The 72,089-nt window shown below is 36.2% G+C and overlaps 2 protein-coding genes and 1 long non-coding RNA gene across 3 annotated transcripts; 1 reads left to right on the forward strand and 2 right to left on the reverse strand.

Moving 5' to 3' along the window:
• Positions 1-12,541: 12,541 nt before the first annotated feature.
• LOC107648765 (Pollen Ole e 1 allergen and extensin family protein) lies at positions 12,542-29,894 on the forward strand. The gene is made up of 2 exons (XM_016352586.3): positions 12,542-12,722; positions 29,527-29,894. The coding sequence occupies exons 1-2, from the start codon at positions 12,542-12,544 to the stop codon at positions 29,892-29,894; spliced, it is 549 nt and encodes a 182-aa protein (XP_016208072.1).
• On the reverse strand, positions 14,754-27,137 carry LOC148561172 (uncharacterized). Its single transcript, XR_015886120.1, has 3 exons — positions 26,417-27,137; positions 15,534-15,596; positions 14,754-15,447 (listed from the first exon to the last, which is right to left on the reverse strand). It is a non-coding gene; the product is annotated as an uncharacterized LOC148561172 (long non-coding RNA).
• A 164-nt stretch (positions 29,895-30,058) lies between the features above and the next one.
• LOC107648766 (vacuolar protein-sorting-associated protein 37 homolog 1) lies at positions 30,059-33,364 on the reverse strand. The gene is made up of 7 exons (XM_088491783.1): positions 33,128-33,364; positions 32,689-32,895; positions 32,507-32,594; positions 30,949-30,988; positions 30,803-30,849; positions 30,585-30,705; positions 30,059-30,478 (listed from the first exon to the last, which is right to left on the reverse strand). The coding sequence occupies exons 1-7, from the start codon at positions 33,139-33,141 to the stop codon at positions 30,318-30,320; spliced, it is 678 nt and encodes a 225-aa protein (XP_088347909.1). The 5' UTR covers positions 33,142-33,364; the 3' UTR covers positions 30,059-30,317.
• Positions 33,365-72,089: the final 38,725 nt, after the last annotated feature.

Genomic DNA, 72,089 nt, shown 5'->3' on the forward strand with positions numbered 1-72,089 from the left:
TGTATCATAAAATTGGTTGCACATTTGGTTGTGATTGTTTACTGTTTATTCTTTCTGCTATGTGCTATCTGCTTCTTATTAATTTTCTAGTCTGTGATTCTTTTTTGTGTTTTAAAGTTGTATAATTGCAATTTCTCCAAAACTTATATTACGATAGTAAAAACTAGGAACAATAGCCATAGAGAATAGCATAAGGAGCAGCATTAACCCCAATGGAAGATGTCAAGATAGAGTTATGTCAGAGCTGCGATATGGAAGTAGCCCAGGTGACTTATTATGATAGAGCCGGAACTCTAGGTTTCACGAGAGAAATGTGTTTTGACAGTGTCGCCTTACTAGGAACCATATAGGTTCTCACTCCTTCCCTTTCCTTTTTCCCCCAGATGGAGGATCTCGACTTGTCTACCACCACCAGAGTTCTATTCAGAGAGGTACCAGAGGAGCATGTATTTTCGGACCCTACAGGAGATGCTCGAGACTAGTTCTGAGACGATGTCTGCCAACTTGTGCCCTGATGGTGGAAAGAATGTAGGATAGACGGTCTTTGTTCCTTAGACTTTACTTTTCCTCACTTTTGTAGCATTTTGAGGGGTAGAACTTGATATTTTCTTTTCTTTGTTAGTTCGGGTACCAGGTTAGGGGTTTTCTATATGAACCAGGTATTCTGAAAAGTTGTCAGTTGTATATAAGTCTATATATATAGCTAAGCGTGTCAAGTTTGTATGACTAACTTAAGGCGTATATATGTATGAAAGCTTTTCTGTAATCTTGTTGCTATTTTAATTTTGCTGCTAGTTTGCTATTTATTTTATATTATATATCTCTGATGATGTTTGGTTGCTGCTAATGGGTTTTTTAAGAAAAACATATGATAAAAATAAGCTAATATACGCGATTTCGTTAGTACGAAAGGCTCATATGTAGTAAATTTCATCAAGTCTAAGGTTTTATAGGGCTACTCGAAAGTAACACCTGACGAATGACAGTGATTTAGACCTGTCAAAAATCGGGTCGATACATCACACGTACGCGTCAGTCACGCATACGCGCATCGACCAGCTTCCCAAAACTTCTATTCTTCATGTTCCTTCCACTTTTGCAGGCTACCTTTCCATCCTCTAAGCCATTTTACCCTATAGATCCTAAAATCAGTTAACAAACGCACCACGGCATCGAATGGTAATAGGAGAGGGTTAAAGTTTATCAATTTTTTTTGGTCTAAGAGACATGTTTTGAACTATAAGACACAATTAGAAAGAAATCATAAAAGCATGCAATTTATATGAATAAGTGTGAAAAGAGTTAACAAAATCTACTCAATTGAATCCAAAAGAAACCATAAAATTGTGGTTTATCAAAGTTCTAACTCTCTAGCTTCTCTTACTGATTCCATAAAATACTTCTTGTAAAATACCGTCCGAAACACTTCCCAAGGAATCTCTGCATTTGGAAGTTGTAACAGTTGGCAATCTCCTTGCAACCAGTGTTGCACCTCTCCCATCAGTTGGTAAGCCACAAATTCCACAAATTAATTGTTCAGGACATGCTGTGCCTGTAGTGCATGTTCCATTGCTTGGAACCAGTTATCCACCTTAGTAGTATTAGTCGTTCCTCTAAAAGTTGGCGGGAGAACCTTTAAGAAAGCCGCTAACGTCATCATAGCACCACTTAAGTTATTCTTGACTCCCTCTCTATTTCCATTCCCATTTCCATTTCCATTCTCGTTTCTAGCCAGTTGTGCCAATCTTTCCATAGCTTGCATAGTCGCAGCGGCATTTCCTTGCATGGTATTTGCTAGATTGGCCATCGCTACCATAAACTTGGCATGTTCATTAAAAGGTTGGCTACCCTCATTTCTCTCCGTGTACGTGTATGATCTCATTCGCGAGTGGCCATTTGAGTTCCTGTCTCCACCAAACAATCGATATCAAGGTGATCAGTCTCAATATCTCAAGCCTAGTACTTCAATTATCCCAAAAAGGCACTCACAAACAAGCATGCTATACATATATCGAGAAGATAAACCTAAATAGAATGAAAGAAAAGATGCAGAGTATGCAATGAAGCACAATCGCTTCATCCTTCATGCCCATGAGGACGAACCGCTCTGATACTGATAAGCGGATATTTTATACGCTTTTTGGCATCATTTTCATATAGTTTTTGCTATGTTTTATTTGAGTTTTATTATATTTTCATAGGTTTTTGTGCAAAATTCACATTTTTGGATTTTACTTTAAGTTTGTGTGTTTTTGTGCAATTTCAGGTATTTTCTGGTTGAAATTGAGGAGCTGAAGCAAAAGTCTGATTCAGAGACAGAGAAAGTCCTACAGATGCTGTCAGGATCTGACCTCTTTGCACTCAAAAGTGCTTTTCTGGAGCTATAGAAGTTCAAATGGAGTGTTCTCAACGGCTATGGAAATCTAACATCCAGGCTTTTCAGAAATATATAATAGTCCATGCTTTGCTTCAGAATTGAAGGCCCAAAACTGGTATTCAACGCTAGCCATCTACCCCAGTCCAGGCGTCCAACGCCCACAGAGGAGTGGCCAGCGTCCAACGCCCATAAAGGTGTCCCTAGCCAGTGTTCAACGCACAAGTAGCATCCTAACACGTGGAGACCACTAAATCTCAGCCCAAACACTCACCAAGTGGGCTCCGGAAGTGGATTTTTGTACTAAAAGACTGTTTTACCCTTTTTATGTAATCTCTAGTCATTAGTTTAGTATTTAAAGGAGAAGATCACTCCTTGTTAGAGACTTTTGACACTTTACACGTTTTTCATTGTATTCTCTATCAGTATGAGTCTCTAAACCTCCTAGGTTGAGGCTAGGTGCTCTGCTGAGTTTTATGGGTTAATAAAAGTACTACTGTTCTATTCTCAATTCGTGTTTGATCTTATTGTAAGATGTATCTTCGTTCTTCATCCTTATAAATGCATTGAACCGGCACAAGGTTATCTCATACTACATGGGTTCAGAGTGAGTCTTTCATTGGACAACAATGAACTACTAGCTTGATTATATATCTCTTAGACAGCTAATCCACGACTTTGTTGGGGACTTCTCGAGACACCAGTTCAGCTGAGGCACGAAGAGATTAGAGTCTTTGTGGTAAAGGCTAGAACCACAAGGCGCATCATTCCCTGATCCGGAAGATTCGACCTTGTCTGTGGCATTTTGAGTAGGATCATAAAGGGGAATGAACTGCAGGAGCTTCATCCTCAATCAGACTGGATCCACACTAACCCTGTGGTTCAGCACTGAAGGAGAATCAACGACCTCTCAAGAAAGGCATTGATCACATACAGGCTGCCATAGAAGAAATCATTCACAATTGGAGTAGACAGTAAGACTGGAGTAATCCAGAAGAATAAAGCATCTCTGAAGCCTTAACCATCTTCTTATCATTGCATTCACCATCAACTGAGTAACGTTTTATTTACTTTACTTTTATGCGTTCAAATAAACAAAAAACTTTTCTATCTACCTGACTAAGATCTACAAGATAACCACAGCTTGATTCAAGCCGACAATCCTCGTGGGATCGACCCTGACTCACCTCAGGTATTACTTGGATGACCCAGTACACTTGCTGGTTCAGCTGTACAGAGTGTGGGAATCCGTGCACCAGATACCACTAAAAGTAACTGATAAACCACTATTTTATGGTTTATCTTGTGCTAATTTGAGTGGTTTTTATCAACTCTTTACTCACTTATTCATACTATTTGAATGATTTTACAATTCCTTCCTAATTATGTTCTATGATTGAAAACTTGCTTCCTAAGCCTTTAAATTGTTTATTTTTAATGTTCTTTCATACCATTCGATGGCGTGATCTGTGTGTTCAGTGTTTTCAGGCTTTACAGGACAGGAATGACTTAGAGGAAGGAAAGGAAGCCTGCAAAAAAGGAAGGAACACAAGAAATAAAGGAGACAACCAGCGAGAAGCGACATGCACGCATGGCTCATGCGTGCGCGCGAATTGGAGTTTTGCACAGCGACGCGTACACGTACTTGACGCGTACGCGTGACACGCGAAGATGGCCAGCGACGCGTACGCGTGATTGACACGTACGTGACATGCGCGACCTGCAGAAACTGCAGAAAACACTGGGGGCAATTTTGGGCTGAGTTTGGACCCAGTTTTTGGCTCAGAAACACAGACTAGAGCCAGGGAACAGCAGAGACTCAACACACAATCACATTACGCATAGTTTTAGTTTTTAGTTTTTGAATCTTAGAGAGAATTCTACCACCTCCTCTAGGGTTCTTCACATTCATAGTTTTAGAATTTATTGCTTTTGCTTTGGATATTGAGAAGAGTTCTTACCTCCGTTGAAGTCGCTATTATTCTAGTTTGCTTTCTTATTCCTTTACTCTTTTATTGCCCATTAATCCTATTTGGATAAGTATGTTTATGATTTTGGGATTTATTAATGCAAAGAACCATTTTTACTTTTAATTAATTTTTAGTTATTGTTTATCATGTCTTCTTTTTTTTTCCCTTTTTAATTCTGTGAAAGTCATATTCATGTTAATGGAGTAGTTTCCTAAATTGATTGGGAGTTGATTAAGAGGAGAACTTTGAGTTGGAATACTCAAGTGTTAATCCTGATTGGAAGTTGTTGGCCGACTCTCTAATTTCTAACTCTAATCCTTCTTTAGGAAAGGTTTAGGACCTGAGGATATAGTTGGTTAGTTAGTTACTTGACTTTCCTTTATTGATTAAGGGATGACCAAGTAGAACAACAACCTTTTATTATTACACTTGAGAAAATTCAACAAGGATAGAAATTCTAATTAATCTTCTCCCAGTCAAGGCTTTTATTTGAATTATATAAATTCTCTCGTTAATTTCCATTGCTTGAATTTACAATTATTTATTTTTCTGTTTCTCAAACTCAAAAATTTCTTGGAAAACCTCTGACCAATAAGCTGCACTCTTTTGTCAACTCGTTGGGAGACGACCTGGGACCTCTACTCCCAGTATTTTGTTCTTGATTTTGTGACAACTCTTTTCTAAATTGATAAGCGGATTTAGTCGGTTGAGAATTGTACTTGCAACGCTATTTTCTCTCTAAATTCTTAATCGGCCAATTTTCGTCACGTCAGTAACACCCAAATTACCCTAAGCCTTACCTCATGCCAGAAAGGAAATGATAATATATACATATAGAAAGGAATAATAATAATAATACGAGAAGCCCGATGAAGAGTTTCATCTCAAAACAGAAACAGAAAAGCGCAAAGCATTTACACGATAACTAGAAGTGTAAAGGCACAAGATACACATAAGACATAATACAATAATAATAAAGATAGATATATAAGTATGATAGTCATAAGAACTCTAGCCGTAGCCCGCGGAGTTTAGGCCTTCTAGTTACATACAAATGATACAGAGTTTTTGAGTTAAAACAGCTTATACAATTTATCTCTCAAAGTCAAGCCTCTAAAGCAACAAATATACAAAAGTGAGAGTATATCTATGACGAAGTAAACCAAAATGAAAAAGAAAGCAAAAGATCCTCCACTCCGTCACCATCTCACAACTCACCGTAGTGGGTCATGACCTGCATCTGAAAAATGACAATAGAATATGGTATGAGAACCAGAGGTTCTTAGTAGTATGGTAACAGTGCCCAATATGTAAGATACAAGGTTCCGGGATGCCAAAGGCAATTCTAGAACTTCACATCAAACTTAAAATCCAAACTTAAAGCAATGCTAAATTTAAAACCATAACTTGAAACCATAATGAAACAGGGGTAATCTAACTTAGGGAATTTCTAACTAAACCAACACCGCTATCCCACAGCCTTTACTAGCCTAACCTCTATGTGATCCCATTGTCACCGCCTACCAATCCTCCTCAACTCCAAAAGAAAACACAAGTATTTGCCTACATGTAATACTCAAGTAATATTCATGTATAGCATGTAAATCAAGAAACAATTAAGCATGTTATACAGTTAGGCATAGGATGCAAGAAAACAAAGCAAACATATAGAAAATACATATGATGAACGTCTGTCCTATTGACTCGTGATATCACTTGTCGGTCTATAAATGCCAACCTGACACATCCTTTCGAATGTAGCTTTTCTGCCACGTCCGATGATATAGTACCTGGCACACTTTTGCTCCGAGGATATAGTGCATGACACACTATTGTTTTGAGGATATAGTGTCTCGCACACTTGCATGCTCATTTCGAGGATATAGTACCTGGCACACTCTTACAGCAGAAAAAGTTATCAATCATAATTCAACCCAGGAATATATTGCCCTTACACACTATTGTTCAAAGGATATTGTGACTAGCACACTTTCATTCCATATCCAACAAGTTCACCATCTTCTCATCTCAATCCATTCTCAATTCTCAAGTCTCAATATTCCAGGGATATAGTGCCCGTCACACTATCGTTCCAAGGATATAGTGACTGGCACACTTTCTTTCAATAACCAACAAGATCATCATCATTCTCATTATCGATCTCATAATCATCATCATTCTCATTATCAATCTCATAATCATCATCATTCTCACCTCACATCTTGTTCATTTCTCTCAATTTTACTAACTTAATTCATTTGGCCTTATCCCTAACTCTTCCATCCTCAATTCCACCGACTCAAAACTCGTATTAAAGTTTATAAAAGTTTAAAAGGCCAAAAGAATGGTTGAAAGCCATAAAAACACATTTTTTTCAAATTCTAGGAGGTGTGCGTATGCATACATGTGGTGTGCGTATGCACAGGTTGAAACTTGAGTGTTCGCGTACACATACACCCAATTTTGGACCATTCCGCATACGCAGGCAGTGTCTGCATATGTGGAAGTACTTGGTAGAGGCCAATGCCTGCGTACGTGTCTCACGTGCCACGTATGCATTCATATCAGAAAAAAGAAAATTTGGTATGTTGCAGAAATCAGTTTTTTAGTCTAATTTTTAAAACCTTAAAACTTTTTCCACGAAATTCCGTTTTCAACCATTCTTGAACCGTTGGAAAAATCGATGAATGCGTTTTCATAAATATTTAATTTTGAAGAATTTCCAACTCTGAGGACTAAGTTACGAATCGCCAAAATTGGTCTAAAATTGAATTTTACCCAAAAACAGAGTTCACTAATTTTTCCAAGGTTCACAAGCCAAATTCATTTTTCACTCAACCAAAGTGACGACAAACCACCCACATACCCATTCTCTGCCCACCAAATTCAATCCTACTCAATTAATACATATTCAACTCAAAATTATCTATTTCACATCTCAAGGTCTCAATTTCCTTAATCATTCAAACCAATACCAAATTCCACATTTCAATCTCAATTATAACCATTAAACAACTTACCGGGCTTACCTTCACGGCCTCTGGCCCAATTCCACGGCCTCAGGCCCAACATCCATTCAATTTAACATATAAAATTCATCAACATATCATCATTATTTTGAATAATTACAATAACCAGTTCAATCCTATCCTAAGGTTCACTAGCCTAAGTTTCACAAAACATTACATATTACATAGAGAAAATCGAAATCATACCTTCACCGATTTCCAATATGCACAAAACACCAAATCGATTGCAACAAGCCTCAAATCACCAACAATTCACCAAACGTAAGACCAATGCTTTGAATCAACACCAATAATCTCAATTTCAAGCTATACACAAGCAATACACCCAAAATAAATCCTAGGGTTCATCAATAATCACAAATCCATAAGGGAAATGAGTTCCTTACCTTACTCATGGAAAATAGGTATGAACCCCAACAATTCCTCACTATTGGTTGACACCTAAATAACCAAATCACAAAAATTCACTCAAAAACTAAACCTAAAACACGAAATTATATAGGGCTGAGAACTTGGGCATGAGTTTTAAGTTCTTACCAACTTTGTTTGGATAGAAACGAAGAGTTTGACAAGAGCTTCGTGTCGCCGCAAACGGCTTGTCAATCGGAGCACCTTAAGGAAGATGGAGGTGAATAGTGCCAAGCCCTCTTGTCCCTTCTCTTCTCAAACCAGCGTGCCTTTCTTTCTTTGTTGGTGAAACGAGCTGATTTGGCGCATTAATGGGTTTATATATGTTGGGCTTTGGGCCAACTTGAGCCCAGTCCAACCTGTTAGTGTTTTTGGCCCATTTGGCCCAATTTTGGGCCAAACCTTTAGAAATAGTGCCCAGTTTTCAATTTCAAATATTTTTCTAAGTTTTTCTACTGTTTTTATTACTCTCACGCAGTACTGGATAAACTTAAGCTGGTACTGCTGGCTAATTTATCGGTACGTATTTTTACGCAGTTTTCTGCAAAAAATTATATTTTTCAACTCAAAAAATTCTACTGAATTCAAATCTCACTTCCAAATTTACAAATTAAAACTTCTAAATTTTGAACCTATTTTGGGTAATTAATTTATTATTATTTTATGCTAATTAATCGGTTAATTATTTTTTGTTGTTACAACGTGCAACATGAAGATAGATCTTGATTCAAATTACTCCTTGGATAGCCCACGTTGTACATGAACAATTCTACGTTGTACATGGTCTTGAAATCCTTCAATTACTGCCTCTGTTTAGCCCCTAGCATTGTACGTCAAAAAGCTCACGTCCTACGTGAAAGTGAAATCGTGCGTACGCATGCCTCATGCGTACGCATGATGGCCCAAAATCTTCTTGTTGTGCATATGCGTGGGTCATGGGTACGCATGATAGCCGTGTCATACGTGAAAGCCGTCATGTCCCACATCTAGTCTTCTATATACCACGTTGAAATGGGATGTCATGCGTATGTATAGGTCATGCGCATGCATAGCTTCCGTTTTGGCGTTGCACGCCAATGCTCTCACATTGCACATTGAAGCACCTACTTCCCTGTGAGTGCATCTTTGGTTGGCGTGGAACGTGAGCAAGGTCACGTTGTATGTGAGGCTCTCTGTTCAATTCAGGGGGCTTTCTATTTATATCCAAAGAGCTTTCTATTTGCTCCTCTATTTTCGCTCTTCTTGCTCAAAGTGATTCCTGGCCTTCTTTTCTTCAATCTTCACCAATTCTCTTCTAAATTCTCCTATAATCAATGAATGCACACTAACTCAAAGTATTGCTCAATTAATCATGAAATCACTGCTTATCTTGTAGTAACTCTTAGTTTATTGATTGGAATTCTAAGAGAAAAACACTAAAGATGTGAACGCATCAATAACCGTTACAAAACATAAACAGAGCTCCTAACCCTTTGACAGAGGATTAGTTACCCATGAAAGAAAACAAGAAGAAAACTAGCTGAGGAACCGAATCCCCTCTCTGTGAACAGAGTTCACTTATTTATATCCTAATTCTAGAATTCAAATTCAAACTATCCTAATCTCATCTTACAGAGAAAAAGATAAGATAACTAATTACTAACTTCAAATTCAAATCAAAATAATAATTCAAATTAAATTCTAATAACTAAATCTTTTATTTTTTCAAAAAGAATTAATAACTAATCTTCTGGAGTCTTGAACATTGTGGATGTGATTAAGGCTTCTAATAATGTGTATAATTGAGATTGGAATTTTCTTTACGCCGGGCTTGCATAGAGGAATTTGGGCATAAGCCCAAAATGCACCTCCCAGGGGCGTTCACATGCTGGGCATGTGGCTTGGGAGCATGAGGGATGCTCGATGGATCAAGGGAGAAGGCAGAGCCTTCGGGCATGAAGATGTGACCGCCGGGCGTGTTTAAGTCAAGGGGGAATGCCATCGGGCGTGTATGCACAGCCGCCTGGCGTGCATGCTATGGAGGAGGGGACGCCAGGCCTATGAACATGGCCGCCAGGCATCCCTGATGCGTGCCTTGGCTCCATTTCTCCTCTTTCTTAGGACACGGTTTTGTTCCTTAGGCTACGCTTTTGTTTGTACTTGTGTTTTTTATGTGAAAAAGCTTTGATTCTTGCTTGTTTTAGAGCCAAAAACTCCTGAAAATATAGAAACACTATCCGAACTCCAAATATTTGATTATTTATGAAATTCTATTAGAAAACATAAGAAATTTGATTAAAATCTAACAAAATGAATGAGAAAAGACCTTAAAAATTGCTTAAGATAACATGTCATCAACAATCAAACATAACCAAGATTAGACTCAAAACCATAATTATGTATAATCATATGTATCACAAGAATAATTATCCTCGACTTTATCCTCGAGCCGTGATTGGGATAAAACCACCGTTCTCACCGTGGACAGAACGAACCACCATCCCTACAACGTTTATATCTCAAAACAAGTTTCCAAAACTAATCTCAACTTCATTTTTAAGTTTAAGGCTTTACCAAAAAAGCCTAAAAAACAATTCCATTCACCAATCAAATTTTAAATACTTTAAATTCTCTAAAACTTCTCAAAACATAATTCTTTAATCAAAATTAACTAATTAAAACTCCAAAACAAAGTCTCTAGTTTTTATGAAAATAGGATCAATTTCCATCATTCTTATTATGCAATTTCACTCAAACTCCTATGAAAATTTTGGCAGAACCCCTCCTAAAACTTGGACTTTTCCACTTCAAGAATCCATCCAAATCAAATAATTTCTCAACATGAACCAATCAAACATAATAGAGAATTCCAGCAACTAATCATTTTCCAACAATCAGGAAGCTAATCACAGTTCATAACCACAAACAATCCAACTTCTCATTTAATTTAATTACTTAAAAATCCGAAATCACTTAACCAGTTTCATTTATCCAAAAAAATTTCATTTAGTCCATAAAACTCACATAATCACAAAAATATAATTTTTACATCGATATCGAGTTATAACAATTTCTTAAAAAAATTGGCTTTAAGAAAAAGCCCATACCTCAATTGTGACTCATCTACGCAACAAACTCCCTTTTATTCTTATTTCACAGCAGCGGCGGCAATTTCGACTGTTTCCGTGGCAACAACATCATTGAACACGACTTACATTTGCAGTTCTAGCAGTTTCGAGGACTCCTTGCGACAGCTACAAATGCAGCATGCAACTACAGTAACTCAACCCTAAGATATTAACGTCGCAAAATCCTCACTGGTTTATAATAGAACAATAGCAAGATTTTTGGAATAAGAGGAATGAAGGAATGGAGTAGTAGCAGCTCCAGTGATCTATCCTATGACAACGACAGAACCGCAGAACTGCGTCAGAGCTCTCGTGAAAGCCGTGGAAACCAGAAATAGAAGAGGCAGAACTGGCAAGCCTCCCTCGCCGGTCCACAAGCCACATCTCCAGCAACAGCTTCCGGCAAGCAAAACGGCGGCAGAGAGCTCAAGCGGCTATGCAGCAGTTCATTGACAGCGTACCAGCCCCTTTTACTCGCATGCAGTATCATCGATGGAGAACTCGACATTGGCGACGACGAAGCACAATGGCGGTCTTGGCGACGACAGCTCCTCCCTCTCTTCCTCGTCGCGTCTCTCTGTCTCTTCCTTCTCTAATTCTCGCCTCCTCTGGCTAGCTCGATGACGACGGCGACGACGACAAGGCCCCAGCCGGCATCATCCCCTCCTCTCTTCTCTTCTTCTCCCGTTCTCCCTCCCTGATCTCTGTCTCCCTATTTCTCTTTTCTTCCTTTCTTCGTGTGTGTGGGTGGCGGCTGGCGGTGTGGGTGTGTGCGCTAGAGTAAAATTAGGATTTAGTTTAGGAAAAGAGGGGTACGAATGGTTTGATAATTTTTTAAATAAAATTAAAGGGTAGAATAGTAAATTAAAAATCAAATTTGATCCAATAAAATTATTTCAAGTACATTATTTATTCATCAACTTATTCATTGATTTTTTAAATAAGTGTTCTAATTTAAAATTAAAAATAATATAGTTTAATTTTCATTTATTTATGAAATTAAATTCAAATTTCTAATATTCAAATTAAATTAACAAATTTTCATTATTTTTAAATCCAAAGTTTCATAACTTTGATTTAATTACTTTTAGTAAAAAAAGTAATTTTTCAAATATAAAATTTAAAACAAATATAATAAATTATAAATAATCTATTATTTAATTTTCAAAAAGTCCAAATCTTACATATTAGATATTCGTTAGATACTCAATATGTACTTATTGGTTGGAGTTACCATCGTATTTTTATATTTTTTCCGGCATATATATAAGATGCATGAGTTCTATAATGTTTTTTATGTTTGCAAATTTTTAAGTCAAAATATCAACGAATTTTTAACGTGATGATCATCAGCAAGGTAATTGGAGATTCTTCCTATATATTAAGCTAATCAATGGCTAATATTATCTATTTATTAGTTAAAGTATATAGAGAATTGAATAATAATGGACTGCACGTCATAAACTTGATATATAGTAGTGGTGTGCCACGATGATTGTTCCGAATTCATATACACATAACACAAAAGGACGCCTATTATTGTGTGTATATATATACGTAACATAATTGTTAGTTCCTTTAATTTCAAGGCAGTAGAGCCATATCCATCTTTCTCTGCGTATTCGGAGAGGAAGAACCGGTTAAAGGTGAAATATGGGATTCGCAGTAGTGGTGGTGATGATCATTGCAGCCTCGGTGATAGCGGGTTGCACCAATAACATGGCAGTGTTGGCTTGGGATGAACCCCACATCATTCACGTGGCTGGAAAAGTGCTGTGCCAGGATTGTACCCAGGGTTGGAACGAATGGATTAGTGGTGGCAACCCGATCAAAGGTATAATGTTATTCCTATGTGAAGTTTCTGTCTCATGGACACAAAAATTGCTTTCTGTTCGCAATTATACGTGTTTCTGTATCTTATCTACGTGTTTTGCTTTCGAAACAATATATAAACACAAACATAGCTGCGATGAATTTTATTTATTCACTTGTTACAAGAAGAGTAGACTTATACGGTCAAGATTATTAAAAATCGGACGGTTCAGAGAATTAGAGAAATTTAAAGATTTAGAAATTCAGTCAGACTTGAACGGAATATAAAGTTAGACAGCTAAATCTTTTTTGAACCAACACTACAAGAAAACATAAAAAGCTGAAAAAAGTGTGGCGATAGCTTTTCGCCACGCTTTTTGAGTTATTGCCGCGCTTTTGAAAGGGTCACATATGCTAACGTAGCAATTGTTCTATCGCCATGCTTTTGGGACCTATCGCCATGCTTTATTTTTTGCCACGCTTTTGCAGTAAGTGTGGCCGTATGTGAGAGATATAGCCACGCTTTTAAAGCAGATATAGCCACGCTTTTAAAGCGTGGCAATAGCGAGAGATACGACCACACTTTTAAAGCATGGCAATAGCGAGAGATACTGCCACGCTTTTAAAAGCGTGGCGATAGCAAGAGATACGGCCACGCTTTTAAAGCGTGGCAATAGCAAGAGATACGGCCATGTTTTTAAAGCGTGGCGATAGCCTTATCAAATTTAAAAAAAAATCATTTTTCTGACTTTATCTTTCATCACTGCACAATATAAATTTTTAGTCCTTTTTTATTACCAAACATATAAAGATAGTATGCAATTTTTATTACAAGACAAATCAAATAGTAATTAGTGACATATATAAATTTTGTTATAATTGTTTTATACATTAGTACTCAAATACATAATAAATCTCGAGTTCAAAACTCTTATTTCTCAACAAGCTTCTCAACCTGAGCATAAAAGCATAGAAATAATCAAATGGCCAATGCATCATCTCCATATATTAGTCCCACCGAGAAAGAAAACACTAGGGAACTCTTTTTATATGGATAAAAGAACGGAAGGAATTTAAGAGTTTAAAATTTCAAGTCACATTATATATAATGAATTCTATGTTTGTCCTCTACCAACTAACAAAAAAAATGAAATTCTTTAAATAGTACAAAATGTTGTCACCCAATTCACGAGTAATTTCCATAACCCTCTAACGAACGAATTCTCTTGCTCGTAAAGAATTTTATAAGAATAATCACGTTGTAAGTATAGTTTCTAAACCAATAGAGAATCCTTTCGTACAAAAATTTGGTTGTCACAAGTAACAAAACCCAATAAAATTTATAACCGAAGTATTTAAACCTCGGGTCGTCTCTCAAGGAATTGCAGGGAAGTATGATTTATTATTGGTTATGGAATTGTATATTTTTGGGTTTTTAAAATAAGGAACAAGTAATTTAAATGGCAAGAAAAATAAATTAATAATTAGAAAAACTCTTGGCAAGGTATGAGAACTGGAAATCCCATCCTAGTTATCCTTATCAGGTGTGATGAGAATTGATATTGCTCCCAATTAGTTAACCCTAACTAAACAAAGGAAAGTCAAGTGGACTAATCAACTTGATTCCTCAAGTCCTAGTCAACTCCTATGGAAAGACTAGCTTTAGAGGGATCCAAATTAATCAGCAAATTCTAATTTTCAATCAACTGCTGAGTTTGACAACTCAAGTGTCACCAATTACTTCACCAAAGCCAAAAGGGAAAAATCCAAATTATTTATATCATAAATAGAAGAAAACAATCATAAATCTGATATACCTCAAATTGCATTTAAATATAAATTCAAATCTAACATGGAAATGTTCATAAGCCAATTTCGCAACATAAGTAATTAACAAGTAAAAGCATTAGAGTAAATAAAAGTAGAAGAGAAACAAAAATTAAAGGAACACTGAACCTGGAATTGGAGAAATAACCATACTCTAAGAGAAATCCTAATTCTAAAACCTAAGAGAGAGGAGAGAACCTCTCTCTCTCTCAAACTACATCTAAAACCTAAAAAAATTGTGAATTATGAATCTTGTTTTCAATTGTCTCCCTTAAATCCCCCATTCTCTGGCTTCTATTCTGTGTTTCTGGGCTTGGATTTGGGCCAAAAAAGGGTCCAGAAATCACTGAGGGCGTTTTCTGTAATTTTCTGCACGTGGCGTCCGTCATGCGTGCACGTGGGTCACGCGTGCGCGTCATTTGGAGATTTTCCTTGTCACGTGTACGCGTCGCTCGTGCTTTGCGCTAGGCACGCGTCCGCGTCTACCATGTGTGCGTGTCACTGCCATTTTCTCCAAAAACTCCATTTTGTGCGTTCCTTCCATTTTTGCGTGTTTCCTTTTTGTTCTCTAAGCCATTCCTGCCCTATAATCTCTTAAAACACTTAACACACATATCAAGGCATCGAATGGTATAAAGGGAGAATTAATATTTGGTAATTTAAAGGCCCAGGAAACATGTTTTCAATCATAGCACAAGATTAAGAAGGAAATTGTAAAACCATGCAATTTTATATGAATAAGTGAGTAAAGAGTTGATAAAAACCACTCAAATTAGCATAAGATAAACCATAAAATAATGGTTTATCACCCTCATGCATTGTTTTCTTCGTCGTCTCCATTTTCGCCACCTTCGGTAGCCGCAGCAGCCATCAGCTCCTCAAAGTTGGCTGTCTTTCTAACTCCCAAGTAATAATTCAATCTAAAACACCATATATCACATGTAGCAGTCAGAAATCAATACAGAAAATCATATGGATTAAGACAAGCAAGCATAAAATGCCTTACTCCTTTCAATAGCAAGCCCATTATTTTTCAATATTTCAACAATGGTTACCATTGTGGCAATAGCTGCAGCAAAAGAAAAGCAAATAATTCAGAAATATCACAATTGCAATCACGAAAAAAAGTTGAGAAATATTGAACTACAAAGGAACAACTCATAAATAAATCACTAAAGAAATCATGCATATATTCCTCATTAATTTTTAAATGTAACTCTCCTATCCCAGAAAAAAATGTGTTGTACTTCAAAAACAGTGAAACAACTCTACAAATATTGCATTTCCAAAACACAATGCTATCTAATACTTCAATTAACTTACCAAATTTGACAACTATTACACAATTTTTTCAAGTTCAATTGTGAATCCTTACTCAAATATGCTAGTTGCTACGCATTATTAGTAGACTTCGGAAAAATAAGCACAAAAAAGCATATTCGTAGCATATACATTCATAACCCTTCTATAATTAGAAACTATTATACTGAGTTTATGAAAGGAGGAGATAACAAGATAATGCATCAGAGAAATGAATAACATCTAGATTCAGTGTCAAATTTTATTCTTAAATCACAATCTACTTATTATTATCCCATTAGAACTAGCAAAATAAAACCTTTTTCTTTTCAATAAACATATAAGAGCTCAATTTTCTTCTAATCAAACTTAGTACTATGAATCAAGCAACTCAATTTTGAGATTTCAATTAGTTCATACAAGTAAAAGAGATCATTAGGTCAAATGCAAATGAGCCAAGCGGTGCTGAAGAAAATTAAACAAAGTAAAAGCATTAATAAGAGAGTTATATATATATATATATATATATATATATATATATATATATATATATATATATATATATATATATGTACCATTGAATCAATGGATTTCTGGTTCATGCAATACTCCTCAAGCTGTTGAAGCTCTTGAGAGAAGTTCTGCAAATACAGGAAGAAGAGACCTGAGATTGAGATTGGAACATAGAGTTACGTAGCAGCAGCAAAGTAGAAGTAGATTAAGAGGTAGCAGCGGCAGCGAATAGTAATATGTTGAGCTCGTCAATATTTATATATGGTCACTTTGAAACATTGGAGACAAAAGTGTTTGGGATCCCAGGATAAGCTATTCAACCAATCAGTTCATAATTTCTTATAAATATAAAGCAAGCTAGAGCATTAATAGCTTCTTATATTAGATTATATTAATCTAGTATGATTTTCAAATGAAAAAAATATGGAATCCATGAATTACCTTTTTCAATGATTCGGAGTGCTTACAGCTAAAGAGCTACACTTAGCAATGATTTTGTTATGCATAAACACATAAAAAAGAACAAAACATAGTTTCACAAATGAACCAATTAACCTTCTTAGATTTAACTACTATAATGACAGCAAAAGAACCACGTTCGACATTATTTTATGAGGCTCAAACAATTATCATTTAAATTTCTCTAACTACTTACAAACTAAAGAATCAGAGAACTAGAAAAGCACAAATGAATCAGTGAATAAACAGTATAAATAAAGAAGTACAAATGAATTTTGTTCAAATGAGAAGTCAACCCTTGCTAGTAACCTTGTTCTTTGGGAACTTGACGGTACCTGCGGTTCTCTCCTTCCACCGGTTCCCTTCCTTGTCGAATCAGTAAAACTTCAATTTCCAAAAATCAATAGGAAAAGAGCACTAACAATTAAAGGCACAGATTTATTGTAATATTCAAAATAAATTTTTAAATGGTGATTGAAGATTTATTGAAAAAACATGAGTTAAAGATTACAGATCAAGGATGGCATCTTCATCCTCTTTGTCGGTTGTGACATCAACCCCCTCGAGCTTGATGATGGAAGGGAGTGGCCTTGAGCAACAAACCTTCTCCAATGCTCCTATGGAAAGGAGTGGGGGTTAGGGGTTTTCAGCGACGGAAGAGAGTGGTGGTGGAGGGAGCATCAACAGAGGGTTTATTTTGGACAGTGAGCGCTGAGGGAGTCACCACCAGAGAGAGTCACCACCGAAGGAGGGTTAGGGTTTAGGGTGCGAGCAGCGATGGTGGGAGTGTCGGAACAGGGAGCACCGACGTAGGCATTGCGAGCGCCAGCGATGTTCTTCAGATTGCTGGGTCGTGGAGTGCTGCAGTTCTTTCGAAGAGTTTTGGGTTCTTTCGAAGCGCCTTTCTTTTAGGGTAAATACAAAGGGTTCGAAGAGTTTAGGGTTCGAAGGAGAAAGATAGAGTTTCGAAGAGGGTGTGCAATTTAATTAACTAATTATATCCTTTTCAAAACGCTTTTTTTTTTTCAACCTTTTGGCCACGCTTTTGAAGTGTGCCAAAAGAGTTGTAAGAAACGGCCACAGTTTTAAAACGTCACTATAACAAAATCCTGTCGCCACGCTTTAAAAACAATCTCGAATCAATTGCCACCCTTATAAAAGTGTGGCCATAGACCCTTTCACCACGCTTTTTAAGTGTAGCAAGAAAAAATGTGGCCAAATCTCTAATCAATCGCCACCCTCATAAAAGCATGGCCATTGACTGCTTTTGGCCACGCTTTTAAAGCGTGAAAAAAAAGCGTGGCCATAGGCCTTTTTTCTTGTAGTGCAGTTCCAATAAGCATTTTTTATTATCTTCTTCTTTTTTTATTCTTCTTATACATGTTCTATAAAATTATTTAGTACAGAAATTTTGATACACAATATAGAAATTTTAGTACATAGCATAAAAAATTTGAAGGATCACATGCCTAAAACATTGACACCCAACAAAATATGCACAACATAGGAATTTTGGTGCATAGTACAAAAATTTTGATACACATCACAAAATTTTTGGTGCACAATGCATATATTTTTGAAGGACCACATGTCTAAAATATTGACATCTAACTAACAAAATACGCACGGCCCAGAAATTTCAATGCACACCACAGAAATCATTGAAAGACTACATGCCCAGAATATTTGTAACGATCTAACTTTCGACACATTCGAACAATTGCCAATCGTCAAAGGTTACCACTTAGTTGACCTATGGGACCCTAAACTTTGTATTACGTATATAGATATGAGTTTGTTACGCTATCGAATTCGCATAACTTAGCCAAGTTTTATGAATTTGCGCTTGAATTAAAGACAAATCTAAGTGAAATAATACAATCACATAACGAAATAAAAAATAAAGCAGTTATCATATAATGCCTCAAGGTTCTGTTCATAGATCTTCCAATTAACATAGAAAGTCGTCACAGATACCCAACCAATAATACTTATAATTCAGAAGTTAGTACATAGTAAACTTATAAATACATAGAAAAAATAACCATTTTTATCCACAAATATTTAAAACAATGATAAAACTATCTATAAAGAACAAAACTAATGTTGCACCCACCAAAAATGCATTATGCTTGACAAAAATACCCAAACATTAAAATTTTATTAACTCTGTTAAAAATTTAAACAAAATTCTCAAATTATCCTTATCTTTATCATTTTCAACATCTGAACAATCACTACTTTTATTTTTTCAAACCCTAAAAACCTCCATAACCTCCACTTTAATCACCTTTAACTCATAACAACCACACTAACACCACTACCAACATTACCAACATGATTATCAACAATTGAGAGGATAATTAATCTGGATGATACTAGACGAACGAATGCTTGGGATTAAAATCCTGTGGATCTAACATAGGGTAACCAGAAATTTCACCATCCAAAATTTGTAGTGGTTCATACTTATACCCAATCCCTATAAATTGATACAAAAAATTGAAGATCTTGTTAGGTTTTCCTTTGCAAAACTAAACCTAGTAGCTAACAAAGCCCGCCACGTCAACTTTGCCGATGTCACAGATGAGATTGCCACTAGGATGCAGCATTCCCTGATGAACTTGTTGCCAAGGGGAATACCATTGTGGCAATGTTCGAATTGGAAATAGAAGCCCTCAAAACCTTCAAGAAGTGGGAAGAACCGCACAACGGTGAGTCCATGAAGATGAGGAGAAAGAGAGGATGAAACAAAAGTTGGAAGTGGTGAAGATAAAAGACTTTATTAACTTGCAAATGAGGAAGTTTTTGAAGGAGCATGAAGAGTGGCTTGACAAGCTTATGAAGACGCTGGAATAGAAAGAGAAAGAGAGGGTGTTAAGAGGAAGAGGTAGTGTTGGTGGTGGTGGTGTTGCTAGTGCTAGTGTAGTTGTTGTTATGAATAAATATTGTTAAGGTGGAGGTTATGGAGTTTTAGGATTTAAAAAAAAATTGGTGATGGTTCAGATGTTGAAGATGATAGAAAAATAAGGATAATTTGGGAATTTTGTGAAAAATTTTAATAAAGTAAATAAAAATTTAATGTTTGAATATTTTTTGCAAATATAATGCATCTTTGATCGGTACAACATTAATTTTATTATTTTATGTATAATTTTATCAGTGCTTTGAACATTTATGGGTAAAAATGGTTATTTTTCCAAATACAGATATATACATACAATACATATGACATTCCATAACCTAGCCTACACATGAGCCCCTAGTTTGGTACCCAAGCTAACATAAAAGACAGTAAAATCTTACCCCTCAGAAAATACTGCAAATGAAAGGGGGACAAAATCTAGTACTGAAGATGACCTATCCTATAAGGCTACAACTGTCTTCAAAATCGGAAACCCACTCTACTATCGTCATCTTAGAATCATCGCATGCAGCCTCCGACCTATCTCTTATAGCTCCACCACCCGAGGAGGGATCAGAAGCCTCCTCTACTAGATCCTCCTTAGGATCCTCCTCCTTAGATGATTAGATCACAGGTCTGTCACCCCTAACTGGAGTGAGTGCCTCTCTTAGGGGATCTAACTGTGCAACCAACTGATCAACAGGAAAGGGATCCAACGGAGGCTTTGATGGTGTGTCGAGCTGTGGATCAACATGAAGTCCATCAGGATGGAACTCTTCTTGATAGTAGTGTGGAGGGAAGGCATGATGAGTACCTCCTAAATGTAAGGCAAAAAGTGAAAATTCGTAGGGCTGGTATAGGTTGAATTCCAAACGATACAGTGAAAAAGCAGAAGGACGATCACGGAATGTATACATCCAAGTACGTGACTCTCCCCAACTGATGGCGCTCTCTAGCATAAGGTCCCCATAAGGAAATACAGTCGGCATCTCAATGAACATAACTCTTGTGCTAGCGATCATCACCGTAGGATCCATCTGTGGAAAAAAGGAAGGAAAAGGGGTGAAAACCTACGTTTCCCAGCAAGGTACTAATCTAACGAAGGGGATGAATTGTATATGGTTCCTAGGGCACAAAGTATAGTGTAAAAGATCGTCGTAAGTTTTACCATGTTAACCATAGGTTCAATGGTTGTTTTGCACTTAGTTTTTATAGTCAGACTCTCATTAACTATACTCTAGTCTTTGTTAGTATATGTGATGAGTGAAAAACTGATGTGTTCGAATACTGGCAAGTGCACCATATCATTCAAGTAATACCACGGTGAGTGGATATTATTCCCGTGAGGATTAATGGATTGAGGCAAGCAAGGTCTAATTGAATCTCTAATTAGATCAATCAAACCTTAGATTTTAAGTTGTGGATCTTGAAGAAAAGAAAGAACAGTGAAGAAAAGAACGAGAGAACGCTTTATGAAGTTGGAAGAAAATCAATGGATGAGGATGTTGAAGGCCATGGAGATGTTTGATTCTTGGAAGGTGTGGTATAGTGTGGTATAGTCATCGAGGGTCCTGCTAACATTGTTGTTCTCCTATGCCATTCTCTCTTCCGCTTCTTTCTTAGATTTTGATTTCTTCCTTAGTTGTGCAAGCATTCTTTGTAATTCAGGATCAAAAAGTGTGCAATCTTCTCTCCCTTGCATACACAAACAAAATAGAAATAAAATGTACCGTGTTGAATAAAAAGGAAGAAAAAAAGAATAATAAGAAATTAAAAAACAAACATCTAATTTTGTGATTCAACCAAATGTATGTGGTCAATCTCAGTTAATCCATGACAATGGTGCCAAAAACTTGATATGCCAAAACATGATGGACTAATATTGGTAAGTTTACCAAGTCACTTTAAGTAATACCACGGTGAGTGGATATCGTTCCTACGTGGATTAAAGGATTGAGCAAAGAACTTCTAATTGAATCTTTAATTAGATCAACGAACCTTTGTGAAGGAAGGATGAGATCTTGAAATAATAATAGTAAAGTATGTGAATGAATGCTTATGAAAGATTAGAGAAATAAATAATGAATGGAGATGTTAAGATTTTGAAGATGTTTAATTTTTTGAATAGGAAACGTTCATGTTTTTTCATTTTAACTCATGTAAGATACTTTCACAACAAATCATATAAAATTAAACTCAAATTCCTTAGCAATTCAATTTTTCTTTATCTTATTTAATTGCCAATTTCTTGGTCAATTAATTAACAAAAAGAGGTTAAGCACAATTCCGATTTAAAGTCACACAACCATTCAAAAGCTATTCCTAGTCAATTTGAAAAATTATGAAAAAGAGTTTCAAGCTAATCCCGATATTAAAATTCCCAAGATAATAAAGGAATCCAAGATAGAGTTAGAATATTTTCCAATATTTCTAATCATTGAGATGAAGAACGAAACTCAATTTTAAAAAAGTATCAATGCATTAATCAAAATAAAAGAAACAATCAATTTATAATTCCATAAAAATCAAGCAGAGCTCCTAACTATAACAAAAGAGAATTAGTGACTCATGATAAATAGAAAAATAAACTAAAACTAATGAATATGAGATGCTGGATTCCAGATGATCCTCAATGAACCATTGCTCGCTTATTTATATTCTAAATCCTAACCTAAAATTCAAATTCAAACTAAATCTAATCTTATCTTTTAAAGAATAAAATAAATAAAACAATAATTCAAATTTAAATTAAAACCAACTCTTATCTTTCTAGAAGAAGATAACAATAACTAATCATTCAAATCTTAAATCTTTAGAGAGTCTGGGCCGAATCAAAGTATCCTAGAAGAGATTTCTGGGCACTGGCGCTAAACTTGGAGACTGGGCACTGGACTTGGAGTTCTAGCGCCGGGCTTGGACAGTTGGCGCTGGGCTCCCACTCCTTTGGCTCTTTTGGGCATCTAGTGCCATCCTCTGGCGTTGGGCCCCAATGTATTTCGGGCCTGGATGTCGGGAGCTACTCTTATCTTTCTTCGAACGCATTGAGCGCCAAGGTTTGGCGCTTGACTTCTTAACCCACCAGGCTCTAAGGCTTGGGCACTGGGTGCCCATTATTTTGCAAAATTATTGAAGTTGGGCGCCAGGTCTTGAAGTAGGGCGCGATATTGTGGACTTTGAACTCCTACACCTGTTTCCTCCTCAAAGCCTTTTCTGTTTGCTTCTCTTCACCGAATTTCTTTAAAGAATACTCCTAAATATACAATAATTCTAAAACAACTCCAAATATATAGATTAGCTATGAAAACTTTAATTAAAACATAAAACTTTAATTTAAACATAAGAAAATTATTAAAAAGAGATGTAAAAATTATTAAAGATGTCCAAACATCAAATACTCTCCTCATACGTATCACTCGGATTAGGATGCCCGTGTTTACACTCAATTATGACTTTTTTCCTCTTTTGTGCTCACTATTCTTGAATTTTTCCACTCTTAGATTGTTTTAATAAGTTGCATTTCATAAATTAAGAAACAAAGAGGCCAAACTAAGATAAACTTAATCATAGAAACTTTCAATTTGAAAAAAAATCATATTATAGGACAAAGGACACAAAACAAGGATGGACACTTTTTAGAGTTTTAGAGACACTAGAATAATTTTCGATCCCAATTGATATCCCAGAGTAATTTAAAACAAATCTAAAATTTTGAATACTTAAAAATTTAAATCAACAACCTTGTTAATTATATTGTATGACATTCTCCTCATCTTTTTTTTCTTGCACTTCAAGAACACCACCTCTTTCGCTTTTTTTTTAATTCTTTTTTGTCTACACTTCAAGAACACTATCGTTTTTTTTTTCTTTTCTTTTTTTGTTCGTTTTTTCTTTTTTGAATTTTTTAGTTTATTGTAATGTGACTCTAAAGTAAATTTGCAAAAATAGAAGATAAAACAAAGAGACTAAACAAGAACACTAGCATGTCTAGATAAATCAGAATTTACCTACAACATATAACTGATATCAAATGTTAAGAAAATGTCGACGAAATTAAAAGGAATTAAAAAGAAGACACATTGCAAAAACACAGAAAACGGATAAGGATTTTCCTACTAGACCAAATAAAGTCTTTTGACAAATCTTAACAACAAATCAAACTAAAACATGGACTACATAACTTCAAAAATTAATGCTAAATTTGTGACCCCGAATGAACTTGAAGAGCTTTCTTGGTCTCTTTGATATTCAAACATCACTACATAATTTCAACACCACTATTTTGAGACGAACTCTTGGTCTCTTTGTTGTCTAAGACCAGCATAGTATAATTCTTTTAATATTCAGATCCTTTAACAAGACAATATTACCATTCTGCCCTCAGTTTTAAAATGCCAAAAATGTCCTCTTGAACACATATCATAAGATGGGCGTCCCTACATCGTTTTTGTCCCCAACGTTTGGGGTAAATCTCAAAGTTGTTCCTAATATTTGAATCGTCCTATTTAAGTCCCTAACGTTTCAAAATTGATTCAATATTGTCCTGCCGTTAGGAATTTGTTAACAGAATTGACGGCGGGACAAAATTGAGACGATTTTGAAACGTTAGGGACTTAAATAGGACGAACACGTTAGGACAAAAACGATATATAGAAATAAATTTTACTTTTATTCTTCAATAATATTAATTTTTTACGGTACATAGTTATTCAATTAGTTTTTAATCACATCTAAGTAAATTACACTTAATCACATTAATTTTTTATTCTAAATAAATTTATTTTTTTATAATTTTACTCTTAAAAATTTTTACTCATCATAAAATGTTTGTAGAATGACTAGTACATAAACTTGTGGGGAAAAAATGATACATATACAATAAAGTAATGTGATTCTAGTCATTTTATAAGCATTTCATGATGAGTAAAAATCTTTAAGAGTAAAATTATAAAAAAATAAATTTATTTAGAATCAAAGTAATGTGATTAAGTGTAATTTACTTAAATGTGATTAAAAAATAATTGAATAACTATGTACCGTAAAAGATTGATATTAGTGAAGGATAAAATTAAAATTTATTTCTATGTATCGTTTTTGTCCCCAACGTTTTCATCTTATTTAAGTCCCTAACGTTTCAAAATCGTCTCAATTTTGTCCCGCTGTCAATTCCGTTAACAGATTTCTAACGGTAGGACAACATTGAGTCAATTTTGAAGTGTTAGAGACTTAAATAGGACGATTCAAACGTTAGGGACAACTTTGAGACTTACCCCAAACGTTGAGGACAAAAATGATACTTTACTCTTTTAATTACTTTTATATCCTTACTTCCAAATTTGTACATTTTTATCATTAATCTTTTATGATATGTCCTTTTACATCCTTTTTCTTTTGTATTTATTTTTTTATCCTTCATCTTTATTTATAATTATTATTTTATCCTTTAATCTTTATCCTTAAAATATTTTATATTTCTTTTTCTCTAAATTACCATCTTATCCTTAACATTTTATAATATGATTGTTTTACCCTTTCCTCTTCAATTTTACCATTTAAGCATTATACTTTTTCTTAAATGATGATTTTGCACCTAACTTCTCACTTTGAATATTTTAACCTCCTATTTTATCAAAATGACTATTTTATCTTTATATTAAATTATCTATTTTAATATTCTCTTTTATTCAAAATGACTATTTTTCATTTATATTTCATAATTATCTAATCTAACTTTAACTTTTTATGCAATGACCTTTTTATCCCTTATTTTACTAGTTTATTCTTAATTTTTATCTAAATGAACATTATACCCTTATTTTCCATATTCATTTATCCTAACTTTATTTTTTTTTATCAAAAATAACAAATTTGTCCCTTATGACTCCCAACTTACTATTTTATCTTAAATTTTTTTGCTAAGGACTCTTTTATCCTCTTAGCCTAAATTACCATTTTATCCCTAATCTTTGACCCTTATCTTTTATCTTGTTATATTTACACTTTTATTCCTAAACTCTACTAACATTTTTTTATAATTAAATTTTTATTTCTAGGACTCCTATGGTCATATTTTTAAACATTGTCGTTTGTTATTTATACTTTTAGCCCACTTTTTACTCCAAGTTACATTTTAAAACCAAGTGTGGTGCATGATATATTTTACATGGACATCAACTTTGTTTTTATGATTCTCCTAGACTCTTTTAACTACTTTTCTTTCAATCTTTCAATCTTTTACTTAATTAATTTTATTAAGAACTTCTTTATAAGTTCTTATCTTGATTTTCAACCTATGTAAAAGTATGACTTAACCACAAAAATATAGAGGTGTAACATATTCCATTCCATATTCAACATATATGCTTCTATAACATTTTCAAGTCTCTAAGACCCTTTCTTTTAATCTTTCATTCTTTTACTTTCTTAAATATTATGAGCATCCTTTTATGATTTCTTCTCTTGATTTTCATCTTTTACAAAACCATGCATATTTTTTAGCCCCAAGATTGCATACATAATTCGGCCATCATACATCATCAAATATATCCATAAAAAATTCATATAAACCATCATCAACATACTTTAATGTTTCATTCATCATACAAGCGTCATCAAGCACACTCAAAATCATCATTAACCATCATCAAAACATCATTAAAACATCAATAGAAGCATTTTATCCAAAGAAAAAGCTTTCTAACTATCCTAACCCTTACCTTCCTTGTTAGTGCTTCTAAGTTTACTCCTTTAATCCTTATGATCACAACAACCTCCCTTATGAATTTGGATTCTTGATGTATGAACTTCTTAAGAATACTAGAACATGGTTTATGAACAAGATACCATCAAAACAACTTTTTGGATCATAGAAGGACCATGGGCGAATTTACAAGAAGAGAGGAGGAAGATTTGTTCTTACTATTAGAAGTGATGTATCCTTGATCTTTAGAGACTCCTAGGCTTAATTGTCTAAGCAAGAAAAATAAAATCATGATTCCTTCTTGGAACCACAAAGTTGTCGAACATAAGGAGAAAGAAAAAGGAAAAATTCTCCTTACTCACCTTGATGATCTTGAGATGGAAAACAAAGAAGATAATGAGAGTTATTATTGGGCTAACTTGGATTCTTAAGAAGAGAGGTTATGTTCTTGAAAATGGAAGAAGAATTTGAATGAAGGTTTGAGTGTTCATGCTCTCTTTTTCATCCTCTCAATTTCGGTCATTCTCTCCTTTTTTTTTTTCTTTCTCTTTGGTTTCTTTTCTTCTTACTAGATAACTTAGAGTAATAAGTGGTGAAAGGTTAGAATATTTGGTGAAAGGAAAAAGGATTGGAAACGTTGGGAACAAGGAGAGATAAGGGTGGAGTTTTAGTTTTCTCTTTCCTTTTTCTTTCTTCAATCTTATCTCACTTTTCTTTCTTAATAACTTGGACAGAAATTAAGCATGTGATGAAATGAGATGATGATCAGATGGCCGAAGGTTAGAAGAAGGAGAGTGAGGAGTTAGTGATGTAGTTTAGATGACATAATCATTCTTATCCTTAGGTATTTACCACATGTTTCATTTAATTTCCTTTTTTTTCTTTTTGATCTTATCTCACTCTTCTTTCTTACTAATTATGACATAAATTTTAGCATTTGAGGCATTAGGAAGGGTAAGAGAGAGTCAAAAGCTTAGTTTGATAAAATTTTTTGTAGTAATTTTTGCACTTTTTAAAAACACAATCACCTTATTTTATATTTAGTAAATTAAAAAATTCATCATATATTTATGCTTGCAATTTTTAAAAATTAAAAATGCTTTTAAAAGCACTTAAAGAGAATTTTTTAAAATTGACTTGTGCTTATTAAAATTAAAAAGGCTAATATAGTCTTATACATTAATTAATATCTAAATTTTAAAAACTATTATAGTATTTTTAAATTTTAAATTTAAAAGCACCTAATGTATATTATAGTATTTTTAAATTTTAAAAACTATTTTACTAAATACATTTGTTTACTTATGTTTATTAAAAACCAATTTTAATTTTATTTACTAAATACATATGCTACAACTTTTAAAACATTAGTTTTTAATGGTTAATTTTCATAAATTACTTTTAAAAACTAAAAACTATATCAAACTAAGGCGAAGTTAGAAAAAAGAGAAGAGTGAAAAATTATCTTGTGTGATAAAATCCTTGTGACATAATCAAGCTTATCTTATGTTAATTTACCACATGCTCTTATCTCTCTTTTCTTCCTTGGTTCCTAAGACATAAGATTTGATCATGTGATATATTAGAGAGTGAGAGAGAGAACTGATTTTTGGAGAAGAGATAACTGATAGATAATTAGTTCATATGATGAAATATTGGTGACATAATCATGTTCGTCTTAAATTAATTTATCACATAGTGAATGAGTATATGGTGGACAATGGTTTATGAAAGGAGAATGAATGTAAAACTTGTGGTTGGGATTGATTCTTGGAGAATAATTATTAAAAGTGGTAATTATTTGATTACTTATTTTTACTGTATTAAATATAGTGGATAATTATACGGGTATGAAAAATAATGGTATCATAAATTATTTTAATTTTAAAATATTTTTAAAATATTTTGGTGAAGTTAAACTCATCAAAAAAATATCAGCCAAAGATTTTTACTGTATTAAATATAGTGGATAATTATACGGGTATGAAAAATAATGGTATCATAAATTATTTTAATTTTAAAATATTTTTAAAATATTTTGGTGAAATTAAACTCATCAAAAAAATATCAAAGATTTTTACGAATAACTGTGTAGTAATATATATTTTCGACCCACCTCGTTAATACAAAGTCAACCATGATTCTCAATTTTCGCAAATTCCAGTTGCATAATGTCTGAAAAATTGTTTTACCAAAAATCGGGTTTTTTTAATGTTGACCCATCCAATCAACAAAATACATTTGTGCTATGAGCAAATATTTTTGTGCTATGTGCAAAAATTTTGATACTATATCCATAAGTTTATATTGTGTAAAAATTTTTATGTTTTGTGCAAAAATTTCTATGCTATATTAATAAGTTTTTGTGCTCTACAACAAAAATTTTTTTGTTGAAAAAGCGTAGAAAAAGAGAAAGCAATGACGTATGCACGCGTCTTTTTTTTTTTTTGTTAGGCTTGTGCTAACTTAGTTAGATTTAGTTACAAAAACGCTTGTACATGTAGTATGACTATATAATAAAATAGTTTATTTTTATATAAATATACTTTAAAATATGATTTTAAATAACTAGATTTTTTAACCAATTTTTTACAATAGGTTTTTAAACCCGAACTAGACCAGCTAAATAACCAGTTTTCAATTAATCGGCCTGAACTAGCCAATTTGTTCTAGTTCTCAGAATATTGGATTTTGGATATTATACTGTCAAGTTTATTGGTTCTAAAAACGGTAACAAGACCTATTTGGTCTGTCAAATGTTTTCTATTTTAATTTTCAATATTTTCTGTTATATTTTATGAAAGAATAAAGTTAAAAAAAAAATAAAAAAAAAAAACATTTTTGAAAATAGAAGGCAAGAGCTTGGGGAAATTCTATCCGAAACTATGAAGATAGCTGAAGATTTTGGAATATATGGGGCTTACAGTCGCCGAAGTGAAGAAGAAGGAAGAAGATGAAGACCGCTTTCCCCTTTCTATCTGAATCTTTATTAATAGCTATTTGTTATAATTTTGGGAGACCCCCATACTTGACATTTGTGCATATTGCAATAAAATTATTATCTTTGAAAAAAAAAAGTTTTCACCGTTCTCATTATTATACTAATTCTTGTCTTTGCACTATTAGGAGTCAAGGTGTCTCTAACGTGCATGGACAAGAGAAGCAGGGTTGTGTATTATACAAGTGACGCTACAGATGAGTTGGGGCAATACGAAATAACCGTGAACAAGTATGTCAACGGCAAGGAACTGTATACGAAGGGGTGCACAGTGAGGTTGGTGTCATCCCCAGACAATGTTTGCAATATCCTTACTGACTTTGGTGGTGGAAACTCCGGCATCAAGCTCAGCCGCCCAACATCCATGTATCGTGGTTTGATCAAACACTTGCTCAAACCTTTGTATTATACGACTCCTATGTGTGATAAGCCGGACACCGATAACTCTGATTCTGAATACAAAGATGCACAAGGACAACGAGGCCACTACCAATAAATGGCAATGTACTTTCTTTGTTCCCCATTTCTTTCCCTTCGTTATCTGTTATTTTCCCCTTTCCCATTTTTTTTTTTTGGTAACTCCCTTTCCCATTTATAAACTCTTGCAAGAAAGTGTTTAGCGTGTGTCAAGAAAATAAAATAAAAAAGAAATTAATATACCGAAAATTTAGTAATTTCAAGCTATATAACGTTTCATCGTCCAAAATAATAATAAAAAAAAAACAGAAAAAAAAAGAGCGAGCTGTTATAATGTTCCCCATCTGTAACGGATGGCACTATCCAAACGACTATAAATTTAATATAATTGGTGCCAAACAGCATTGATCAATTTCCAGATATATTGACAAGAATGAAAACAAAGTAACAAAGTAGAATACAATTTTGACAAGAGTTAATTTTCATATTCCATATGTTGTGCTCATATATTTGATGTCTTGGCAGCAAGATGTATGAGACTTTTACGGTGGTAAGCGATACGTAGCTTCTTGTAATTCTGCAAAAATGATGCAAGGTCAATCTCTCTGTCGAGTATTTTCTGGTGTAGATTTTCAGATTCCTCATCTGTCTTATTCATAGACTCTGCAAAATAATAATTTAATTTCGTCAAATTCATGAAACACCAGAAGCCGTCTCAATAGTAATAAGTTTGTGATCTATTGCGTCGAATTATCAATTGAAATCATACCTTGAATCCTGTGGATAAGGGATGCTGGGGAATTCATCTTCAGCATTTCTTCTTTCTGTTTCTCAAGCTCGCTTAGTTTCTCTTTAGCAGCAGCTAACTCAGTTGTCCGAATAATGCTACTCTGTTATAAAGGAGTAAGGAGGGAAATTTTATGTGGGAAATTTTATATTACCATAAAATTTCCCAAAAATAACCATAGTATAGGATTTCAATCTTACTTGATTCCTGAGTTCCATTATACGAGGTTCCTTTTTTAGATTTTCCTCTGCATTAAACAGAAAATTTGTGATGCTCTGCAATACTTAGTTGCAGCACAACCATCAAATGGCAGCACATCATAATAATAAATAATAATATAACTCACCCGCTAGCTGCAAATTCTCTTTGCAAAGTTCATCTTTCAGCTGATCAAATAAATATACAATAAAAAGTTAACACATAAGCATATATAAAGACAACTAAACAAGCATCAGCAACAGAAGGAAAACTGCCTGAGGAAAAGATTTGTATAGATTATAGAACAATAGATCAATAGAAATCAGCTAAACCTTATCCAATACATTTGGACGGAACCACTTGTCCAATTGTGCGAAGTTTTCTAGATTAGTATGATAAAGGCAACTGTTTGACCATTGATCTGTAATAATCAGTATATATTGCTACCATTCCAGTATGGCACCAATGAATTTCAAATTCTCAGTACTAGTAGCTGCAGACTGCACAAACATATGTACTCACCGGATTTAGTGCCAATCCCCCCATTATAGCTAGCACATGGTGGAGGCACTAATCTCAATAGATGTCTTATTCATAGAATGTTCCTAATATATCCAAAAACACAGGAAACTAATGATTGTCCTTCTAACTGTATATATTAAGGGTAACTCTGAAGGAAGAACAAAGAAGTTAAAATACATTTTTGGATCAAAATCACATTTTGAAATGGTAGAAGACTGTAAGTCATAGACAACTAGCATTAGTTATAGGGTTTGGCACACCAAACATGCAATACTCCTCAACAAAGCATAGGGTGATGCTTTTATCTATGAACCCTAGAGGCAAATGGTATATATGGTAAGAACCTTCTAAAGCTTGTAATATCAGTTTACAATTCATCCCAAATGCAGAATGGCCCAATAACAGCATGCCGGTAGAATTTCTCAAAATTACGTTAATGCATATCACCTCTTTTCATGCTTATACTCTCCAAAACTAGAAAGATCAAGGTATACTAAGACAATAAACCAAACACTGTCTCAGCATGATATATAGTCGCAAAGAGATTCTGAAGTGAATGAAAAATCAATCAGGGAGATGCTTTGGTTCCCTCCGAAAATTAGAGGTACGTTACCTTCTGTGATTCTGTCATGTATTAGTCTATGATAAATCTATTTATCACTCATTTAACGCATCCAATAAATCTCTTTGCAATTTTATTCGAATACGAAGTATTATATTTGAATTGAATCCTAAACAATTAACTTATCGCATTATTTCTACTCTTATAGAAGTATAGAGCTTAATAAATACTTGCATAGTTCTAGAGTATATTTAATGTATACTCCAAAACTTATTTTTATCCAAACTTTAACTACATGTTCAATTGATTAGATGTGATAATTTGATGTGTTATATGCCATAGAGGGTAATATACTTCTTTGGAAGGTACCCGAAGAAATTGCCGGTCAGAAAAGACAGTTATCTAAACTGCCAGGGGAACAAAGTAGCTCTTCATAGCCCTTACAAATACATTGAAACAAATATTTTCATATCAACTTACAAAAAACTATCTCAACATAATGTAGAAGCAGCACTAAGCCACTTCCATAAAACCTACTAACATAAAAAGCAATCAAGGCAGCAACAAAATTGCGAGGCATCAAGTTACCATACATTAGAGAGAAAGCATGTATTCAACTCACATTATTTTGAGTCTTGACCATATCAAGCGAATTTAGGAACTGTTGATAAGTATCCTTGTCGGACAACATCTTCCTCAACTCGTCGATACTGATAAATTGACAAAGAACAACACCATTAAGAACACCATATTCAGATGCAAATTAAATTCCCAAGAAACAAAATGGAGCGAGAGAGGTCTTACCTCTTGTCTTTCAAGGCGGCAATGACGCCGGCAGCTTCGGCAGGCGGAACATGCGACGAAGGGTGTATCCTCGGAGAAGCGTAGCCAGTGGAGGAAGCGGCGGAGGGTGTGGCAGGCCTCGATGAGCTCGGCGTGCTCATCACCGATGGAGGATACCACGACTGCGATGAAGAACCATCGTGCTGAGGTTGTTGCTCTTGTGATCCCCTAACCACCAAAAAAAAAAAAAATCAATCCAAATTTGCTTTACGGCTTTCGTTCACACACATTGGAATTCGATAACCGTTGAATCTAAGCTAGGTATATGAAAAATTCTACTTGGGATTTTAGTTTTTGTCGAATTGAAAACGAGTGTTACAAAAGATGCCATAGCGAGTTATTCCAAGGAAGTTTGGAAAATCGAAGGGGAAAGAAATAAAGAAAAAAAAAATTGAATTACCAGAATCTGAACATTGAGATGACGATCGATAACGAATTGCTGAATCACTGAGCTGAGCGAAGGAAAACCCTCGAAATTTTTGAAAAACAGAGACACGGAAGGGCACGGGTAAGCAAAAATTTAATGACTTGTCGTTCGTTCGAGTTTTTGATTTCTTGGAAGGAATATTTTTTGGGTCATGGATTCGTTACTCCCGTCTTTGTGGGGGAGTTTCATTACCATCACAATAATATTTATAAAATAAATTTTATTTTTTAAAAAGATAAATATTAAATTGATATTTAAAAGATTTTAGTGCAAATAAAATAGTATTTAATTTTTGTTATTGACAAAATAATCTATAAAATATTTTAAAATTTGACAAACGTACTCTCGAGCAAGTACGATACTGACGCGGTCTGATATTTTGGTGACCTGACAAAATCCCTTTTCGTACTCTTCCCTCTCCCTCTCAACGTATTCCTCCTCCCAACGCAGTCTCCTTTGTAAGAACTGAGTTTTAATTAATAATTTAAATAAAATAATAATTTAATTATCCGGAATAAGTTTGAAAAATTAGAAAGATTAATTAGAAAATATAAAGGTGAGATTCGGATTCAATAAATTTTTCCGAGCAAGAAAAAGTATTTTTCTGTTGAAAAAGGCATAAAGACGCGTACCGATAATTTAGCCGGCAGTATCGACTTAAATCTGCCCAGTACTTCGTGATAGAAAATAAAATAGTAGAAAAACTTAGGAAAATATTTAAAGTTGAAAACCGGGCGCTAATTCTAAAAGTTTGATCCAAAGTTGGGTCAAATGGACCAAAAATTCTAATAGGTTGGACCGGGCCCAAGTTGGGGCCCAAACCCAACATACATAAACCTTTTAATGAGTCATTTTCAGCTCATTTTACACCAAAATGAAGGAAGAGACAGTGAGATGAGAAGTGAGGAAAATGAAGCCATTGTCACTGTTCATTTCCTCCTTCAAAGCTCCATAACTTTTGATCAGGAGTTCTGATTGACGAGCCATTTGCGGCATACGAAGCTCTCATCGAGCTCTTCATTTCTAGCCAAACAAAGTTGGTAAGAACTCAAAGCTTGTGTTCTAGTTTTCTGCCCTATGTAATTCTGCAATTTTGGATTTTGATTTTGAAAAAATTTTATAATTTTGGTTGTTTAGGTGTGATCTAGTAGCGGATTATTATTGGATTTTGTCCTAATTCACAATGGGTAAGGTAGAAAAGCTCTATACCCTTGTGATTTATCACATTTGCGAACCCTAGGTTTCGATTATGGTAATTTATATAGTTTAGCTTGAAATTCTTGTTGGTTGGAGTTGAATTGAGGAATTGGTGGACTTGGAGTTGATCTTTGGTGGTTAGGCATTGTTGAGCATGTTTGAGGACTCAATTTGGTGACTTTGTGCATATTGAGAATTGACCAAGGTATGCTTTCGGTTTTTCTTTTGTAATATGTATTGTTTCGTGACACTTAGGCTAATGGCCTTTAAGATAGGATTGAATGATGTGGTTGTATGATTAATTGCATGTAAATGTTATGGTTGATGATGATTTTGATGAAGGTTGAAGAAGTTGTATATGGTGGAGTATGAATATTGATGATTATATTGATTGTGATGATTGGATGAATTATGATGTTGATAATGGGTAATTGTTGATGTATTGATGATTGATGATGTTATTGTTAATGAATGATATTGAGTATTGATATTGGTGTTGAATGATGTAACTTATGAGGATTGAAGATGACATATGATAAATGAGGTTTATGAATGGTTGAATTGTGCAAATTTGTTAATATTGATACTTTAATTTGGAAGTTGTAGGTTTTGTTGAATTATGGTGAAAATAGGTGGAAAGATTGAGTAAAATAGGTATGGAAATGATTGAAGTGCAATGAAATGATAATTGTAGTATGTGGTAGTATTTTGATGAAATTGAGTAGGTTTGGATTCAATGGGTTTTAGAAGTTTTGGAAACTAGAGAATATTGCATGGTTTTGAAAAATATTATTTTTAATGAACTTTGGTGGATCATAATTTGAGTCTCAGATATTGAAATTGAATAATTTTTGTTTTAAATTAAAGATGATTTCAAGAGCTTTAAAATGATATAAAGTTTGAGGAAAATAGAGTTTTATAGAGGAAATTATGAGCATTTGAAGTTCAGTGCAAAAATATGAAATTCTGCAGCTTTAAATTTTTCTAAGTCTGATACAGCATGCATATGCGACACACGCACGCCACGCGGGTAACGGCCTTTGCCAAGCACTCCCGCGTACCAACGCATGGATGTGTATGTGGCATGATCCAATTTTACTTAAATGCGTACGCAGCTAATGTGTGCTGAACCGTCGGTTAGGAATTTTCTTAATAAGAATTGCACTGTGAGTATAGCCCCAACTGACAATTATGGCCCACAATCAAATTTTAAATAAAGAGATTGTCACAATCAAAACAAATATAAACCGAGAGTTTTAAATCCTAGGTCATCTTTCCTCAAACTAGCAATTAGGTGTGCACACTTTTGGTTGTGAAATAAGGAGGTGTTTTCAAGCATGGAATTGAAATTTAAAGGAACTAAAGAATAAATGAACTAACAAAGGATTAAAGGACAATTAATGCCAATTAGAAAGAAACAAGATCAAAACTAGTGAAAATGGAGTGCAATGTATAAAAGAGCCTTGACTTGAAAATGAGAATTAAGGAATCCTAACCTTGTCATAACCACAACTATGGCAATTACAATGAGTTAATTTTACTTCGGCAATCCTTAACACCGAGGAGTAAGTCAAGTAAGCATAATTGACCTTAATCTACAAATCCTATCTAACTTACTACTTAACTTAGTAAAAAACTAGCATTAGTGGAAACAAGAGCAATTAACAACCCAAAAATTACCACTAAATGTCAGACATTATGACTCTAGTATCCTAACTACTCATTTCCCAAGCCAAGGAGTGAAAAATCTACTCATAATTCATAATTGGAATTTTCACAATCACTTGGTGGGTATAAAAGCAAAACATAGCAAATTGCAAAAGATAATAAAAACTATAACTAAACTATGCATAAAATCAATAATAGAAATTCAATCAAGCATATATAAATCATAAATCATCAAAATCATCAATAAAAGATTCAAGAAACCAAAATTGGATATATTAACAATGTAACTTTAACTATGAGCAAAATGTAATAAGAGTAGTGTAATTAAAGAGAATAGCAAAGGTTACTTACAATGAAACAAGCAAATATCCAAGATAAAAAATTGTAATTGAGCTAATTCTACTATGAACCCTAATAAAACCTAAGAGAAAATTGAAAGAACACTATTCTCAACTACTTGTACTCCTAATAATGTATGTAATGGTGTAAAATTGGTCCTCTTCATATGCCATCTTGCCCCTTTGTTATAGCTTATATTTCAGCTTCAGGAACTCCAAAAATTGGGCCAAGAGGCCCCTAAAATCGCAAGCCACATGACTTTTTAATGAAGTCATGCGTCAGAACTTGTGCGTACACACAGAGTTGTGTGCGTATGTATACTAGCTAAAATTCATATTGTGCGTACGAACAGGAAGGTGTGCGTACGCACACTGGACTGTGTGCTTTTCCTTTGTTTTCTTCATGAAATCTCCCATTTCGCATGCTTCCTTCCACTTCTATCTAGCCATTCTTGTCTATTGGACCTGAAATCACCTAACAAAATATATCACGGCATCGAATAGAAAAAAAGTAGAATAAAATTGATTAATTTAAGCATAAAAAAGCATGTTTTCACATTTAGGCACAATTTAGAGAGAAATCACAAAAGTATGCTATTTAAGTGAGTATATGCGAGTTTATGTCACGAAATCCACTTAATTTAAGTCAAAATTTACCATCAAATATGGCCTTATCAATTCTCCCACACTTAAACAACAGCATGTTTGATAAACCCCGATTTCGTGATTTATCTTGTGCTTATTTTAAGGGATTTATTCACCTTTTCTCACATTTATTCAATGAAATAGCATGATTTTGCAATTCTCCCTTGATTTGTGCTTAAATGTGAAAATATATTTTTTAGGCCCTTAAATTGGTGATTTTAATTCACCTTAATTCCATTCGATGCCTTGATGTGTTTGTTGAGTGATTTCAGGTTCATAAGGCAAGTATTGGATGGAAGAAATGAGGAAAGAAGCATATAAAGTGGAGAATGCATGAGAAAACAAGAATTGGGAATGCATCGATGGGCGCGCAAGCGTACAAGGCGCGCGCGCGCAAAAGTGACTTCGCATAGAGACGCGCACGCGTACATGACGCGTCCGCGCGGATGAAGAAATAGCCAATCGACGCGCACACGCACATGGCGCATACGCGCTGATACTCGCACGTGACTCACTTAAAGGCAAAATGTTAGAGGCGATTTCTGAGATGCCCAGGTCCAATTCCAACCTGTTTCTGAGTGTATTTCATGCAGAATTAAAGTCCAAGCAAAGGGGAGCAATTGTTTGTAACTTAGCATCATGTAGGTTAGTTTCTAGAGAGAGAAGCTCCCTCTTCTCTCTAGAATTAGGGTTTCTAGGACATTTTCATCTTAGATCTAGGTTCAATTATATGTTTTTATCTTGTTTCTTTTATGATTTCTTAATTTTACTCTCTCATTCTCATGATTTGTAGTGTTAATTCCCCCTTTTGCTCTCTTTTGTGGTGATGGAATCTTGATGAATTTGGATCTTTTCTTCAATGCAATTTGATGTTGATGTTTCTTTTCATTGATGAATTGAGTTGTGAATTTACTTTCCTTGCTATTGGTAGTTGGTAGATTTATTATTCTTGCACATTTACCATGCTTTCCTTGTACACCCACCAAGTGTTTGACAAAATGCTTGGTTAGGTCTTAGAGTAGATCTTGAGCATTCTTGGCTTGGAAGGAGTAATTAGGTAATCTTGAGTCATGAAAACCCAATTTGGATTGGTGATTAAGAGTTGTTAGTTAATATTATCTCCATTGACTCTAATCTCTTGCTAATTTAATTAGTAAGTTGATTGGGACATTTGGATTGAGATTAACTAGTCCTGTTTGACTTTATCCCATGGAAGATAACTTACACCTTCTTCCAATGTTGGAGATGACGAAATAAGATAAATTCTTGTTAATTATTGTTATTAGTGAATAGGATGGAAATCCTATGATCTCAATCTTTGCCATGAATGTCTCTCTTCATTAATTGCTTTCTTTAATTGCTTACTTGATTTACTTTTCTTGCCCATTTAATTTCTTGCCCCTTTTATCAATTAAACCCCCTTGGTCCTTCATAGCCAATAATTGAATACTTCATTGCAATTCCTTGTGAGACGACCCAGAGTTTAAATACTTCGGTTAATTCTTATTTGGGGTTGGTTATTTGTGACAACCAAATTTTTAATGTGAGAATTGTTTATTGGTTTGGAGCTATGCTTACAACGAAGTAATTTTTTTCTACAAGAAGAAAATCTAGACCATCGAGCAAATCTCATTATCAAAATGGCGCCATTGCCGGGGAATTGCAATGGTGCTATATTATTGGCTATTGTATATATTGTGAATAGCTTGATTTTTGGTTTGTTTGTTAGTTTTTGCTAGTTGTAGGATTTTTGTTCTCTTTGTTTCTTGTTAGCTTTTGTTTTTATTTTCCCTTGACACTATGAATTCTCATCCTTTTGGCTACGAGTTTGGTTCAAACTATGTTGTAGGAAATGGAAGCTTCAATGAGGATGTGCATCAAGGATTTGGAAATCAAAGATGGGAGGAGCCCCAAGCTTATGGACAACCTTCTTGGCAACAACCTCCTCCGAACTCTTATGGGTATAATCCTAATCCTAATACATACCAATCCAATGTGTGTGATGACCCTTATTATGGTTGTCAACCACAACCACCACATGCATATGGACCCCCTCCTCAGCATAGCCCTCCACCATACTCACAAGCCTCATACCACCATCCACCTCCATATGATCCTAACACATACCCACTATACCAACCACCATATGAACCATATCTAGAACCACCACCATTCTAACACCAATACTCCCAAGAACCAAAAATTTCATATACACCACCTCAAGACTTCCACCAATATGAACCACCTTCCAACTACAATACCCTCCCCTCAAACAATGAACCCTCTCTTCCACCACCACCCCCCGATGAAGCCCTCATGCTAGAACTGAGAGATCTTGAATCTCATATCTTAAGGCAACACAAGGAGGATGAAAAGAAGTTTGAGGAGTTAAGAGCAAAAATGGCTATCATGGTAGAAGCCATTGGCAACATAGTCTCATACCGCCTAAGCCTATGCGATCAAGGCACTCCCATTGTCGAATGTGGAGAAGTGATAAACCACTATTTTATGGTTTATCTTGTACTCAATTGAGTGGATTTTATCAATCTTTCATACACTTATTCATACTATTTGCATGGTTTTACATTCTCCTTCCTGATTTTGTGCTATGATTGAAAACATGCTTCTTTGGCCTTATATTTGCTAATATTAATCCTCTCTCATTACCATTAGATGCCTTGATATGTGTGTTAAGTGATTTCAGAGTTTATAGAGAAAGAATGACTTAGAGGATAGAAAGGAAGCATGCAAAAGTGGAAGGAATACAAGAATCTGAAGGAACTGCTAAAGCTGTACAGCCTGACCTCTTGGTACTAAATCGACTATAACTTGAGCTACAGAGATCCAAATGATGCGGTCTCAGTTGCGTTGGAAAGCTAACATCCGGGGCTTCGCAACGATATATAATTTGCCATAGCTGCCTCGAAGCCAGGTGACGCAAACGCGTGGATCACGCGGATGCATGACCTGGCAAAACCTCAATCCGCGCGAACGCGTGGACGACGCTTCCGCGTCACTTTGCCGCGACCTGTACGTGTCAGAAATCGCTGGGGGTAATTTCTGGGCTGTTTTGACCCAGTTTTTGGCCCAGAAAACACAGATTAGAGGCTATAAAGTGGGGGAATGCATCCATTCAGACACACACATTCACAATGATTAGGTTTTAGATGTAGTTTGAGAGAGAGAGAGAGGCTCTCTCCTCTCTCTTAGGATTAGGATTTAGGATTTCTATTAGGATTAGGATTTCATCTTCTTCAAATCACAGGTTCAATGTTCCTCTTATTTATTTTCTACTTTTATTATATACCTTTAATTATTATTTATCTTTTCAATTTAGCTTATACTACATTCATGTTATGATTTTCTTAATTAATATAATTTAAGATATTTTAGATATAAGATTGTTTTCTTTATTTATGTTATTGATGTTTTTAATTTAATTTAGATATTTTCTTTTTTTTGGCCTTGGTTAAGTAATTGGTAACACTTGAGTTGTCAAACTCAGCAGTGATTGAAATTGGCAGATTACTGATTGATTTGGGTCGCTCTGAAGCTAGTCCTCCCACAGGGATTGACTAGGACTTGAGGATTAAATTAATTAGTCCACTTGACTTAACTAAGTGGGATTAAAAATCAAATTCTCATCACTCCTGATAAGGATAACTAGGATAGAACTCTCAATTTTCATACCTTGCCAAGAGATTTTATTTTTATTAATTTATTTTTCTTAGCAATTTATTTCTTTGTTCAAACCTTTTAAAAAACCCCAAAATTCTACCTTTTCCATAGCTAATAATAAGTCATACTTCCCTGCAATTCCTTGAGAAGACGACCCGAGGTTTAAATACTTCAGTTATAAATTTATTTGGGTTTTGTTACTTGTGACAACCAAACTTTTGTAAGAAAAGAATTCTTGTCGGTCTAGAGCTATACTTACAACGCAAATTTATTTGTGAAAATTCTAGATCGCGCGAGAGTTTCGTTCTTCAAAATGGTGCCGTTGCCGGGGAATTGCAAACGTGTGCCTTATTATTGGTTATTGTAAATATTTACTTTTAAATTGATTTTTTTGAAAAAAAAAATATCCAGATTTTTATTTTAAAATTTTTTATCTTATCTTATCTTAGTTTTAAATTCCAAATTTCAAATCTCTTTCAAAAATCATATCTTTTTCAAAATCTTATCTTATCTTATTTCAAATTCAAATTTCAAATTTCAAAATTCAAAATTCAAAATTCAAAATTTAAATTTAAAATTTTAAAAATCAAACCTTTTCAAAATTTAAATCTTTTTCAAATATTTATCTTATATTGTTGACTTTTTCAAAATTCAAATTTCAAAAATTTTAAAAATTCAAAATTTAATTTTCTAATTTCAAATTTCAAAATTTAAAATTCAAAATTTAATTTTCAAATTCAAAAATTTAAAAACCTTTTAAATTAAAAACTTATCTTCTCTTACCTAACTTATCTTATCTTAAAATCAAATCTTTTTCAAACCTTTTCTCTTATTTATTTTATTTTATTTTCTTTTGCTTGTTTATTTGTTTTTGTTTTTAATTTTTATTAGTTACTATGAGTTCTCACCCCCATTGCTTTGAGTTTGGTTCCAATGCTGTTGCAAGGAATGGAAGTTATAACAGGAACATGCATCAGGGTCAAAACAATCAGAGATGGAAGGAGCCACGAGGATCTGATCAACCCTTTCGGCAACAACACCTTCCACAGTACCACAGACAAAGACCATTCCACAATACATGCCGAGACAATAGTTATGGTGGACCCCCTTGTAGTTACCAACAAGGCCCACTATATGATTATAAACTGCCTCCTCAACACAACTCTGGACCACCATACTCACAAGCCCCCTACTACCAAACATCATCACATGATTCTGACCCTTATCCACCATACCAACCACCTTATGAGCTATATGAACCATACATAAAACCACCTTAATTCTCCATTTTACAAGCGCAACAAGAATCAAGGGAGCAACTCAAGGAAACATTTGAAAAATTTTATGCCACACTTCACCAATTGAATCAAGCGATAAATCGACTGCCTTCCCGATGTTCGGACACTCAAGAAACCCCCATGGCTTCATGTGGACAATCTAATGAAGAACGTAGCATGAAGGAGATACTAGAAACTCCAGTGGACAGTACGGAGCATGACTTTGTACTGGAACAAGTGGACGAAAATGTAATTATTGAAAAGGAAGAAGTGGTTGAAGACTTAGGAGATGCTGAACCTCCAGGGGAAAGTTAAGTTTTAGAGCCTCCTTCAAGGACGATTGAAATTGATGTTGAGGAGGGTGTACAACCTCCAATACATATCATGGTTGAAGACTTTGAAGAGGTTGATCAAGAGATGGATTCAATCATTGATGAATTCTTATTTGCAATTGAATCCTCTCCCATTGGACTTGACATGGAAATTAAAGAAGAAGAAGCACAACCTCCCATGTCCTTGGTGAACAATGAAGAAGAGATCAAATTGGAAGAAAGCTACCAAGAGAAAGAGGTTGAAATTGAAGAAGCTTGCAAGGAGGTAGAAGTTGTCAAGGAAGAACTCAAGGGAATGGAGCTGGAAATCACCTTGCCAATGCAGTTGGAGACCTCTCCCCCAAAGCCATCACCATCCATTCCTTCATTCAAGTGGGTAAATCTTTCATCTCTAAGCTTAATTAGCTCACTTGAATATGCTTTACTTGAAATAGATGGTCAGCTTAGAGCTCTTTGTGGCATTAAGCGTAAGAGGAAGATGGTTAGTAGTTGGAGTTGTCATGCAAGGTTCAATATGATTGCATGCTCCAAATTGAAATACAAAGGTTGGTACAATTCTCAATTGAATGGGTCTAGGAAGCTGTTTGGATGTCTTAGTGAGAATTTCAATTGCGTGCCACCCGGATGAAATCATGACGATCAACAAGAAGACGGGTGCAAAGGCAAGGTTTGGGACCCCAAAATTCAGTCTAGAAATCAAAACTCTTGGGGCCTTGTCACTTGCTTTAACCTGCTTGAAGGCTTTCTGCGCCTAGTTTGGGACCCCGGAGGCCATTGGAATCACAAACATTGGTGGAGACTCCTGGATGAGTTCAAGCACAAGCCACCATAACAAAGGACTCTCCAAATGTCCAACTTAAGGACAATAACTAAAAGTGCTAGGTGGGAGACAACCCACCATGGTATGATCTTTCATTTTTATTCTTAGTTTTATTTTATTTTATTTTCATTTTTATTAGTGGTCATTCATAAATTTTGCATAAGCATCTGCATTCTACATTCTGCATTTTTTACATTAAAAAAAAAACACGCACGCGACGCGTAAGTGTTGCTGACGCGTCCGCGTCTCAGGTGCATTAGGAAGAAAAGAAAAGTGAACAGAGGGTCACGCGAAAGCGTGGCTGGAGGCGTGCCTTAGGCACAAATATGATCACGCGACCGCATCGCTGACGCGTTCGCGTCATTTGCGAAATAGCCTCCCACGCGTCCGTGTCACCCACGTGAACGCGTGGCTCTATAAAATCTACGTAAAGGGGTGTATGGCAGTATGTTGGGCTGGAATGGGGCTGGACTCGTCCTGGAAGCCCAAGGCCTCCCATGCGAACGCGTTCCCCAAGCGGCCGTGTCATTTTCCAGAAATGGCCATCCACGTGATCGCGTCAACCACGCAACCGCGTTACCCAAAAATTTGGCAAAAAGAGTTTCGAACAGAGAGTTGCGCGAACGCGAGGCTACACTTGCGCCAATCGCACAAATCAGGCCATGCGATCGCGTGACCCACATGATCGCGTGACCCACGCGTCCGCGTCATCTGACCTTATCGCACACCACGCGAACGCGTGCTCCACGCGTCCGCGTCGCCTGCGTCGCACAACTTATCTAGGTTAGTGCCAATTATCTTATCTTTTCTTCTCTAATCCTAATTTCTTCTATCTTTTCTTCTTTCTTCCTTCTTTTTTACTTTCTTTTTCTTCATCCCTTTAACCTCTCATCCTTCTTCACTTTCATTCTATTTTACTTAATTTATTTACATACTTTCATTCATTGCATTTTAATTTTGTGCATATTTTTATTTTTCTTTTCTAAATTTATTATTTTTCCATTGGTGTTAAATTTTCTTATTCAACTGTTCCATCTTTTCTTAAATTATTCTGGTGCATCATGACTTGTTTTATTCTGATTGGGTATTATTATTCATAAGTCAATGCTATTCTTTTATGATACCGGTGCTCCTTTTGCATTGATATGAACATATACTGTCTTTCATTACCCACACTCCTCCTCATTGTTACAATTTTTGCACTCTTGATTTGCCATGTGCTTCTATTATTTTTTCACGTACATGTTGAAGCTTCCATATAAATGAGACCCTTATCATTTGGCATTAACCCACCCATACTTCATTTATTTTCTTATCTTTATTTCTGGGTTAATTTTCTTCCCTTTTTTCTTTCAGGATGGCCACCCGGAAGGGAACCGGAAGACGTTTACATGGGGAGACAGACAAGTCCATCTGCAAAATCTTCGGAGGAAAGCGCCAGTTGGAACAACCCATCCACTTGTATATCTTAGCATGCACCGAGGACGGTGTAATCTTTAAGTGTGGAGAGGTCGATAACGATCTCCATGGGTTAGTTATTTCCTTCTCAACACCAATGTTTTATTTTCTTTGTTTGTTCATTGTTGCATTTGCATGTTTGATTGCATATTTGTTTGATTTTGTGCATATTTTACCACTTGGTTAAAGTAATAATTTCTTTTTTTTCAAGAAACTTTTTATAACATTTCACTAATTTGAATTAAAAATTTTTGTTAAACTTCTTTGAAGAAATATTATACTGGAACATGGTTTAGAGCTTGAACACACAAAACCTGTGAGATTTTGAGCCTATTTGATCGGTTGCATTTTCAACCAAAATTTTATTTTTGGTGTGTGTTGTTCTCTCTAAAATTGTGATCTTTGTCTTGCTTAATTCTATATTTCTATTATTTGATGTATACATACACTTACATGATTGAGGCCTTTGTTTCACTGAGCTTACATGATAAACCACTATTTTATGGTTTATCTTGTGCTTAATTGAGTGGATTTTATCAACTCTTTACCCACTTATTCATACTATTTGCATGGTTTTACATTTGCCTTCCTAATTATGTGCTTTGATTGAAAACATGCTTCTTTGGCCTTAAGTTCCCTATGTTTAATCCTCTCTTATTACCATTAGATGCCTTGATATGTGTGTTAAGTGATTTCAGAGATTACAGGGCAGAAATGACTCAGAGGATGGAAAGGAAGCATGCAAAAGTGGAAGGAATACAAGAAGTTGGAGAAATTGCTAAGCTGTCCAGCCTGACCTCTTCGCACTCAAACGGCTATAACTTTAGCTACAGAGGTCCAAATGACGCGGTTCCAGTTGCGTTGGAAAGCTAACGTCCGGGACTTCGATTTGATATATAATATTTCATAGTTGCTCTGACGCTAGGCGATGCGACCGTGTGACCCATGCGGCCGCGTCGCAGTGACAGAAATCAGCGTGTTTGAATTCTTCTCTAGCAAATTCTGGGCTGTTTCTGACCCAGTTTGCGGCCCAGAAAACACAGATTAGAGGCTATAATGTGAGGGAATGCATCCATACATGGGGAGACTTTCACATTCACAATTTTAAGAGTAGATGTAGTTTTTAGAGAGAGAGGTTCTCTCCTCTCTCTTAGGATTAGGATTTAGAACTTCTCTTAGTTTTAGGAGTGACTCTCAATCCCAGGTTCAATGTTCTTTTACTTTATATTTATCTCTTATTTTCAGATACTTTAATGCTTATACTAGTTATGTTGCCTATTTGGCTTATGCTACATTCACGTTATGATTTTCTTTGAATTAATATTATTTGAGGTATTTCAGTTATTATTGCTTTCTTTTATTTATATGATTATTGCTTCCCATCTGAAGGCATTTTTATTCCAGTAGATTTACTTTTCCCCTTTTGGTTTTGGTTAAGAAATCAGTAACTCAGGAGTTATCCAATTCAACAGCATAATTGATAATTGTTATCTTGCCAATTGAGTTGAACTTCAATGATCCCAATCTTTTCTTAGGAAATAAATAGGATTCGAAGATCAAACCAATTTGTCCCTTGACTTTCCTTTGCTTTAGTACAGGTCAACTAAGTGGAATTAAGATTCAACTTTCATTATTATTGATAAGGATAACTAAGTCTGGACTTTCAATTTCTTATACCTTGCCAAGAGATTTTATTATTATTATTTTATTTTACTTGTCATATAACATATTCCCTCCTTACTTCCAAAACCCCCAATTTACAATCTTCATAACCAATAATAAGAACATACTTCCCTGCAATTCCTTGAGAAGACGACCCGAGATTTGAATACTCGGTTATCAATTTCAAAGGGGTTTGTTACTTGTGACAACCAAAACGTTTGTATGAAAGGACTTTTGAAGGTTTAGAAACTATACTTGCAACGAGGATTTATCCACAAATTTCTAGACCACGCAAAAGTCCTCTCATCAAAATGGCGCCGTTGCCGGGGAATTGCAAACGTGTGCCTTATTATTGGTTATTGTAAATATTTTATTTTTGCTTATTTATTTGTTTTTATTTTTACTTTTTCGTAAATTAAGAGGTTATTGGTTTTTATTTTAAAATTTTTATCTTATCTTATCTTATTTCAAAAATCAAATTTCAAAATTTAATTTCCAAATTCAAAAATTTAAATTTCAATAACCTTTTTAATTTAAAATTTGTTTTTATTTTCGTTTTTAATTTTTATTTACTATTATGAGTTCTCACCCCTCTCGCTTTGAGTTTGGTTCTAAATCTGTTGAAAGGAGTGGAAGCTATAACAGGAATATGCATCAAGGTCTAAGCAATCAAAGATGGATGGAGCCAAGAGGGTCTGATCAATCCTTTAGGCAACAACACCCTCCAAGATATCATGGGTAAGGACCACTCTACAATGCATACCAAGCTGATAGATATGGTGGACCCCTTTGTAATTACCAACAAGCCCCACCCTGTGCTTATGAACCACCTCCCCAACATACCTTTGAACCACCAAACTCACAAGCCCCTTTACACCATTCACCTCCATATGACCCTAACCCACATCCACCATACCAACCACCCTATGAACCGAATGAGCCATACATAGATCCACCCCAACCTCCATTGGATAACAATACACTCATCTCTAACATCATTGGTTTCACCTCTACACTCCAAAATCTTATATCCCGCATGAACCAACCCTCTACCTCCAATATTCAACCCTCAAGCTCTAGTGCACTTCCTTTTCACCCACAGAATGATCTCTACATCCCATCACCATCCATGGAAGAGCACCCACATCCATCAATCCAAGAGCAAGATGATCCCAATTATGCTATTGATATGGAATAGGAAAGAAAGAATCATCTTCGCGAATCCATACTTCACAAAGATGAAGGAGTAGTTGAAAGGAGTTGTCATGGAAGGGAAATCATCGAGGATGAGTATGATTTTATACTTAAACAACTGGACAAAGCAGCAATTATTAAAAAGGAAGAAGTGGTTGCAGACTTAAGAGATACTGTACCTCTATTAGAAAGTCCAATCACAGAGCCTCCTTCCACGGTGTTTGATGTTGATGTTGAGGAGAGTGTACAACCTCCAAGGCATATCATGGCTAAAGACATTGAAGAGGTTGATCAAGAGATGGAGATTAAAGAAGAAGAAGAAGCTTGCAAAGAGGTGGAAGTTGTTAAGGAAGAACTCAAGGGAGTAGAGCTTGATATCACTTTTTCAAAGTTGCTGGAAACCTCTCCACCTAAGTTGCCATCATCCTTCACAACATTCAAGTGGGTAATTCCACTTGAATACGGGCTACTGGAGACGGATGGTCAACTTAGAACTCTTTGTGGCATTAAGAGTAAGAGGAAGATGGTCAGTGGTAAGAACTGTCCTGCAAGGTTCAACATGGTTGCATACTCAAAGTTTAAATGCAAAGGTTGGTGTAAAGCTCAACTGAATGGGTCTAGGAAGTTGGTTGGCCGCTTTAGTGAGAATTCAGATTGCTTGCCACCCGGATGGAATCATGATAATCAACTCGAAGACGGGTGCAAAAGCAAGGTATGGGACCCCGGAACTCATTCCAACAATCAACACTCTTGGGGCCTTGTCACTTGCTTTAACTTACTTGAAGGCTTTCTGCGCTTAGTTTGGGACCCTGGTGCACAAATTGTGAATCACACTTTTCACAACTCGTACCACTAACCAGCAAGTGCACTGGGTCGTCCAAGTAATACCTCACGTGAGTAAGGGTCGAATCCCACGGAGATTGTTGGTTTGAAGCAATCTATGGTTATCTTGTAAATCTTAGTCAGGAAGTCAAATATGTTTATCAGTTGAATTGCGAATAAACAAGAGAGCATAAATTAAAGGTTACTTGTTATGCAGTAATGGAGGGTATGTTGGAGTTTTGGAGATGCTTTGTCTTCTGAATCTCTGCTTTCCTCTGTCTTCTAATTCACGCACGCACGTCCTCCTATGGCAAGCTGTATGTAGGGGATCACCGTCGTCAATGGCTACATCCCATCTTCTCAGTGAAGAATATGCTCACATGCTCTGTCACAGCACGACTAATCATCTGTCGGTTCTCGATCATACTGGAATAGGATTCTTCATCCTTTTGCGTCTGTCACTAACACCCAGCACTCGCGAGTTTGAAGCTCGTCACAGTCATTCGATCATCGAATCCTACTCGGAATACCACAGACAAGGTTTAGACTTTCCGGATTCTCATGAATGCCGCCATCAGTTCTAGCTTATACCACGGAGATTCTGATTAAGGAATCTAAGAGACACTCATTCAATCGGATATAGAACGGAGGTGGTTGTCAGGCACACGTTCATGGTTTGAGGAAGGTGATGAATGTCACGGGTCATCACCTTCATCACAGTTAAGCGCGAATGAACATCTTAGATAGGAACAAGCGTGTTTGAATGGAAAACAGAAATACTTGCATTAATTCATCGAGACGCAGCAGAGCTCCTCACCCCCAACAATGGAGTTTAGAGACTCATACCGTCAAAGAGTACAAAGTTCAGATCTAAAATGTCATGAGATGCAAAATAAGTCTCTAAAAGTTGTTTAAATACTAAACTAGTAGCCTAGGTTTACAAAAAATGAGTAAACTATGATGGATGATGCAGAGATCCACTTCTGGGGCCCACTTGGTGTGTGCTGGGGCTGAGATTTAAGCAATTCACGTGCAGAGGCCATTTGTGGAGTTGAACGCCAGTTTTTGTGCCAGTTTGGGCGTTCAACTCCAGCTTTTGATCCTTTTCTGGCGCTGGACGCCAGAATTGGGCAGAGAACTGGCGTTGAACGCCAGTTTACGTCATCTATCCTTGTGTAAAGTATGGACTATTATATATTGCTGGAAAGCCCTGGATGTCTACTTTCCAACGCAATTGAAAGCATTCCATTTCGAGTTCTGTAGCTCCAGAAAATCCACTTTGAGTGCAGGGAGGTCAGAATCCAACAGCATCAGCAGTCCTTTTTCAGCCTGAATCAGATTTTTGCTCAGCTCCTTCAATTTCAGCCAGAAAAATACCTGAAATTACAGAAAAACACACAACTCATAGTAAAGTCCAGAAATATGAATTTTTCCTAAAAACTAATGAAAATAGACTAAAAACTAACTAGAACATACTCAAAACTACATGAAATTAACCCCAAAAAGTGTATAAAATATCCGCTCATCACAACACCAAATTTAAACTGTTGCTTGTCCTCAAGCAACTAGACAAATAAAATAGAAGACTAATAAGTTGAGAAGCAATAATATCTCAGAGTTTTTGAGTGAAGCTCAGATTCTAATTAGATGAGCGGGACTAGTAGCTTTTTGCTTCTGAACAGTTTTGGCATCTCACTTTATCCATTGAAGCTCAGAGTGATTGGCATCTATAGGAACTTAGAATTCAGATAGTGTTATTGATTCTCCTATTTCAGTGTGATGATTCTTGAACACATCTATTTTATGAGTCTTGGCCGTGGCCCTAAGCACTTTGATTTCCAGTATTACCACCGGATACATAAATGCCACAGACACATAATTGGGTGAACCTTTTCAGATTGTGGCTTAGCTTTGCTAAAGCCCCCAATTAGAGGTGTCCAGGGTTCTTAAGCAGACTCTTCTTTTTGCTTTGGACCTTGACTTTAACCGCTCAGTCTCAAGTTCTCACTTGACACCTACACGCCACAAGCACATGGTTAGGGACAGCTTGGTTTAGCCGCTTAGACCAGGATTTTATTCCTTTAGGCCCTCCTATCCACTGATGCTTAAAGCCTTGGGATCCTTTTTATTTGCCCTTGCCTTTTGGTTTTAAGGGTTATTGGCTTTTTGCTCTTGCCTCTTGGTTTTAAGAGCTTTTGGCTTTTTCTGCTTGCTTTGTCTTTTTCTTTCTATTTTTTTTGCAAGCTTTGTTCTTTGCTACTTTTTCTTGCTTCAAGAATCATTTTTATGATTTTTCAGATTATCAATAACATGTTTCATGTTCATCATTCTTTCAAGAGCCAACATATTTAACAGTCTTAAACAACAAATTCAAAAGACATATGCACTGTTCAAGCATTCATTCAGAAGACAGAAAGCATTGCCACCACATGTTACTAATTAGGATTTTTCTTATTAAAAACTCGAAATTTTATTGCCTCTTATTCAAAAGATCTACTATTTTATTCATGTTTGCTGATGATGAGAAAAATAGACTATAACTTAATTGGGGATAAAATCAAAATAGACACTAATTACTACTAATGATCATGTAATGAAAACACAAACATAGATAAGTACTTAACATAGAGAAAACGAAAAACAGAGAAAGTAAAAACAAGGAACGAGTCCACCTTAGTGATGATGGCATTTCCTTCTTGAGGAACCAATGGTGTTCTTGAGCTCTTTTATGTCTCTTCCTTGCCTTTGTGGCTTGATTCCTAGTGATTTTTGGTATTTCTATCCTCAGTTGCTTCCAATAATTATGTGGAGGGAAGTGCATCCCCTGAGGTATCTCAGGGATCTCTTGATTTGTAGCCACATGTTCTACCACTGAGCTATAGATCCTTCACATAATTGTTTTACCACACCAAACTTAGAATGTTGCTCGTCCTCGAGCAAAAGAAGAAGGAATAGATGAAGAAGAAGATGTGGAAAAAAAACTAGGATTATGAGGAGGGAGGGTGGGGATCCTGTGGGGTCCACAGATCTTGAAATGATCCTGTGAGGTCCACAGGTCTTGAGGTGTCAAGGCATTTACATCCCTGCACCAATTTAGGCATGCAAAATGCCCTTGCACACAACTCTGGGCGTTCAGCGCCAGGTTGGTGCCTATTTTGGGCGTTCAACGCCCATTTACTAGCCATTTCTGGCGTTGAACGCCAGAACCATGCTTGTTCTGGGCGTTCAGCGCCAGGATGTTGCCCATTTTGGGCGTTTAGCGCTAGAACCATGCTCTGTTCTGGCGTTGAACGCCAGACAGGTGCTTCCTCCAGGGTGTGATTTTTCTTCTGCTGTTTTTGATTCCGTTTTCAATTTTTAATATTTATTTTGTGACTCCACATGATCATGAACCTAATAAAACATGAAAAACCATGAAAATAAATAAAAATTGGGTTGCCTCCCAACAAGCGCTTCTTTAATGTCCTTAGCTGGACCTTGCTGAGCTTTTAATCTAGCTTCAACCTTGAGCACTCTTGCTCAACATTGCCTTCAAGATAGTGCTTGATTCTCTGTCCATTAACAATGAACTTCTTGTCAGAGTCAATATCTTGAAGCTCTACATAACCATATGGTGATACGCTTGTAATCACGTATGGTCCCCTCCACCGGAATTTCAATTTCCCGGGGAATAGCCTGAGTCTAGAGTTGAACAGCAGAACCTTCTGTCCTGGTTCAAAGATTCTAGATGACAGCTTTCTGTCATGCCACTTTTTTTATTTCTCTTTATAAAGCTTGACATTTTCGAAAGCTGTGAATCTGAACTCCTCTAGCTCATTTAGCTGGAGCAATCTTTTTTCTCCTGCTAATTTGGCATCAAAGTTTAGGAATCTGGTTGCCCAGTAGGCCTTATGTTCTAGTTCCACGGGCAGGTGACATGCCTTACCATACACCAGTTGGTATGGAGAGGTCCCTATAGGGGTCTTGAATGCTGTTCTGTAAGCCCACAGAGCATCATCCAAGCTCCGTGCCCAATCCTTTCTACGGGTATTTACTGTCCGTTCTAGGATTCTCTTTAATTCTCTGTTAGAGACTTCAGCTTGCCCATTAGTTTGTGGATGATATGGAGTAGCCACCTTGTGGCGAATTCCATACCGAACCATGGCAGAGTAAAGCTGTTTATTGCATAAGTGAGTGCCCCCATCACTGATTAGTACTCTAGGGACACCAAATCTGCTAAAGATATGTTTCTGGAGGAACTTCAGCACTGTCTTAGTATCATTGGTGGGTGTGGCAATGGCCTCAACCCATTTTGACACATAATCAACTGCCACCAGAATATAAGTGTTTGAGTATGATGGTGGGAAAGGTCCCATGAAGTCAATTCCCCATACGTCAAACAACTCAATCTCCAAGATTCTTTGTTGAGGCATGGCGTAACCATGAGGCAGATTGTCAGCTCTTTGGCAACTGTCACAGTTACGTACAAACTCTCGGGAATCTTTATAGAGTGTGGGCCAATAGAAGCCACATTGGAGGACCTTGGTGGCTGTTCGCTCACCTCCGAAATGGCCTCCATATTGTGATCCATGGCAATGCCATAGGATTCTCTGTGCTTCTTCTCTAGGCACACACCTACGGATTATTCCGTCTGCACATCTCTTAAAGAGATAGGGTTCATCCCACAAGTAATACTTTGCATTAGTAATTAATTTCTTCTTTTGTATCCTGTTGTACTCCTTGGGTATGAACCTTGCAGCTTTATAGTTTGCAATATTGGCAAACCATGGTGCTTCCTGAATGGCAAATAAATGCTCATCAGGAAACGTCTCAGAGATCTCAAGAAAGGGGAGGGATGTCCCTTCCACTGGCTCTATCCGGGACAGATGATCAGCCACTTGGTTCTCTGTCCCTTTTCTGTCTCTTATTTCTATATCAAACTCTTGCAGAAGTAATACCCATTTGATGAGCCTGGATTTTGAATCCTGCTTTGTGAGTAGATATTTAAGAGCAGCATGGTCAGTATACACAATCACTTTTGATCCTACTAAGTATGATCTGAACTTGTCAATGGCGTAAACCACTGCAAGTAATTCTTTTTCTGTGGTTGTGTAATTTTTCTGGGCATCATTTAGAACGCGACTGGCATAATAAATGACATGCAGAAGCTTGTCATGCCTCTGTCCCAATACTGCACCAATGGCATGATCACTGGCATCACACATTAGCTCAAATGGTAACGTCCAGTCTGGTGCAGAAATGACTGGTGCTGTGACCAGCTTAGCTTTCAGCATTTCAAACACCTGCAGGCACTCTGTGTCAAACACAAATGGCGTGTCAGCAGCTAGCAGATTGCTTAGAGGTTTTGCGATTTTTGAAAAATCCTTTATAAACCTCCTATAGAATCCTGCATGCCCCAGAAAGCTTCTGATTGCCTTAACATTGGCAGGTGGTGGTAATTTTTCAATTACCTCTATTTTTGCTTGATCCACCTCTATTCCCTTGTTTGAGATTTTATGCCCAAGAACAATTCCTTCAGTCACCATGAAGTGACACTTTTTCCAGTTTAAAACTAGGTTGGTCTCTTGGCATCTTTTCAGAACAAGTTTCAGGTGATCAAGACAGGAGCTGAATGAGTCTCCATATACTGAGAAGTCATCCATGAAGACTTCCAGAAATTTTTCCACCATATCAGAGAAAATAGAGAGCATGCATCTCTGGAAGGTTGCAGGCGCATTACATAGCCCAAATGGCATCCTTCTATAAGCAAACACTCCGGATGGACATGTGAATGCTGTTTTCTCTTGATCCTGGGGATCTACTGCAATTTGGTTATAGCCTGAGTAGCCATCCAAAAAGCAGTAATAATCATGACCTGCTAGTCTTTCTAGCATCTGGTCTATGAATGGTAAAGGAAAATGATCCTTTCTGGTGGCTGTATTGAGCCTTCTGTAGTCAATACACATGCGCCACCCTGTAACTGTTCTCGTAGGAACCAGTTCATTCTTTTCATTATGAATCACTGTCATGCCTCCCTTTTTTGGGACGACTTGGACAGGGCTCACCCAGGGGCTATCAGAAATAGGATAAATAATCCCAGCCTCTAGTAATTTGGTGACCTCTTTCTGCACCACTTCCTTCATGGCTGGATTTAGCCGCCTCTGTGGTTGAACCACTGGTTTGGCATTAACCTCTAATAGGATTTTGTGCATGCATCTAGCTGGGCTTATGCCCTTAAGGTCACCTATGGACCACCCAAGAGCTGTCTTGTGTGTCCTTAGCACTTGAATAAGTGCTTCCTCTTCCTGTGAATTTAAAACAGAGCTTATGATCACTGGAAAAGTATCACCTTCTCCTAGAAATGCATATTTCAAGGATGGTGGTAATGGCTTGAGCTCGGGTTTAGGAGGTTTTTCCTCTTTCAGAAGAAATTTCAGAGGCTCTTTCATGTCCTCTGAATCCTCCAAATCAGGCTGAACATCTTTAAAGATGTCTTCCAACTCTGATTCGAGACTCTCAGCCATGTTGATCTCTTCTACCAAGGAGTCAATAAGATCAACTTTCATGCAGTCTGTTGATGTGTCTGGATGCTGCATGGCTTTGACAGCGTTCAACTTGAACTCATCATCATTGACTCTCAGGGTTATTTCCCCCTGTTGGACGTCAATAAGGGATCGTCCAGTTGCTAGGAAGGGTCTTCCTAGAATGAGAGTAGCACTCTTGTGCTCCTCCATTTCCAGCACAACAAAGTCAGTGGGAAAGGCGAATGGCCCAACCCTGACAATCATGTCTTCAATCACGCCTGATGGGTATTTAGTGGAGCTATCAGCAAGTTGAAGACATATCCGGGTTGGTTTAACTTCTTCAGTTAAACCAAGCTTTCTGATAGTGGATGCAGGTATTAGGTTGATGCTTGCCCCAAGATCGCATAAAGCTGTCTTGGTACAATTATCTTCCAATATGCATGGTATCAGAAAGCTCCCGGGGTCTTTAAGCTTTTCAGGAAAGCTTTTCAGAATGACTGCACTGCATTCTTCAGTGAGGAGAACTCTTTCTGTTTCTCTCCAATCCTTCTTATGACTCAAGATCTCTTTCATGAACTTGGCATAAGAAGGTATTTGCTCAAGTGCTTCTGCAAATGGAATCTTTATTTCAAGAGTTCTGAGATAATCTGCAAAGCGAGCAAATTGCTTATCCTGCTCCTCTTTCCGGAGTTTTTGAGGATAAGGTATCTTGGCTTTATATTCTTCAACCTTAGTTGCAGCAGGTTTATTGCCTACAGAAGTGGTTGAAGAAGCCTTTTTAGAGGGGTTGTTATCAGCATTTGTGTGTGTCTGATCCCTCACTGGCAATTGAGTGCCAGAGTCAGAAGCTGGAGTGACGTTAGACGCCAGCTCCCTGTCTGTTCCTGGTGTCTGAATGCCAGAAATGTGCCTATTTTGGGCGTTCAGCGCCGGATCCTGCCCATTTTGGGCGTTCAACGCCAGATTCTTGCCCATTTCTGGCGTTGAACGCCAATCCTGCCTTGTTTCTGGCGTTGAACGCCAGTTGTGGGCATGGTCTGGGCGTTCAGCGCCAGCCTTCCACCAATTTTCTGGCGTTTTAGCGCCAGAATTATTTTTCCCTGGGCTCTTACTGTCCTCAGGTGAATCTTTGGTGGGTTGCTCATTTCTTGACTTTTTGCTGCCTTGAGGTGAGATATTTAATGTCTTCCCACTTCTTAATTGAACTGCTTGGCATTCTTCTGTTATTTTCCTTGACAGCTGCTACTTTGTTTGCTTAAACTGTTCTTCCATATGTATATTAGCCATCCTTGTCTCTTGTAGTCTATCTTTGAATTCGGCTAACTGCCTTGTTAGGAAGTCCAATTGCTGATTGAATTCAGCAGCTTGTTCTACAGGACTGAGTTCAGCAGTTGCTATTTTAACCTCTTCTTTCATGGAAGGGTCACTGCTTAGATACAGATGCTGATTCCTGGCAACTGTATCAATGAGCTCTTGAGCCTCTTCAATTGTCTTTCTCATGTGGATAGATCCACCAGCTGAGTAATCTAGAGACATCTGAGCTCCTTCTGCAAGCCCATAGTAGAAGATGTCTAACTGAACCCACTCTGAGAACATTTCAGAGGGGCATTTTCGTAGCATCTCTCTGTATCTCTCCCAGGCATTAAAAAGAGATTCATTATCTCCTTGCTTGAAGCCTTGGATGTCCAGCCTTAGCTGTGTCATCCTTTTTGGAGGGAAATATTGATTCAGGAATTTTTCTGTCAGCTGTTTCCATGTCTTTATGCTGGCCTTAGGTTGGTTATTTAACCACCTCTTAGCTTGATCTTTTACAGCAAATGGAAACAGTAATAGTCTGTAGACATCCTGATCTATTTCCTTATCATGTACTGTGTCAGCAATTTGTAAAAACTGTGCCAGAAACTCTGTAGGTTCTTCCTGTGGAAGACCGGAATACTGGCAACTTTGCTGCACCATGATAATGAGCTGAGGATTCAACTCAAAGCTACTGACTCCAATGGAGGGTATGCAGATACTACTCCCATATGAAGCAGTAGAGGGGTTAGAATATGACCCCAGAGTCCTCCTGGACTGTTCATTTCCGCTTAGGTCCATGATGGAGAAAGGGAGATGATGTAAAATAGAGAAAATATTTATTTATTTATTTATTTATTTCGAAAATAAAATAAATTAATAAAATAAATAAGAATAGGTGAAGATTTTCGAAAAAATGAGGGAAGAGAAAGTGGTAAGGAAGTTTTGAAAAAGATAAGATTTGGAAAAGATTTTAAATTTTGAAAAAATATGTAAATTTTTTTTTTAAAAAAAAAAATATAATTTTCGAAAATTTGTTTTAAAATTAGAGAGAAAAGATATTTTTGAATTTAGTGAGGAGAGAGAAAAACAATAAAATAGCACAAGATTTAAAATTTTTAGATCTAATGCTCCTTGTTTTCGAAAAATTTGGAGAGAAAACACCAAGGAACACCAAACTTAAAAATTTTAAGATCAAGACACAAGGAAAACTCAAGAACACTTTGAAGACTCACAAGAACACAAGAACATGAAGAAGGAACACCAAACTTAAAATTTTTAGAAAACCAAAATAAATTTTCGAAAAACACAGAAAAATCAACAAGAAAACACCAAACTTAAAGTTTGGCACAAAATTTAATAGAGAAAATATTATTTGTGAAAAAGATTTTAAAAAGAGTGTACCAAACTGCCACTGACTTAGACTAACGCTCTAGCCAATTGGGCAGTAAATGTAACACTTGTTTTAAAGAAGGATATTTTTAACCAATAACAATAATAAGAGACTCTAAACCAAAAAGAAAGATTTTCCTAATCTAAGCAACAAAATAATCCGTCAGTTGTTCAAACACGAACAATCCCCGGCAACGGCGCCAAAAACTTGGTGCACAAATTGTGAATCACACTTTTCACAACTCGTACCACTACCCAGCAAGTGCACTGGGTCGTCCAAGTAATACCTCACGTGAGTAAGGATCGAATCCCACGGAGATTGTTGGTTTGAAGCAATCTATGGTTATCTTGTAAATCTTAGTCAGGAAGTCAAATATGTTTATCAGTTGAATTGTGAATAAACAAGAGAGCATAAATTAAAGGTTACTTGTTATGCAGTAATGGAGGGTATGTTGGAGTTTTGGAGATGCTTTGTCTTCTGAATCTCTGCTTTCCTCTGTCTTCTAATTCACGCACGCACGTCCTCCTATGGCAAGCTGTATGTAGGAGATCACCGTCGTTAATGGCTACATCCCATCCTCTCAGTGAAGAATATGCTCACATGCTCTGTCACAGCACGGCTAATCATCTGTCGGTTCTTGATCATACTGGAATAGGATTCTTCATCCTTTTGCGTCTGTCACTAACACCCAGCACTCGCGAGTTTGAAGCTCGTCACAGTCATTCGATCATAGAATCCTACTCGGAATACCACAGACAAGGTTTAGACTTTCCGGATTCTCATGAATGCCGCCATCAGTTCTAGCTTATACCACGGAGATTCTGATTAAGGAATCTAAGAGACACTCATTCAATCGGATATAGAATGGAGGTGGTTTTCAGGCACACGTTCATGGTTTGAGGAAGGTGATGAATGTCACGGGTCATCACCTTCATCACAGTTAAGCGCGAATGAACATCTTAGATAGGAACAAGCGTGTTTGAATGGAAAACAGAAATACTTGCATTAATTCATCGAGACGCAGCAGAGCTCCTCACCCCCAACAATGGAGTTTAGAGACTCATGCCATCAAAGAGTACAAAGTTCAGATCTAAAATGTCATAAGATGCAAAATAAGTCTCTAAAAGTTGTTTAAATACTAAACTAGTAGCCTAGGTTTACAAAAAATGAGTAAACTATGATGGATGATGCAGAGATCCACTTCTGGAGCCCACTTGGTGTGTGCTGGGGCTGAGATTTAAGCAATTCACGTGCAGAGGCCATTTGTGGAGTTGAACGCTAGTTTTTGTGCCAGTTTGGGCGTTCAACTCTAGCTTTTGATCCTTTTCTGGCGCTGGACGCCAGAATTGGGCAGAGAACTGGCGTTGAACGCCAGTTTACGTCATCTATCCTTGTGCAAAGTATGGACTATTATATATTGCTGGAAAGCCCTGGATGTCTACTTTCCAACGCAATTAGAAGCATGCCATTTCGCGTTATGTAGCTCCAGAAAATCTACTTTGAGTGCAGGGAGGTCAGAATCCAACAACATCAGCAGTCCTTTTTCAGCCTAAATCAGATTTTTGCTCAGCTCCTTCAATTTCAGCCAGAAAAATACCTGAAATTACAAAAAAACACACAACTCATAGTAAAGTCCAGAAATATGAATTTTTCCTAAAAACTAATGAAAATAGACTAAAAACTAACTAGAACATACTCAAAACTACATGAAATTAACCCCAAAAAGCGTATAAAATATCTGCTCATCAGACCCCAGAGGCCATTGGAATCACAAAAATTGGTGGAGATTCCTGGATGAATACAAGCATAAGCCACCATAACAGGGAGCTCACCAAATGTCCAACTTAAGGACTCTAACTAAAAGTGCTAGGTGTGAGACAACCCACCATGGTATGATCGTTCCTTTTTCATTTTTATTTAGTTTTTATTTATTTTCGAGTTTTATTTTATTTTATTATATTGAACCTGGAGTTTTGCATCACATTCATATTAGCATTGCATTCTGCATACTGCATCATTAAAAAAAAAAAACAACACGCACGCGATGCGGCAGCGTCGCTGACGCGTCCACGTCACCCAACCTTGTCGCGCACCACGCGACCGCGTCGCCAGCGTCGCACAACCTATCCAGATTAGTGCCAATTTTCTTATCTTTTCTTTTCTAATCCTCATTTCTTCCTTCTCTCTCCTTTCTCACTTTCTTTTTCTTCTTCTCATCCTTTTTCCCTCTCATTCTATTTTATTTAATTTATTTGCATACTTTTCATTCATTGCATATTTTTATTTTTTCTAAATTTATTATTTTACCATTGGTGTTCAAATGTTCTTATTCAACTGTTACATCTTTTCTGGTATTATCTTAGTGCTTATGACTTGTTTTATTCCGATTGGGTAACATTATTTAAATCAATGCTAATTTTTTATGATACTTGCACATTCACTTGCATTGACATGAACTTATATTGATATTTTCATTACCCACACACCTCTCCTTTGCTGCATATTCTGCACCACTGGCATGCCATGGCTTCTATTATTTTCTCACTCGCATGTTGTAGCTACCATGTAAATGAGACCCTTATCATTTGGCATTAACCCAACCTTACTTCATTTATTTTCTTATCTTTATTATTGGGTTACCTTTCTTCCCTTTTTCTTTTAGGATGGCCACCCGGAAGGGAACCGGAAGACGTTTACATGGGGAGACAGATAAGTCCATCTGCACATTCCTTAGAGAAAAGCAACAGTTGAAACAACCCGTCCACCTGCAAATCTCTGCATACACCGAGGACGGTGCAATTTTTAAGTGTGGGGAGGTCGATACCGACTTCCATGGGTTAGTCACTTCATATTTTAGCACCAATGTTTAATTTTCTTTGTTAAATTAGTTGTTGCATTTACATGTTTGTTTGATTTTTATGCATTTAGTTACTACTTGGTTAAAGTAATAAATTTCTTTTTAAGACCCTATTTTTGAAAATTTTCACTAATTTAAATTGAAAATTTTTTGTGTTAAATTTGTTTAAAGTTGTATTTGGAACATGGTTTTTGAGCCAAAGAACACACAACTTGTGAGATTTTGAGCTTATTTACATGGTTACATTATTTAACCATAAATTTTTATTCCTGTGTGTTTCCTTCTCTATGATTGTAATCTATATTTTGTTCTAATCTATATGTCCATTATTTAGTGTATTTACATGCTTGCATATGATTGAGGCCATTGTTTGATTTTAGCTCACTTATCCCAAATAAGCCTACCCTTTAAATTACCCTTGTCAGCCACTTTGAGCCTTTTAATCCCCATTTATTCTATATTTTACCACATCACTAGCCTTAAGCGGAAAACAAATTAATTATCCTAATTGAATCTTTAGTTAGCTTAAGATAGTGTGTTAATTAAGTGTGGGGAAACTGTGGGAACTTGGGTTAATAAGGGAATGTATCATGTTTCTAATTTTGAATATTGGAAAATTTGGGTACCTACTCATGTAAAATAGAAAATTAAAAATTCCATATGCATTGATATGTTATTCTAGTTTTTATGTCTCTCTAAAAAAATAAATAAAATAAAAAAATAAAAAAAAAGAGAGAAAAAGAAAAAAAGAAAAAAATATATAATATAAATAAATAAATAAGGGGACAAAATTATCCCAATGTTAAGTTAATAAAAGATCAATGCATATGTGATAAAATTAAAGAAAAATTGATACATGAGTATGTAATGCAAAAGTGAAGACTATGGGTAGCTAGGCATGATTTTAGAGTTATATAGAGTATATGTATGTTAGGTGAAAGTTTAGGTTAATTAAAGATTCAATTCACAAAGCTCACTTAGCCATATACATATACCCTTACCCTTACCTTAGCCCCATTACAACCTTGAAAAGACCTCATGATGTTTGCATTGGTATATTAAATATTGTTGATTGGTTAGGTGAAAAACAAATTTTAGAAAGAATGAATAGAGAAGAGTAGAGTGATTGACCCTATACACTTGAGAGATTATAGTGATATACACTACTAGTAAGGGTTCAAGGCTTAATTCTATACTCCCTGCTTTCATGAGCTATCTTCTTACAAGTTTACTTGCTTTTTATTGTATGATTTGAATTAGTGAAATCTGATTTATTTTTGTCTTGGAGAACTTATTTATTTTTAACCAAGTAGGTAGAAACATTTCTTTGCATGTAGTTGCATTCATATAGATAGGTTGCATTTCATACATTCTACCACTCCTCTTCATCTTTATAGCTTCTCTTGAGCTTAGCATGAGGACATGCTAATGTTTAAGTGTGGGGAGGTTGATAAATCACTATTTTATGATTTATCTTGTGCTTAATTGAGTGAATTTTATCAACTCTTTACCCACTTATTCATACTATTTGCATGGTTTTAATTTGCCTTCCTAATTATGTGCTTTGATTGAAAACATGCTTCTTTGGCCTTAAGTTCCCTATGTTTAATCCTCTCTTATTACCATTAGATGCCTTGATATGTATGTTAAGTGATTTCAGAGATTACAGGGCAGGAATGGCTCAGAGGATGGAAAGGAAGCATGCAAAAGTGGAAGGAATACAAGAAGTTGGAGAAATTGCTAAGCTGTCCAGCCTGACCTCTTCGCACTCAAATGACTATAACTTTAGCTACAGAGGTCCAAACGACGCGGTTCCAGTTGCGTTGGAAAGCTAACGTCCGGGGCTTCCATTTGATATATAATGTTCTATAGTTTCTCTGACGGTAGGCGACGCGATCGCGTGACCCATGCGGCCGCATTGCAGTGACGGAAATCAGCGTGTTTGAATTCTTCTCCAGCGAATTCTGGCTGTTTCTGACCCAGTTTGCAGCCCAGAAAACACAGATTAGAGGCTATAAAGTGGGGGAATGTATCCATACATGAGGAGGCTTTCACATTCACAATTTTAGGAGTAGATGTAGTTTTTAGAGAGAGAGGTTCTCTCCTCTCTCTTAGGATTAGGATTTAGGACTTCTCTTAGTTTTAGGAGTGACTCTCAATCCCAGGTTCAATGTTCTTTTACTTTATATTTATCTCTTATTTTCAGATACTTTAATGCTTATACTAGTTATGTTGCCTATTTGGCTTATGCTACATTCACGTTATGATTTTCTTTGAATTAATATTATTTGAGGTATTTCAGTTATTATTGCTTTCTTTTATTTACATGATTATTGCTTCCCATCTGAAGGCATTTTTATTCCAGTAGATTTACTTTTCCCCTTTTGGTTTTGGTTAAGAAATCAGTAACTTAGGAGTTATCCAATTCAACAGCATAATTGATAATTGTTATCTTGCTAATTGAGTTGAACTTCAATGATCCCAATCTTTTCTTAGGAAATAAATAGGATTCGAAGATCAAATCAATTTATCCCTTGACTTTCCTTTGCTTTAGTAAAGGTCAATTAAGTGAAATTAAGATTCAACTTTCATTATTATTGATAAGGATAACTAAGTCTGGACTTCCAATTTCTTATACCTTGCCTAGAGATTTTATTATTATTATTTTATTTTACTTGTCATATAACATATTCCCTCCTTACTTCCAAAACCCCAAATTTATAATCTTCATAACCAATAATAAGAACATACTTCCCTGCAATTCCTTGAGACGACCCGAGGTTTGAATACTCGGTTATCAATTTCAAAGGGGTTTGTTACTTGTGACAACCAAAACGTTTGTATGAAAGGACTTTTGAAGGTTTAGAAACTATACTTGCAACGAGGATTTATCCACAAATTTCTAGACCACGCAAAAGTCCTCTCATCATTACATACCCATATGGCCTTACCCTTTCATTATTCTTTGCAAACCAATGTTAAGCCTATTATACCCCTTTGTTCTTTACTTTAGCACATCATTAACTCTAAGCGGAAAACAGTAATGTCCTTAATTTGAATCCTTGGTTAGCTTAGACTAGTGAGAGTGCTCATGAATTAAGTGTGGGGAAGTTGAATTTGGAAACATTTGGTTTGAGAATTGAGTATGTTAGAATTTTCTGAAAATGTAAAAGAAATATTTAGGACATGATTCATTCATCCAATAATTTAATCATATGCATTGAGAAAAAATAAAAGAAAAGAAAAAAAAATATATAAAATACAAAAAAAGAGAGAAGTGAGAAAAAGAAAAGAAAAAAAAGAGCAATTAAGCAAAAAGGGGACAAAATGCCCCAAAGTAAGTGGTGAAAGCAATGCATATGTACTGTACTTGAAATTAGAATGCATGAATATGTGGAAAACATGGTTAATGGATAGTTAGATGTTGTATTATGATTACACGGATTGTCTAAGTTAGGTGGAAAGTTTAAGTTAATTAAGGATTCAGATTTTAGTCCACTTGGCCAAATACAATCCTACCTTGACCCTAACCCCATTACAACCCTTAAAAGACCTCTTGATATGTGTATTTATGCGTTAAATTTTTGTTGATTGGTAGAAGAAAAGCAAGCCTTAGAAAGCAAGGTTGGTAGAGAATTGAGAGAATCGAACCTTAAACACTTGAGCAATTAGAGTGCATACACTTCTAGTGAGGGTTCGATGCTCGATTCTTTGTTCTCGGCTTTCATGAGCTATTTTCTTCTGCAAGTTTACTTGTACTTTATTTTATGATTTAAATTAGTGAAATCCAGTTCTTGAAGGATTTGTTCTTGAAGGATTTGTTTACTTTTAACCAAGTAGAAAAAAAAGTATTCTGCATTTAGTTGCATTCATAAGTTGCATTTCATACATTCTACCATTCTCCTTCACTCTTTTAGTTCTCTTAAGCTTAGCATGAGGACATGATAATGTTTAAGTGTGGGGAGGTTGATAAACCACTATTTTATGGTTTATCTTGTGCTCAATTGAGTGGATTTTATCAATCTTTCATACACTTATTCATACTATTTGCATGGTTTTACATTCTCCTTCCTGATTTTGTGCTATGATTGAAAACATGCTTCTTTGGCCTTATATTTGCTAATATTAATCCTCTCTCATTACCATTAGATGCCTTAATATGTGTGTTAAATGATTTCAGAGTTTATAGGGCAGGAATGACTTAGAGGATGGAAAGGAAGCATGCAAAAGTGGAAGGAATACAAGAATCTGAAGGAACTGCTAAAGCTGTCCAGTCTGACCTCTTGGTACTAAATTGACCATAACTTGAGCAACAGAGGTCCAAATGACGCGGTCTCAGTTGTGTTGGAAAGCTAACATCCGGGGCTTCGCAACGATATATAATTTTCCATAGCTGCCTTGAAGCCAGGCAACGTGAACGCGTGGATCACGCAGATGCATGACCTGGCAAAACCTCAATCCGTACGAACGCGTGGACGATGCTTCCGCGTCACTTTGCCGCGACCTGTACATGTCAGAAATCACTGGGGGCAATTTCTGGGCTGTTTTGACCCAGGTTTTGGCCCAGAAAACACAGATTAGAGGCTATAAAGTGGGGGAATGCATCCATTCAGACACACATATTCATAATTATTAGGTTTTAGATGTAGTTTAAGAGAGAGAGAGAGAGGCTCTCTCATCTCTCTTAGGATTAGGATTTCATCTTCTTCAAATCACAGGTTCAATGTTCCTCTTATTTATTTTCTACTTTTATTATATACCTTTAATTATTATTTATCTTTTCAATTTAGCTTATGCTACATTCATGTTATGATTTTCTTAATTAATATAATTTGAGATATTTCAGATATAAGATTGTTTTATTTTATTTATGTTATTGATGCTTTTAATTTAATTTAGATATTTTCTTCCTTTTGGCCTTGGTTAAGTAATTGATAACACTTGAGTTGTCAAACTCAGCAGTGATTGAAATTGGTAGATTACTGATTGATTTGGGTCGCTCTGAAGCTAGTCCTCCCACAGGGATTGACTAGGACTTGAGGATTAAATTAATTAGTCCACTTGACTTAACTAAGTGGGATTAAAAATCCAATTCTCATCACTCCTGATAAGGATAACTAGGATAGAACTCTCAATTTTCATACCTTGCCAAGAGATTTTATTTTTATTAATTTATTTTTCTTAGCAATTTATTTCCTTGTTCAAACTTTTTAAAAACCCCAAAATTCTACCTTTTCCATAGCTAATAATAAGTCATACTTCCCTGCAATTCCTTGAGAAGACGACCTGAGGTTTAAATACTTCGGTTATAAATTTATTTGGGTTTTGTTACTTGTGACAACCAAACTTTTGTAAGAAAGGAATTCTTGTCGGTCTAGAGCTATACTTACAACGCAAATTTATTTGTGAAAATTCTAGATTATGCGAGAGTTTCGATCTTCAAGAAGCAACCAAGGAGCTTAGTGAGGGAGTGAACTTGAAGCTCCAAGGTGAAGAAGAGGAGTTAAAGCAAGAAATGCAACAAGAGGAGGAGGTAGAGATTATTGAACAAGAGGAAGTAGTGGTTGGAGCCTTAGGATATGTTGAGTACATAGAGGAATCACAAATTGAAGAGCCTTCTTCCATGGAGTTTGAAGTTGATGTTGAGGAGGAGAGTGCACAACCTCCAAGGCACAATGTGATTGAAAAATTTGAAGAAGTGTCCCAAGTAATAGGCTATCCTATTTATGATGATTCCGAATCAACATGTGATCCTTTTGAGCTTGATCAGTCTTTCCCCGCTATGATTGGAATTGATGAGGTAGACTTCACTAAACCTCCTATCTATGATGAGAGTGATGGGGAAGAGATAGAAGAATTTAATGAAGAAGAGTATGAACTTGAGGAATCTTGGCAAGAGGTAGAGCTTGAAGAACCTTGCCAAGAGGTAGAAACCTCTAGGAGAGGATGGACGGGAGTGGAGCATGCTTTGTCAAGACAGTTGGGAACTCCTCCACCTAGGTTGTCATCTAATCCTTCATTTGAGTGAGTAAAACTTTTAACTCTTAGCTTTATTATCCCACTTGAATTTAGTTTGCTTGAGATGGATGGCCAACTTAGGGCACTTTACGGAATTAAGCGTAAGAGGATGATGTTTAGTGGTTGGCATTGTAAGTCTAGGCTCATTATGGTTGAAGCTTCAAGGAGCAAAGGTTGGACTAGTGCTCAATTGGATGGGTTTAGGAGGATAGTTTGGTGCTTCCATGAGAATTCATCTCTCTTGCCACCCGGAGGAAATCACCATGATCAACTCAAGGACGGGTGTAAGAACAAAGTTTAGGATCCCGGATCACACAAGAAAAATCAACTTTGGGAGCCCATGGTTTGTAAAGAACTCCATCAAAGCTTGGAGTTATTAACTTTGAATGATGAAGTGCAATGGAAGTCCAAGCATTGGTGGATGTTCAAGGATGGATTCAAGCACAAGCCACCTTGATGGATAGCTCCCCATAAGTCCAACTTAAGGACAATAAACAAAAGTGCTAGGTGGGAGACACCCCACCATGGTAATATCCTTTCATTTTTCTCTTTTGTACATATTGGTAAAATAGGTTTAATTTCATGTTTTGATTGATTTGTTAAGTTTGTTTGGTAGTTTAGTGTGTTAAATAAGGTTTTGTGGTGTTTTAGTAGTTATTTGGAGGTTTGGAATGCTTGGTTTGGTGCAAAAATATAGAAAAATTTTGAAAAGCAGGGCACCAACCCACGCATACGCGTGCCCCAAGCAATTTCGACCATCCACGGGCACGCGTCACTCACGCGTACGCATGGATTGGAAGTTTCCCCCTCCATACATTCACCCGAGAGTGGTGCCTGAAGTGTGCCAACTTTGTGCCCAAGGCACGCACACGCGTACCTTGCGCGTACACGTCGACTCTCTGCTTTGCCATGCACGCGTACGCGTCAGCCACGCATACGCGCCGCTTCTATTTCATCAATCCACGCTTACGCGCATATGACGCGCACGCGTGGATTGCCCTGTTTCACCCACCTTCTTTTCTTCTCTTCTTTCCATTTCTTTCCTTCTTTTCTTCTCTTTCCACCCCTCAATCATCACCCAACACTACCAAACACCATCCATAACCACTTCTTTTAGTTAGTAAGTTAATTGTTTAATTAGTACATTTTCATTTTGTTTTCTATTTTTCTTTATAAGTGTTGGATTATTAATATTGTTTACTGTTCTGTTGCTGCTGATTATTGATGAGATGTTATTTTAACATCATTATTTTTAATTTTTATTGTTGGATTTAATTGTTGAGGTTATATTTTGTCACTTGGTTTTGAGTTTTCATGTTTAACATTTGTGAGCACCAAGTGAATGTTACATTGCCTTTAAGCTTCTTAACTCTTTTGAATTGCATGTTTTGGCCACCATGCATTCATTATCTATTGTTAGGCAATTGTATATTATCATTGCATTATTTTTAGGTGATACTTGTTTATGGTTTACCCTTATTCACATCACTTATTCCATGCATTGAGATTGTAGAGTTGTGAAATTGGATCGAAAGCTTACCTAGTGACATATTTTTGAGCTTTGTAAAGCTTTGTGGGCCATGCTTGATATGTGATTGATTTCCACTTCTATTTTCTTTTTCCTAAGTTCCATAGCTTCCATGTGTTTCACCTCTATGTCACTTAGGTGTTGCAACAACTTCAATATGTGTCAGTGATTGTTGTGTGAGTTTCATATACCATTTTGTTCACTAAGTCTACCTACACATCAATCAATGTCCATGCATTATCTGATTTCACAATTGCTTGATTAATTGCTTGAATGCTTTCATGCCTCTTCACTACTTGTTTGGTTGACTTAACCTACAAGTCTTTTGAAGTATTTCGAGCACACTAGAATGAGTGAAATGTGTGTCTTCTTTTGTATAATTGTGACATGGTTTCTAAAAACTAGGGTGTGAGTTCTAAACCGCATGCAAGTTAGGACCCACACACTTATTTTTCATTAATGTCACACTAATTCACTCACTCTATTCTAGTGATTTACCTCATTCCAACAATCCATGCTTCCTTGCTTGTGCATTTACTTGTCTTATTATCTCCTATTTTTTATGTTCAGGATGAATCATCATAAGCAAAAACGGAAGTGGGAGAAGAACACGCAGCATCGGTTGACCTACCAGCTGAAGGTAGCAACTAGGAAAGTTGTCGTACCCCCTTGCTCATTTAGTGCACTGATGACGGTGCAAATTTTTAAGTGTGGGGAGGTCGTCCGACTGGTGCATGAAATTGTGATCATCAATGGCGCCAACAACTTGGTACGCACAATTGTAATATCAACTCTTTGTCACAACTCCGCACAACTAACCAGCAAGGGTACTGGGTCGTCCAAGTAATAAACCTTACGTGAGTAAGGGTCGATCCCACGGAGATTGTCGGCTTGAAGCAAGCTATGGTCATCTTGTAAATCTCAGTCAGGCGGATTCAATTGGTTATGGAGTTTAAGATATTTAAAAGATAAATAAAACATAAAATAAGATAGAGATACTTATGTAATTCATTGGTGAGAATTTCAGATAAGCGTATGAAGATGCTTTGTTCCTCCTGAACTTCTACTTTCCTATTGCCTTCATCCAATCATTTATACTCCTTTCCATGGCAAGCTGTATGTTGGGCATCACCGTTGTCAATGGTTACTTCCCGTCTTCTCAGTGAAAATGGTCCAAATACGCTGTCACCACACGGCTAATCATCTGTCGGTTCTCGATCATGTTGGAATAGGATCCATTGATCCTTTTGCGTCTGTCACTACGCCCAACACTCGCGAGTTTGAAGCTCGTCACAGTCATCCATTCCCAGATCCTACTCGGAATACCACAGACAATGTTTAGACTTTCTGGATCTCAGGAATGGCCTCCAATAATTCTAGCCTATACCACGAAGGTTCTCATCTTAGATTAGAAATCCAAGAGAATATACTCCAGCTGTCGTCCAATGACTACGTTGAACATCATGTAGATCACTTTGTGGTTGTCAGGCATGCGACCTTGGCTAAGCGAGTAACGAAGATTGGGTGATTCCCCTTCATTCTGACTTAACTGAATTAAGTATGAGAGTATATCTTGGAGAAGAAGTAGGCGTGAATTGAAGAGAAAAACAATAGTACTTTGCATTAATTCATGATGAACAGCAAAGCTCCACACCTTAATCTATGGGGTGTAGAAACTCCACTGTTGAAAATACAAAAGTGATAATGGTGATCATTGGCTTCGGCCCCAGAGAGGGAACCAGAAGAACCAAGATGATCCGAAGATGAAAATACAATAGCAAAAGGTCCTATTTATAGAAAACTAGTAGCCTAGGGTTACAGAAATAGGTAATTAATGCAGAAATCTTCTTCCGGGCCCACTTGGTGTGTGCTTGGGCTGAGCATTGAAGCTTTCACATGTAGAGACTTTTCTTAGAGTTAAACGCCAGCTTTTGTGCCAGTTTGGGCATTTAACTCCAGCTTTTATGCCAGTTCTGGCGTTTTGACGCCAGAATTTTTATGCTGACTTGGAATGCCGGTTTGGGCCATCAAATCTCGGGCAAAGTATGGACTATTATATATTGCTGGAAAGCCCAAGATGTTTAATTTTCAACGCAATTAAGAGCGTGCCAATTGAGTTTCTGTAGCTCCAGAAAATTCACTTCGAGTGTAGGGAGGTCAGAATCCAACAGCATCTGCAGTCCTTTTTCAGCCTCTGAATAAGATTTTTGCTCAGGTTCCTCAATTTTAGCCAGAAAATATCTGAAATCATAGAAAACATACAAACTTATAGTAAATTCCAGAAATATGATTTTTATTTAAAAACTAATAAAAATATAATAAAAACTAACTAAAACATACTAAAAACATACTAAACAATGCCAAAAAGCATATAAATTATCCGCTCATCACAACACCAAACTTAAATTGTTGCTTGTCCCCAAGCAACTAAAAATAAAGTAGGATAAAAAGAAGAGAATATACAATGAATTCCAAAAACATTTATGAAGATCAGTCTTAATTAGATGAGCGGGGCTATTAGCTTTTTGCTTCCGAACAGTTTTGGCATCTCTTTTTATCATTTGAAGTTCAGAATGATTGGCATCTATAGGAACTCAGAATTCAGATAGTGTTATTGATTCTCCTAGTTCAGTTTGTTGATTCTTGAACACAGCTACTTTATGAGTCTTGGCCGTGACCCTAAGCATTTTGTTTTCCAGTATTACCACCGGATACACAAATGCCACAAACACATAACTGGGTGAACCTTTTCAGATTGTGACACAGCTTTGCTAGAGTCCCCAATTAGAGGTGTCCAGAGCTCTTAAGCACACTCTTTTTGCTTTGGACCACGACTTTAACCGCTCAGTCTCAAGCCTTTCACTTGACACCTTCACGCCACAAGCACATGGTTAGGGACAACAGCTTGGTTTAGCCGCTTAGGCCAGGATTTTATTCCTTTGGGCCCTCCTATCTACTGATGCTCAAAGCCTTGGATCCTTTTTATTTTATCCTTGCCTTTTGGTTTAAAGGGCTATTGGCTTTTTCTGCTTGCTTTTTCTTTTTCTTTCTTCTTTTTTTTTTCTTTTTTTTCGCATTTTTTTCTGCAAGCCTTTTTTATTCACTGCTTTTTCTTGCTTCAAGAATCAATTTTTATGATTTTTCAGATTATCAATAACATTTCTCCTTTTTCATTATTCTTTCAAGAGCCAATATTTTTAACATTCATAAACAACAATATCAAAAAATATGCACTGTTCAAGCATTCATTCAGAAAACAAAAAATATTGCCACCACATCAAAATAATTAAACTATTTTAAAATTCGAAATTCATGTACTTATTTTTTTCTTTTTCAATTAAAAACATTTTTCATTTAAGAAAGGTGATGGATTCATAGGACATCCATAGCTTCAAGGCATAGACAATAAGACACTAATGATCATGTAGTAAAGACACAAACATAAATAAAACATAAAGCACAATTTTTGAAAAACAAAAAATAAAGAACAAGGAAATTAAAGAACGGGTCCACCTTAGTGATGGCGGCTTGTTCTTCCTCTTGAAGATCTTATGGAGTGCTTGAGCTCCTCAATGTCTCTTTCTTGCCTTTGTTGCTCCTCCCTCATGACTCTTTGGTCTTCTCTAATTTCATGGAGGAGGATAGAATGCTCTTGGTGCTCCACCCTTAGTTGTCCCATATTGGAACTTAATTCTCCTAGGGAGGTGTTGATTTGCTCCCAATAGTTTTGTGGAGGAAAATGCATCCCTTGAGGCATCTCAGGGATTTCATGATGAGGAATTTCCTCATGCTCTTGTCCATGAGTGGGATCTCTTGTTTGTTCCATCTTTTTCTTAGTGATGGGCTTGTCCTCTTAAATGAAGAGTCTTGGCCACAACTTTATAGAAGCGGTCTTGATGGACCTTTGAGATGAATCTCTCAATCTCCCATGACTCAAAGGTGGAAGCAATTGCCTTTTCTTTCCTCTTTCTAGAGGTTTCTCCGGCCTTAGGTGCCATAAATGGTTATGGAAAAACAAAAAAGCTTAGCTTTTCCACACCAAACTTAAAAGGTTTGCTCGTCCTCGAGCAAAAGAATAAAGAAAGGAGGAGAAGAAGAAGAGATGGAGGAGATGGAGGTGTGTGAATTGTTTGGCCAAAGGGGGTTTTATGATGGATGGATGTGGATTGGTGAAGAGAGTATGGAGAAGAGGGTAGGATTTGATAGGTGAGGGGTATTTGGGGAAGGGTGTTATGGAAAGGTGTGAAGAAGA

Source organism: Arachis ipaensis, chromosome B6, assembly GCF_059453495.1.
Source record: "Arachis ipaensis isolate K30076 ecotype BB chromosome B6, ASM5945349v1, whole genome shotgun sequence".
Lineage (NCBI taxonomy): Eukaryota > Viridiplantae > Streptophyta > Magnoliopsida > Fabales > Fabaceae > Arachis > Arachis ipaensis.

Excerpts from the sequence above, each read along its gene's own strand:
- LOC107648766 (XM_088491783.1), bottom strand. Across the intron at positions 32,595-32,688 it reads GCCGCCTTGAAAGACAAGAG|TATCGACGAGTTGAGGAAGA; the intron begins GTAAGACCTCTC and ends TCAATTTATCAG. Across the intron at positions 30,989-32,506 it reads TGGTCAAGACTCAAAATAAT|CTGAAAGATGAACTTTGCAA; the intron begins GTGAGTTGAATA and ends TTATTTGATCAG.
- LOC107648765 (XM_016352586.3), top strand. The coding sequence starts at position 12,542 with ATGGGATTCGCAGTAGTGGTGGTGATGATCATTGCAGCCTCGGTGATA. Across the intron at positions 12,723-29,526 it reads TGGTGGCAACCCGATCAAAG|GAGTCAAGGTGTCTCTAACG; the intron begins GTATAATGTTAT and ends TTGCACTATTAG.